Source organism: Erigeron canadensis, chromosome 4, assembly GCF_010389155.1.
Source record: "Erigeron canadensis isolate Cc75 chromosome 4, C_canadensis_v1, whole genome shotgun sequence".
Lineage (NCBI taxonomy): Eukaryota > Viridiplantae > Streptophyta > Magnoliopsida > Asterales > Asteraceae > Erigeron > Erigeron canadensis.
The window spans coordinates 24,732,754-24,789,537 of record NC_057764.1 but is presented as its reverse complement, the minus strand read 5'-3'; the positions used below and the strand labels follow the sequence as shown (position 1 = coordinate 24,789,537).

The following is a 56,784-nucleotide window of genomic DNA, read 5'->3' as shown; positions in this document are numbered from 1 at the left end:
CCTTCTGCAGGACTGGATTGAAGAAATTTTTCTTTTTTAAATTCTTTTTAAATGTTTTTTCTCATGTTTTGAACTCAAAATCTCGAACATATAAAACTAATACTCAATCACTGAACTATAACTGGGAAGTATATATATAAAATATATATAAATAGCAAATAAACATAATATCGCATGTTCACCATAACATTGTTTTATATATAAAAAAAAAGTTTTGTTGTTCAGGAATAAAAGTAATTCACTGGAAATGGTAAAGTAATATCTTTCATCTAAAAAGAGTAAGTTATGAAAATTTCATTGAAAAAAAAGGTATTTTTCGCCTGGGGCTGTATTTAAGGTGTATAGTTTATTTGTATATTTATCATAAAATTCAGGGGTGAATTTTTAATATGAAAAATACAAGTCTTTTATGCATGTTAAATACAAGTCTTATAACGCGACAGATTTTATGACTAAAATTAATTGTATATGTATGTATCAAGTTGCCTAGTCATTAATTTCATACATGTGGTCATGTGGATTGCTGCATAGTTAGGCTAAAAGGAGTGGGGCTTGGGGGGGGGGGATAAAAGTCATATGACGTCATGTAAGAGAGAGGGTTTTGGTGGGAAAAGGGGGAGTAAGACAAGTTTGATGTTGGGGAGAGTTGTGACACTTGTCACATTCCAATCATTGTGTCTTTTTTTTTTTTTTTCACCTTAAATTAAATTTTTAAAAAATAAACATCTTACTATAAATAAAAAATACAAACATAATAAAATAAAAACTACTTATTAAAGTTCAGATACATGATTCATAAACGTTTACTCATACGGTAGCCCTTCCTAAACTCCCTCGGTGGATAAACCGGGTTGTCAACAAAGTAAAAACGCATCAGCCGTTCGTTTGCCTCATGCCATCTCCGATCTAGAACCGCCCTATGCCTACAACCGGGATCACGTGGTATTGGTGCGCCCCCCTCCTCTTCTTCTTCTTCTTCTCTTGCGGCTTCTAACATCGTATTTATCGTCAAAACGATTGTTTGCTCAACAGCCTCGTCTAGATCGGATGAACAACCACTTGACGAAGAACTAGAAGATGAAAACTCATCGATATCTTCCATATTTGTTAAATAATGTAGTGTTTTTTTTTGTATAATTTTTGGAAGGGATGTTGGTTTTGTTTTAGTTTTTTGTTGATTTTTTGTGTTGGTTTAATATAGATGGGTAGTATATATATATAGGAAGAAAAGAAAAAAAATTGAAAACTAACCGTTGGGGACCAAAATCACGGAAATCAATAGTTTGGTCAAAGGCAATATGGGCGAGGTATATATTCCGCCACAAGGGGGAGGGGCGCATTCGGAAAAGGGGGTGGTGTGCTGGGCGATTTTTGGGCGAAAAATAAGGGGAATACGCCCCAGTCCGTATAGCCTTAAATGAAAGTTTTCCTATGCAAATGATTTTTTGAATGAAAATGAAAATCCTTAGCTTTGGCACAAAAGTACCAAAAAAATAATAATTAATTTTAGACATACTAGGGTAATTTTGGGACTAAAAATAAATTTTGTACAATATTTAGTATTTAAAAGAAAAGGTTGTGCTAAACGAAACCCTTAAATCTTTCGTTAAAATACATTAAATGGTTATACACTTATAATAAAATTCAGTGTGGACTTTTGATATTAAAAGATTCAATTTTTTTTATGTACGTTAAGTGCAGCCCCAATGGTTGCGTTTAACATTTTCCTAAAAAAAATTACTCATAATTAAAACAAACTTAATTAAATTGTTGTTTTCAAATGATACATTTCAATGAAAAAATATGTACTTTGTATATTGTTGACACATCATAGCAGTTAATAGACGCATCGGCTCTTAAGTAAATACCGGAGCAGCAGGAAAAACATTTTAGTGGCAGCGCGCGGCTGGTGGTGTATCAACTGTAGGTGCAGAAACACATGGTGTATCTTTCTTTTCATGATTATTGGGATGAACTTTGAAACATCCTTCAATGCAATGACCCCAAATACGACAATTTGTACAGAAAAATTTTGAGTTTTTCCCATTGGGAGCTATGCCAAATACAACCCCTTTGTCATTAACGAGAACTTTGTAGCAACTATGAAGCCATTGTGCATTATCTGATTTCTTTTGAGCGGTGAAAGCTTTCAATATGAATTGCACTGAGAAAACTCCATTGAGAAATTAACTTTAAAGCAAATAAGTCCAATAGATTAAGTTCAAATAAATTAAGTTCAATGGATTAACTTCAAAGAGATTAACTTCAAGAGAAATAAGGTCTAATCAAGGATGGTGAATACAACCTCAATGAAGAGAATGAGGTCAATGAATATAACTTCAATGGAATTAAGGTCGATGAAAATTAAGTTCAATGGAATAAGGTCTATGAATTTAACTTCAATAGAAACTGAGTTCAGAGGATTAAGTTCAAAGGAAATTAAGGTAAGAATTAAGATCAAAGGAATTAAGTTCAAAAAAATTAAACATGAACAACTTCCATGGAATTAAGTTTTATGAAATAAGATAAAAGAATTAAGTTCTAAGGAAAACTAGGGTTGGAGTGCAAAATTAAGTTCAAAGGAAAAGTACAGCCGCACGAAAACTTATCACCAAATTTGATTGAAACTTGAAGTAAAGTTGAATGGAGGCAAGAAAAAGAAACGAATCAAAAGGTGTAAATGAATGTTGTAGTTAATGAATTGGTGATTGGAATAAAATTATATATAAAAAATGATTGATTGGTTACGAATGAAAGAAATCTAACAGAAATGAAAAACATAAATTGTTTGAATGGAATAGAAGTGATCCAACAATAAGGTGAATCGAAAGAAACAAAGGATTTGTGATTGAAATGAAAAAAAAAAAAAAAGAATCAGAATTCTTGCTCTAGTACCATGAAATCAAGAACTAGATAGAAACTGTTGAATTAATGATGAAATTTTCATTAACCAAACAAAAGAACCATCTTTCAACTTAAATACAAAAGGGAAATAAACAAATTACGAGCTAAGTTTACCTACTATCAACTAATGATGATAAACACCCGACGAAATACAAAGTACATAACTCTACAAAATAATATTGTTCAAGTTGTTGTACAATAAACAATTACCTTGTCTTAACAAATAAAGTATTTATACGTATTTAGCTGGAGACAAATTTATCCAAAAGCACATCTTACTGTGATTGAGGTAGCTTTTAGTAACTACTTTTCCAAGTGAAGATTGAAATCATATGACATAAGTGAAAATACTATACAATATGTCATATTATATTTCTCTGTTCAAAAAAAAAATATGTCTAAGATTATAGTCTCAAAATACGCGAAACCATAATTTTGACATTTGAAGTCCTAATTAATAGTCGGTTGTTTAAATTAGATCTTAATGCTACAAGCCTTATAACGATGTTAAAAAAAAAAACCGCTAGGCTTTTCATAAGAATTGAGAAATAAAATATAAATTTATATCTAAAAAATTTGAATCCCGCCTCATAAGTAAATATGAGTGTCTTATTACTTAATCATGACTCATTGATCTTAGGGGGTATTTGGTACATGTGAATGGAATGGTGAGAAAATGAATCTATTTCTCATCTTTTGTTTGGTTCAACTATTATAGAATGAGAATGGAGAATAAAAAAACCATCCTCTTTCCACCTTTTTTTATTCTATTAAAAAACACAAAGTAAGAAGAGAAAAGAAACTAAAAGTGGGTCGTGTTTCTTTTTTTTTTTTTTTTCATTCACACACACACATATGGGGGAATCATATGTACAGCGGGCTGTACATTTTATTGGATACTGCAAGGTTATATTCAGGGGGCAGTCATGTATATTTATAAAAGATGAAGGTTGATTTTGTAGCTTAACTTTTAATTTTTTTACATGCAATACCTAATGTAGGTACAATTGTGCAGTACCTAATATTTTCTTAATTTTTATATACGAAAATTGTTTATTTACCAACACCCAAACTCTCCCTAAAGGTTTTGAATATTTATTTTCTTTCCTGATTTAATCCAGATTTTCATTTCTAACTGAATTCAATTAGTCGATTTACGATTATAATAACATGTGCCTTTTAATTAATAAATTGCATATCATAGTTGTTGGATTTGTTTGTTTTTGTTGTTCTTGAAAGGAGCAAGCTTTAAAGCATATGAGATATTCCTTCTTATTCCAATCGTTTTCTTAATTATGTTGTTATGGAGTCAAAATGCTAACTTGTAAAATTTGATTCAAAAAGAAGATTAAAACTAATTTCGTTAAAAATAGTTCATGGGAAAAAGGTATTGGAAAAATATCCAATCAAAGGAAAACAAATTAGAGGGAAATCAAATGCAACGAAGGTAGAGAAAGAAAGAAACTGCTCAGTGTCGTTTTTCGTGGGTTTTGAACCCTAATACCTCAACGGTGTATGTAGGAGGTAAAGATGTAGGCAGACCTTACCCCTACCAAGGTAGAGAGATTGCTTCCAGTTTCTACCTAAATGATAGAAAAGGACCTCTGGCCTTTGCATGGGATGAAATGAAAATCGAACCTTTGACCTCTGTCTCCATGTAAATAACTTGATTTTATGTGGACCGCTAATGTTTGATTTTTGCTCCTATCATATTATACGCCGTTTCAAACTCATGAAGGTGATGATAGAACGTGTCAAAAATGTTGGTTTGAGGTCTATCGTTTTACAAACCTTTTTAAAATAAGTTAATCATGGATAAATAAAAATAAATAAATCTTAAAGAAAATAAATAAAATGCATATAACAAAGTATTTCCATTCCACTAAAATCATCATATTTCAAACTAGCATAGTATCCACGCAAATGCGTGCGACAACGGTGTGGTGGTGGGGGGACTTGGTGGAGGAGGCGGCGTCAAGTGTTGTAGATAATTGATGTAAATGGTTAATGAAGATATTTTAAAAGATAAGTGATAGATGGATAGTGTAATTTAATCATTAATGTTAAGGAGTTAGTGTATGTGAAAATATTTGAAGGGGTGCTAAGTGAAAATATTACATATTTTTCAACACTTTCAAAAATAAAATCCTATTCTTTTTATCTATACTTTTATACTATATTATATAAAGAATAACCCTCCATATTTATGGTAATGTTGAAAATATGTAATATTTTCATTTGGCACCCCTTAAAATACTTGCACACACACTATCCCGTTAACATTAATGGTTAAACTACACTATCAATCATTTTATCAAGAAAAATATGTCCATTAACCTTTTACATCAATTATATACACAACTCAACGTCGCTCCACCAACAACAGCCACCCAACCATCACACCGTCACCATCACGACCGTCGCCGCATCGCGCGGGTACCGTGCTAGATACAATATATATTGATTCTCTACTTATACCAAATAAAGAAATCATTTCACTTTTCTCTATTCTATTCTCTTTTAATTTTATTTTCTACCATTTATATATATCAAATACCCCCTAAGTGAATAGTGAAAGGTATTTGAATTATATGAGTGAAGATAACTACATGTTATGAGTTTACTTTTTTGTAGCATTCACTCGCGGTAATTCCAGGCTACCAAGTACCCACAAAATAGGTAGTCATTTGAAAAATAAAATAATAACTAAAAACTCAATTTGATTGTGTCGAAAACATAGATAAAACTTTAAATACCAAAAATAAAAATCTAGGAAATGATAAATATAACGCACTAGACTATATATAAAAAGTTATTACATAAATAGATGAGTTGCACATTTCATATAACCAACTTTTAATTTCAAAGATTGTGAAACAATCTACAAGCATTGATACATGTAACATAATCTCTTCAGAGAAAGATAATTGTACATATCTCATTCACTCATCCCCTTCACAATTGTTACTCCCTTTCCTTTTAGAAAAAATCTTTTAAAATTTAAAAAGCGTTGGGTAGATCATCCTATCACCCCCTATGATCTATCACCCTCTATGACTTATCACCCAATTAGCTACCTCTTATTAATACTCGTAGGGACGAAACTCATACTGCATCAAATCGCGTAAAAGAAAGTGGGATGAGTTTTTATTTAAAAATATAAAAATATGAAAAAATATAAAACTATTTTACTGTAAAAAGGATAAATAGAAGAAATGAGTAGTTAAAATTTGTCCTTTTATCCTTTTATAAAAAAAATGTCTTCAAATTATAAAAACTTAGAGTTATGTTTATCATTTCTTATAAAAATCTGGAAAAAAAATAGAAAATACCTTTGACAATACCTTTTATAAACTTATCCAAAAATGTTATTGTCATGCATATTTTGGTGTCTTGACAAAGTCGGAAATATGTGAATATGTGATGATATTCCACGCATTCAAAATTAGAAAATAGTGCCACGTATATATATTGGCGTTATTCATTAGTCATTTACCAACACTATCCGCTAAGAGATTACACTATACACTGCAGAGACTAGCAGGCCAGGTGAAGAACTTTCTTATTGAACATGTGTTTAATAAAATTGTCAATCAATCAATCAACTAATTAAGTAATTAACCATATTCTATCTATTATCATAACCAAAAAATAAAAAGTTAAGTACCTTTATATGAAGACTTTTAAATAACAATAATGATAGTAATAATAATAATTTTAATAATATAAATTTTTTTGAGCAATAATTTTATTTATCTTATAGAAAAACGCTAAAACTACATGAAATAATAATCTACCAATATATATATAACAAGGTCTTAAATTCATCTCTAAACAAACAAGAACTCTTGGATGGATTCCATCTTTGATTTAGAACCATTAGATCGAATTTAATTATTTCATCTTTACTAAATGACGATATTAATACTTATACTTTTTATGATTATACAAAAAAATCCTCCTTTAAATTTAATTTACACTTTTTGGTTTTCCATAAAAAATTTACACTTTTTACCATCTTAATATTAATATATACTAAAAGGCAACTGACCTAACCTCAATTGACAAATCATAACCCTAAATTAATTTACACTTTTTGATTTTCCATCATCAATTTACAATTTCAAACCCTTTTATTATGTATATTTTTTATTATTTTTTTTCTCAAAAATATAAAACTAAAATATAAGTAAACATATCCATAATCAACATAAATGTATATAAACGAATATAAACATTCGTTTTTTATTGTAAGCCGCATTGAAAAAAAGAACTCAAAGCCATTATATTCACCTCTGTTTGTCGAAGTCAAAAAAAACCAAAAAAGTTAATTTGTTTATTTTCTCTTTAGCAACGTTAAAGAAACAGAACACATGAATGTTTAATATTTTTAATACTTAAATATTTTTAATTGGATATTATATTTTTAGACACACATCCACATACTTGTAATTCTTTTTACATAAATAATTACTATACATGCATAAACTTAAAACTGACACTTTTAAAACTTTTTTCATAAAATATTAAATTATTAAAATATAATACATAAAATATAAAACTCATTAATCCCAAAAATCAAACTAAGTAAATAACTAAAAAAATGTCTTTTTAATGAAAATATAGACAAATTCGCTTACATCCAAGTATGATTATAAATTTTTTAGTTATTTTTAATCATAACTTATAAAATTATAATGATTATATATATATATATATATATATATATATAAAATATCTAATTAAAACAACTATATAATTCAAAAGTTTCATGAAAAATAAAAACCAAAAAAACAAGGAACCCTTGGATGGTCTTTGATTTAAAACCATTAGATCATTTAATTATTTCAACTTTATTAAATGACAATATTAATACTTATATTTTTTATGATTATACAAAAGTTCTCCTTTTAAATTTAATTTACACTTTTTTGTTTTTCATCACAAATTTATATTTTTTACCCAATAATTTTAATATAAAAAATCAATAATGTTAGCTAATATATATTTAATAGAGTAATAGTTAATATTATATATCCAATAGATTAATATCTAATATATATCATAATAATAAAATAATATTATCTATCTTATATTTTATCCAATAGATTAGAATCAATAAATATGTATAGCTATTGTGATTACTATTAGAAAAGAAAAATAAAAAAATATAACGTATTTATATATAACTATATTATCAATGTATTGTACATTTACCAAAACAAAGAAAAAACCCTTTTTGCAACCTTTTTTTTTCTAATTTTATTAAAATCAAAACAACTCAAATTTTTTCCTCTACCAATAGAGCGGTTTATCTCAAAACTAATGTTTTCAACACCAGTGATGTACATACAAAGAAGAGGTTTATGACAACAAAGTAGATGTTTGTATGTATTATTTATTTATTAATATTTTGTAGAAACAAAATTGCAAATATACCCTTAAAAATGTTTACATTGTACCAACATTGGAGTAAGGACTCTATCCATGGTTATGTTTAATAAATTTTGCAAAGTTATTACAGAACAATACTAATGCATTGCCTATGGTGGATTCTAACTCAATACTCAATACTATTTTTCTAAATTTTTATTGATAAAGATCCCAAATTTTTTTAATTTTTTTTGGTGGATGGGGTATGGGAAGAAGGGGAGAAGTCGAACTCGAAAAAATGAAATGTAATGGATCGATTGGAAGACAATTGTCAGGTAAAAAAAGGTTGATGGTTTAGGTTTCGGTCGTCTGGATGCTCTTAATTTTGCATTGATATGTACAAATATATATGACATGTGGTTCAAAATATGGATATCATTATGGTTAAAATCATCCATGTGATTCATGGTTTTGAGTCTGCGTTCGTGTGTAAAACAAATGGTAATAATATATGGGTAATATATGTTCATCATTCTCCGAGGCACACTCGATTGACGATTGCTAGCCGCCTTAAGATGTTACTCGTAATAAAGAACGGTTGGGATTGAAAATAATACAAGATTTTGGAAAGATCATTGGCTTGATGGTGACTATCTCGTAACTCGGTTAGAAAGGTTGTATATCTTGACACCATCTAAAAAATGTGTCATGTGTGATATTTTTTATGATATGACATAAAAATCTGAATGACATTTAGATATTTGTGATAACAAAAATAAGTAATAATTTTTAACCTTGAATTTATTGAATCAGTAAAACTTAATGAGCAACACAATAAATATTTGTGTAATTATCAAGGTCAAAAGAGCAAATGTTGATATAGTGATATTGAATATTTTAATTTGTCAAGAAAATTATATTTTTGATATATATAAATATAAAAATATAGTTACTTGCGTATTACGCGGGACAATAATCTATTTCAATAATATAATAAGCAAGGGATATTGAAAAAAACTCTTTTATTGATTAATAGAAACGTTTACTCATATCTTATAACATCCAATTAAATGCAACAAATTATGGGCTAAATACCGCGTAATATAGGTAACTATAACTAAATGTTTATAGTAGAAACATATTATGGTTTTTGAACATTGTATGTTGACAACTTGATAAATTGTCAAAATCATGTAACATTGTATACGTGACAACTTATATAAACTGTCACGTACATGTTTTTGATTGGTCGATTACATGATTTGAACATTTTTATCAAGTTGTCAACATAAAATGTCCAAAACTTAGTTGTTTCTACTATAGACATTTGGTTAGTTAATTATATTCCGGAATACTTAACCCATTATCTTTTTACATTACTCATAATTATCTTTACATAAATAACCTACACTAGTGTTATCAACGTTATCAGTTGCAACCCCGATCACCTGCCTCCGCTACCACTATCGTTGTGGTATCGTGTGAACATTAGTTTTGTTAAAATCATTTCACTACAAGAAAAATGTTGATTAATGACGAAAAATATTTAATTTATCATAATGACTAAATTTTCGTCACTAGCAATCAAAATTTGGTCACTATCGTGGTTAGTTACCAAATTTCAAGTGGTCACTTTTCGTAACTAAAGGTCCGTCATTAATTTTGTTTAAAGACAAAAAAATGTTATTTTTTGGACACTAATTTTGTTTAATGACCAAATTCAGTGACTACTTTTTTTTAAAGGTAACTATATAAGGTTATTAGTGATCAAATTTTAGTGTTTAACGTGTTCGAAAACTCCTCTTTTCTAAAATCTTTCTGGATTTTTATATTTGTTTAAATTGTTAATCAGAAAAATGGCTTTTTTGTGATGGAATATGCAATATGGGGTCATAAGTCATAACTACTCTAGAGCCGTAGATAAAGAAAGAGTCTTTATTAAATAATGCTAACGGAGTATGATATTTTCAGAGAACTAAATGTCAAACTTCAATGCTTTTGTACGTTCGTTGATTGAGAATTGAAAGGTGCATGGGATTTTATGGATCACCTGATTAATTTTAAGGTAACAAAATTCCATTTTGCTTGCAATTCCACATTTCCAATCGATAGGTTTTGGTACCTTCAGTCCCATTTTTATTTGTCTCATAATACTCATTTATTTTTACAAAAACACATTAATGATTCACTTTTTTAAAACGCTATGTCTAACTGTTAAAAAAAAAACACGCTATGCCTATGATCAACGACTTCTTCATTTATTTATATATCCAGTTACAAAGAAAACTCGCTATTTATAAGAAAACTTTTGTCCGGGTAGCAATTTGCTCACACCTAATTTTACACCCAAAGACATTAAAGGTTTAAGTTTTGATACCAACCTTATCATCCTCTGAAAGGGTCATTTGGAAAATCCGTAATGAATGTGTCTTGTCCAACAAAGAACCACTAATTCTCTATGCAACAAAGAGCTCAAGTCTACCAGGTTTATATGGTTAACAAAATAGAACCAAACTTTCCTGAATTGAATGAACAAAATGGTGAAGTTTCAATTATTAGATTGCTTTCATTTTATCTTTTTGCTTTTCTTCGGTCTTTTCTTATTATACTCACTAGTATCTTGCTAGTCTTCAGTATAAATAATTGATCAATTTAATTGTTGAAATTAAAGATGGTTAATTATTCACTTATTATATAGGACTTCAACATACAACGGTAGAGTGTTACACACGTACTCTAAATTATGAGATGTTGAACATGAGCTGTTACAGATGATTTAAAGGAAAAACCCGCATGACACGAGAACTCCAAATTTTATGTTAAACGAGCATTAACTCCAAATCGAATAATGATATTTGTATGATATATAAACTTCATCTCAAATTATAACTTTTTTGCTAGTATATATATACATAATCTTTTATAAAGGAAAATGTGAAGGTCAAGCAAAAGTTATGGTGGGTGAAACCGTGGGATTTTTCATGATCTTACCTACTTTTATTAGAAGTATATAGGATAAAGATTAATCATAGACAAATCTTTGCATATGCAAAAGGTAGGTCAAACAAATTGAAAATTTACATCTACTCCTGGAATATGAAGAAACTTTGTTACCACAACAACAAACGTTATGGAAATTTAATACACCTTAAAGTAAAAGTATCGATCACATAATCTTCGTGAGTTTCATCAGAAATAAACCGGAAAACCGAAAAACCGGTCCGAACCGCTTGATCCGAAACCGAAAAAAAACCGAAACCCGAAAAAAACAAAAACAAAAAAAACGAGGTGTAATGGTTCGATTACGGTTTTTAATATTCATTATCCGGGTTAACCGAACCGAACCGAATTTTTAGATATATACCTACGTATAGTCATATATATATATATGTGTGTGTGTGTATATTTACACATATATGTATTACATGAATACATCATTTACATATCTATTTAGTTAATTTTTTGTATTTGTTGCTTAAAATATTAATAATTTTACTAACTTTCTTTCATATTTTATGATTAGTTTGGATATTCTAAATAATTTTCTTAAATATATGCTCCCTCCGTCCCAATTTAAATGTCACGTTGACTAACTTTGACTGTAAATAACTTTCTTTGTATTAAATAGTAGTTGATGAAACTTATATGAACGAAAAGTACATTAAAAACTCAATCCATTCATATATTTTATATCAAGTGTTACATGACACAAAAAAAATTATTTACGGTCAAAGTTAGTCAACGTGACATTTAAATTGGGGCGGAGGGAGTACTATTTTAAAGAAAAGTCGTTAACTTTGTTTAAAAAATTTATCAAAAATATTAGTAAAATCCTATAGAAAATATTTTAATTAGTAAATCATGATACTCTTAAATAGAAACTTGCATTGTATAAATATAATGTTAAAAAAAATAATACAAAATTAGATGTAATGTATATTAATATATATATTAAAAACAAAGTTACGGAAAATATGTGTAAAAAATAGTAACGGACCATTTTATTTCTTTGGGCCATTTTTATTTTCTTAGTGGGCCGCTTTATTTCCTTTTGGACCCATCTTATATTCTTAATTTTAGGCTTGACAAATTATGTTTTGATCTTATAAATTGCTTCCAATTTGTTTACAAAAGTTCACTTATTTTAATTGCATATTACTATTTTTTAAGTTTTTAACATTTTTAAAATTATCTCATCTTTGTACAAGTGAACTATTACATAGTATATATACACATAACAGGAAGGTGTATGTTTTGAATATACACACCTAACCATCTCCGAAAAATTTGTTTGCAATACTTATTAGTTTCAATGTTATTTCGGTTAATGTTTTATTATTATGGATTTTTTTTTCACTTTCTATTTTCAATGATTTGAGAAATTAGCTTTAATTATGTTTTTATTATTAGTTTGTTTTTTTATTTTAAATATTATACTTATTATCTTTTAGAATTTATATAATATATTAATTGTTATAAAATTATATCGTCGATTTTTTCTAATTTATAATTGCCTACCCATTAAAAAATTAATATCAACTCAGGTTTTGAGCTAAATAATGTTTCTAAAAGCATTTAATAATTTTTACATAGTACGGAACACAATAAATATAATGTTTCCCGGGGCATCTCCCGGATAACGTATCTCGTTTATTTATAAAACAAAATATTAACGTAGTTAAATAACTATTATACATTCAAAAGTTAACTAAAACAATGTCAATTGACTATCATAATTGAAAACTTAAACTTTATATTAGCATAACTTTAAAAAATGGTTAACCAAAAATAAAACCAAAATTAACCGACTTTTTCGGGTAACCAAAACCCGAAAAACGGCTCAAAATTTCTAGCTAACCGAACCGAACCGTTTACAGTCCTATTTTCATCCATCAATGAAGTTTGCAATGGAGCCACCAAACCACACTTTCACATTGACATACGAGTTGTGGCTTGACATAATTATGATACTGTAAAACAAGCTCGCTTTTTTCAAAAGGGTTAATTGATCATTTGGATGAATACAACGTTTGTTGTTAAAAAAAAACATCTTTATTCTTAATAAATAATAATGGATTTTTAAAAAATTTATAAGGTTATATATTTTTAATTTTATCTCATTCTAAGATGAAATGATGAAATAATAACAAAACACTCTAATGTCATTAGCTATTTCATTTCAAAAAGGCAAATAAACAAGTATTTTCACAATCTATTTCATTCCATCTTTCACGATGCATACTAAACGCCACCTATGTGTTTCTATATATCGATACATATCTTGAAGCAAAACCATAGAAAGTGTAGCCGTCCTCAGTAAAACTTGAACTTGCGTATTAATTTTTTGTAACAAAAATCCAACATTCTCTAGAAACAATCCTACCATAATACGTTTGCAAAAGTACAAGAAAGCATCAAACTTCAAGAATTAAAATATAAATTTAATTATATGATGATGTGAAATGTCATTATCGATGCACCTAGTCACGTTGCATACTTTCAATTAAATTGAAATGATTAGGTGAAGGTAGTTTTGCTAAGTAGGGTCCTTTGCAAATACCATAGTCTAAACTCTAAACTTTAGGACAACAACAAAGACAGGTGTGTGTGGTGCCAACATCTACTAAATCCATTACTCAGTTATATACTCTATATATGATTCTAATCTAAAACCAATATTAGCATTATTATCAAATATGTCTAGTGTGGTTGTAGTTATGACTCAATAGATAATATATTAAATCATTCTTAATGTTGATAAAATAAGCTACTTTTATCCCATTCAATAATTAGAAAAATACAAATTATAAAAGTATCTTAAGGTTGCAATATTTTGACTTTTTCTAATCTTAAGTTACTAGAGCTAATCCAGAAGGATCACAAAGCTTTCTTTATATATAAACTCTTAAGGATATGCCAAGTCTTATGCTAGTTACTATCAATATGAGTCGTATGTTGTCCACTCAGAGGGACGGAAAAGGTCATCAAATCATCAGCCCCTTCACGTTGTTTATAACGGGGGCTTCTATTGCCACCCATGAATTTGGGCAACTCTAGGTGAGACACCTATCAATGGGGTTACTTGGGTGCAATTACAATGACTCATTTGTACTTGAGATGACTTCATTACCATCAGGGGTGACAACAACAAAGAAGTTTAAAAGCTTGTACATTTTTTTTCTTATACATTTCATTATTAAAAGGGAAAAACAAGCCCCCTTCTTTGGTTGGGTGAACTATTGATTTCCAAGCTACATTGATAGTCACGAGTATTGCACCCAAAACTATTTGATAGCAATGACTCATCATGACAACAATGGCTCTATGTTATTGAAAGGTGATCTGCATACCACTTTTTTTTTTATAACTGTATACCATCCAAAGTGTTTTATAATATTGATCGATATAACCATACAGAACAAACATTACCAGTGAAAAGAAAAAGGAAATAGATATATCTTGACACGGATGTTAATTATACCTTATATGAGTTAGGAGGTACATAATATACCTCTAGAAGCAAATATCCTGGAGTCAGATCCAAATAGGCAATAAAGATTGTTGCTACTAAATGAGTTTGCTTCTAACTAGTAAGTTGTTTTTCCCACAATGCCCGGTAGAACCGTAGAAATCTTAATTTGTAAATGCTCTATAATATAATGATTAGAAAGTCTATCTCAATACAAAGATTGTGATGCCCATGCTGTATAGCGTTTATTGTGGTTTAGTGTTTATTTTGACTTTTGGTGATAAAGCCATTTTGCTCATCGCAATCATCTTAACCATTTTTACAGCCAAACGATACAGCTCGTGAGAATTGTGTTGCTATTGTAAAGAGCGTCCTTTCCTATTATCTTAACACAGTTCTTGATCTTAAATTTCAACTAGAGTTATGTATTTATCTGTTAAGATAATCACATGTAATTCTGGTAAAGTTCATTTACGTTAAATTACCTCGTAAACAATATTTTTCCAACATAATTGACACATTAAGTATCACTACAAAACCTATGTTATCACGGTAACAACTTTAACATTTTAGAACCTATCATTGTTTCGTCATTAGCTTATTTTCATAGCCATTTAATATGCTTGAAATAAAACATAAACCCCAAATAATCCATCTATAAACAAATGGCTCGAATCATACCTTCACCTTGTACTGTACCGCATTTTTTACACGAGCTTGATGTTTGTTTTCCTGCACATGATGATAGCGCGACATACAGAGACTGTTTGGGTAATATGATGTTGCTTCTGATATTAAAGTTATAGTAATTGCAAAGAGCAACAGCAATCATTTCGGCTGAGAATAACATATGTAACAGTCAAACTTCGTGGTATATCGTCTCAATGGTAACAAAATAATGGTAGGAATAATGACAAAATACCTTCCTAACCTATTAAACAACATAGGAGATGATCAAGTAACTTTTAACAATGTAAAAATACATATAATCGACCATAACTCTGATCATCGATCCCGTTCCACACCATATAACTTAACTGCAAGAATTATTCAAAAAATAAGTATACCCATTCTTACACACATAAGGTCGTTCTACAAGTAATTATAACGATGTAAACCTCCTAATGCATATATGAAAAGAGATACATTTAAATTAAATATTCCTTCTTATATATCAAAAATATAAACATGTGGATCAGGAGATGACATGACCATATCTATGTAGTGTAGTCAACAACCAATGTCCAAAATAACATCAGAATTTTAGGGAAACCAAATATTTCATCTCGTCAAAGTTCAATATTTTGTAAATTCAGTTTTTAGTGTTACTTATTATGTTCACTCACGATGAAAAGGACCAAACTTTGTTGGCAAGTATTTTAATGCTGTTCTAAACTACATTTTAAAACCAGTTTAGATAATGTTTACTGAATAGATCAGATATGAACATGAGAAACACGTAAACAAATTTGGATTACCTATAGTCCAAATAATCATAGTTACCTTGATTGAAGAGACTGGAAACTTAATGGCAACAATGATTGCAACTAGGAGGCAGCCTGCAACGCCATAAAAAAAAACATGTTCAAGTACGAATAAGTATGAATAACAAATTTTAGACATATACAGGGACATTACAACTTTCAGGTATCCAACACGATGCATATTTCTTCCAGATAACCAGTAGGACTGCTACAATTATAATATATAGAACTATAGAAGGTATTATAACTTGTATTACCGTTTGCTGCCCTGGGGTGAATAGGGCCTTGACTGTTCCAAAAACTTCTCCAACAGGCTTGGCGGAATCAATCTGAGGAGCAAATTTAGCCACATTGTAAAACATTTGATATTAAAAAGTCAAACATCGACTTTTTAGCTAAACAGGGAAATGATGATGACACTGAAGGGATCTCAAATTTACCTTTCGAACTTTGTCCTTGGAGCTGTAATATTCGATAACAGGGAGACTAGACTCAAGAAAAACTTTGAAGCGTTTCCTTATTGTGTCAATATTATCGTCTTCTCTCCCCTTCATACAATTAAAAGGTTAAACGAGGTGATTATATAACTACTAGATATAGAATTCCGGGAAATAAATGGTTATACAGTCACCACAAAATAAGTTTATCATGTGAAAAGATGTGCTTTCCATTCTCCATGGTGAGCGCATCAGTGATAAATTTATATCTTGCATGAAATGATTGTATGGACTAACTATAAGAATGAATATATTAAATATGACTGCAAAAACAAAATTGCAGGGAAGCTTGAGCGGAAATAAAAGGGTAAAATGCGGGAAAATAAGAGGAAGCAACTCAATTCAAGGCTTTGCTCCCAGAATGCTTAGTGACTTGGTGAGTACATCAAGTGAACACCAAGCGTGTGTCCCTTCAAAGAAGAGGTCGCAATAATAATCCAGAAAAAGCGATTAGAAGACCATATATATGTATCAAAAATACACTTCAGGTCTTCCCTTTATTTTTAACCCATTTGACCCATTCATCATTTAGCTAGCTATTAACTATCCTATTGAAATTTAAACTAACCCAAATCAACCCATACATGATTAAGTGATGGAATTGCATCTAATCGTAACATGTGGAAAAATACAATGTAGTAGCTGCCAAGGTATGATTATATAACTCAATTATCTAACCTGATTGCGACTCAAGAGACGCTTCTCCATCTCTTCCACAGGGCAATCAAAGTAAAGAACAAACTCAGGTTCAATTCCAGCCTGTAGATCATTAAATTTATATGTTGATAACCTTAATCTAGATATAACTCAACCCAAGTACTAGAACTCAGTGAAAGTTTGAAGAGTTAAAAGGATTATAGAACTCACAACTGCCTCAAAAGCCGCACGATTTTCTTCATTGCGAGGGAAACCATCAATTAAAAATTTGTCATTTTCATTTTCCGCAATTGCCTTGAGAAGAAGATTAACTGTTACTTCTGAAGGGACAATTTTTCCCTCCTTGATCATGTTCTGAATCATGGTCCTACAAAATATTATTAGGAAACTAAAGTTGAGATGATTCATCTAACAAAGGCACCACTAAACTCTAATAATTAAATTTTTTTATTTATTTCTAAACAGCTTGTCACCTCCATATGGAAGAAATTATGAAATCAAAACCACTAACCCGTTTTCAGAGCCAGATTTAATTTCTGCCCGGAGAAGATCTCCAGCACTAAGATGGGTATACCCGAAATGCTCAACAATATTTGCACACTGTGTACCCTTACCACTGCCTGGCCCTCCTGCTCAAGATTAAAGATGAATGAGAAGCACATTTACATCGAAGCCCAAAATATTATACTATAATCCAAGAAACTGAAAGTTTTCAGGGAAAATAATGAAGACCATAGATATTACACTAACACAAAGAACAACTGAAAAGCATGCACAGGAAAAGCCAACATTCTTTATCTATTATGCAGTGCTAGACACTCATACACGAAATTCTCACCTAAGACAAATACAATCTTGGGATTCTTTTGTGCAAGAGCACTTCCGGTTGCTTCCTGTATCAGACATGCATATCAATTTTGGTTACTGATAGTAATGATTTCAGGGGTGACATGACGAACAAAAGTATGATGATATATCTAAATCCCCGTATGATGATATATCCATCTTAGAGCACGGCATAGTTCATCTTTATATTGATATAATGTGATATTTAATAAGAGTAACCTATATAATTTGCAATTCTTGGGTTTCTTAAAGTGGGTTGTTATCTACAACCCTATACAGCTAGAGGTAGAAAAACGAGCAAGGTATGAAGCATAATAGATTATTTAACGACAGGTCATAACAGCTCTGCTCAGGTTGAGTTTTTAATGTCATATTCTTTTAGCAAAGAATTAGTGTGTTGATTGCAACACTACATTATGTATATGATAATTTAATATTCTTATAATAATAAGACTTGGAAAGTTTAATTCCTGAAAAATACTCTCTCGGAGAATCTGAACCTCTTTGACCCAACCATTTTTCTAAAAAACTACCTTGTCTTAATTTACCAATCTAACCGTATACAATTTGACGTAAACCGACCAACCTATTCATAAATCAAAAGGGTCAAAATTGGCGCCTACATATATAAACTAAAAAAGCATGTAATGATAATTAAAAAATAAAATTGTAAAAAGCTTGGGCAACCAACTACCTTGTTCGCATCTTCAATAATAGTGCCCATGAGACTACACTATAGTCTGTATAGCACAACTCTGCATTCAAACAAAAACCTTCTAGTCAAAATCTTTGTCAGAGTAATAAACATAATTCATCGGTCAACTGGTCCTACGTATTAATATATTACTCTACCCAGTATTCATCCCCATTTGTACAAGAGAAGAGAGTGAATATGCACATAATCATGTATAGATTTTAGCACCAAAACAAGTACTAAATGACAGCCAAAAAGGACAGATGATCCTAAAATGAATCATAAGATAGTAAAAACATGTTGTCAAGTAAAAAATATCTAGTGTTAAGATATTAATCTACTTAGTATTCATCCCCATTTGTACAAAAGAAAAGAGTAAATTTGGACTTTGAGTAATCATGCATAAATTTTAGCCCCAAAACAACTACTAAATGACAGCCAAAAAAGACAAACGATCCTAAGATGAATCATTCTGGCAAAAAAATTTAATAAGAGGATCTTACTTTAAAAGTATAACTTAATGCAAGTCTGACGATATTGCTAAACTATCTCTTTTGTAGAAAATTCACGCAAATTTTACAAAACAATCACATACAAAGAGAATAAAAAAAGGAAAAATGACATAAGGTTTAAGTGTTTAACAACGTTAGGCAAAGATGCATATGTCCTAGGACAAGGTTAAATCGATTTTTACCATCAACCGAGCAGGATGAAGTAAGAAATAGTTGAAGCCTCCCAAAACAAATTAACCAGAAAGCTAGGCCTCGTTAAAAATACAGAGAAGACATAATAGACCCTAGCCTTCATACCTTGAACCCATCTCAAAATTCAAAAAAAGTAAGCTACTTTTATACTTACTGTATCATAACTTCATAAGCACTCGATACTTTGACCGGAGCTAGCTATACTCACCTTCTGAGTTCAACTTATAGTTAGAAACATAATACATACAAATATATGTATAGGTATGTGAGAGGTTCTATACCTAAGCTTACGTACATGACAACCTTATATTCACCCCTGTATATAAATATACCAAACTTTTTTAGCAAAAAGCCCAACAAATCGAAATCTCGAGCAATATATGCTTATTGAAGAAACCCGACATAAAGCTTATGTAACAATGTGTCATACACTCATACCCAGATCCAAAAATCAAGCCTTTAAACCTCAAAATTAATAACCAAACCAGCATATCATTATCTATATACTCGTTTCAAAATAATAACATTTGGTTACTTTAAAAATCGAGAAATTCGACAATATTATATATAATCTATAATGATTCTCTAAAATATATATAACATTACAAATAACACTAAACATAACTAACAAGCCCAATTCACTACTCACAAAATAACACAAAAAGTTCCAATCTTTTTTATATAAATCCACAACTAAAACATAAATAATGAAAAAAGCCCACATCAAGATTTTATAAAAATAGCATAAATAATAGATCAAGAGTGTTATACTAACAATTTAACAAAGATCTAATACACGGAAACAAGAACAATAAGAATTAAATCTTAATAAGAAGGAAAAGAAAGCTTACCAACAAAATATGAACAAAAAGTTGCAACAATGGAAGCTTTTGGGGGGGAATTTGCGTACGGAAGGTGCCGGGCTAACTAATGTTCTTTTGTGTGTTTGTGTTTATATAGGGGTGTTTGGTTAGCTTATTTGACAGGCTTATTAGCTTATTATAGTGTTTGGGCAATTTAAGAAGCTCATTTTCATACAAGTAAATAACTAAATACCCATTTAATTATTTTTTTGGCTTCTTTGAAAATTCATACATAAAATTACATGAGTAAATTTCATATGTATCCCTCCTAAAGTATGAAATATCGTATTTATCTAAATATTGTTTTATAATCATTGTACATCATGCATTGAAAACTTATAATTTGGGTATATATGATATTTAAGGATATTTGATATTTGCCCAAATTACATAAGCTACTAAGCTCCTCAAAATCCTTAGAAAAACAACTTCATAATTTATTAAAAGTGAGAAGGTTTAATTGACTTTAACTTTTGGTACCATCTAAAAAGAGTTGATGCAACTCTTTGTTTTGGATACATGTGGTCTAATCGGCAGTTTGTTATTATAAATTGACTCTGATTGTCCTAATTTGTTTTTCCAAGTATCGCTTTTATCTAAATCAGAGTATGAATACGTAATAAGGTGAAACGTATGGTACTAATAATGTTACATGTATGTTATACTACAGAAGTTAACAAGATGGAAATATAACGTGATTCTTGTAATATCTGTAATAAAAAATGTTAAACAAGTTAACGGCTCGACTTGATTATTCACGACGACACGACCTGATTTGAACATTACCCTGTCTGTTCAGAAAATAATATAGTTTTGGGTATAAGAGATTTGTTATTGTGAGAGATTTATCCAATATATAAGAAGGTAATATCTCATGCTTGAAAACTTATATCTTTAGCTACAGAAAGTTGCATTTTAATAATAACGGATATTTTACTCAGGTGTTGCCCTAAAAAAGCTTATGTTATTTTACAATACTAAACTTATACCCGCGGAATGCGGTCGCGGTGGAGGTAGTGATGGTGGTGATGGGTGGCGGAGGTGGTGGTGGTGACGGTGGTGGGGCGGCAAAAGGGACGATAATGGTAGTGAATGTAAAAGTAATTTATGTTTAAGGTGTTAGTGTAGTTATTTTTAGGGTTGAGGATCTATATTGTAGATTATTTCATTATGAGTATTATAGATATATTAGGTGGAGATGTTTAAATTAATAAATAAAGTTAAGGAGTATTTTTGGTTTTTAAAAGCTGAAAGTTTAAAGAGAAAAAAAAAAAGATGATGAGATAATGTAAACATATAATAAGTAAGTCACTGATTTATATATTAACATATATCTTTGTATGAACCCTTACGTAAAACAACCATATATGATTTTATAGATGAAGAAAATGCTTATTGATTTATTAATAAGAATATGATTGAAAAAAATTATTAGCCTCTTGCCACTTACATAAAATCATTGCCTTATTGATAAGAATGTGATAAAAGAATATTTATATTAGCCTGTATTACCACACATAAAATTTTGCATCATTTTTACATGGAAATTTTTTTTCACTGTGTTCTAAATAAATGGCGAGGCCCATTGAGCCATATTGGTTCAACATTTTAGTATATATATATATATATATAACAAGCTTTTTTATCCGTACGATGTGCGGATATTAAATTTATTTTTTAAAAGTTTTAATATTGACATTGAAATTAATAATATATATAATGTTCAACATTTAGATACCAAAAACAAAAAATTAAACTTAGTTGAACATATTTAGAAACCTAATGGTATTGTGCTACTTGGATAGTGAAAATTAGTTTAAATGAGATTGACAGTATCTTGTGGCTGCATACTTGCTCTAAATATCGTATTTGATCACGAATAATTGTAATTACAACCCATGTTTTTATTAAAACAATTGCTACCCATGAAAGAAATGAACCTGCATAACCCGTAACTTCAATGAATCAAATTGTGATATCATTATCTAGTTAGAAATATTTAAATTCCTATAATGAAACGATTTTGATAATATACGATTTGATTAAATGAATCCAAGATCAAAAAAGTTAGATAAAGAATATTGCCTTTACAGGGAAAAAAAGATATATAGAAAATTTAAACTCATATTTAAGTTAATACGGTTTTAGTTTTCTTTTTTGCATATGGGATTTGTTTCTTAAATATAAGAGATTTGGTTTCTTAAGTTTGTGTACAAATATCTTTTTTATTTAATATTTAATGGATAAATATTGTCAAAAAAATGTGATAATGACACATAGGATAAAAACCTATGTGACAAATTTTAAAAATAGCTTTATATTGAGGAGGGTTTTAAAAGGTTAAGATTCTTATTGTTTTAATAAATATATAGATATTATAAAACAAATATACCCTGTTTAAAATTTTAAGTTTCAATATTTATTTCTTAAAATGTTCCTTCTATTTATTCTATATTTACTTAAAATAAGTATAATACTTTTTCTCTCTCCTCAAATTTTAACCATTCATTTTTTTTTCTTCTCCATAAATCATTATATTCCTTTAATTCATTCAAACTCTTATATCTTAAAACCGTACATCGATAAATTATAAAAACTATATGGGTGTTCTTAAAATTTCATGCTTTTTTTATAGAGAGGTCATTCGATATACTTTCGACGAATTTTTAAACCTGGAGGTGAAACCCATACGGCTAAGGGTGGAGCCTGTCTGATAGATCACCCTATCATCGCCACCGCCGCGATTACATCACCGCCCCGTCATCACCTCCATCACCACTGCAACGCGCGAGTACCTTACTTTCGTGTATAATAAGATACAAAATCCGAGAAACGAGAAAAATCAAAGCATATGTTTGTTTGATAACAAAGTCGACTAGGATTGCCATCCAAGCACCAATTCCTTCGTTTAATAGAATATTTTTGGTGTATAAAGTCTCAAATTCAGGATCTTTCGCCACGCGAATTTCCTGAGAAACGAAGTCATAGGCACGTAGGTTAAAGGCCAAACCGACTACTCCAAGAGCATTCATCCATAAACCAGTTACCGGTACAAATAAGATAAAGAAATGTAACCAACGTTTATTGGAAAAAGCAGTCACCATTGAATAAGTTTCTTCAGCTTGAGTTGAGTTAAAAACATGGAATGTAAGCGTCATTACCATCTTCAAATAAAGTATTTTCTACAGTAGCACCATGAATAGCGCATAGCAAGTACGGGTGTACAAAGATGGTTTACAAAGATAGGTGACTAACATGGTTTACAAAGATGGCTAGGATGTCACTTGAGTGATACTGTGATATTTATGTTTGGTTTATATACGGATAAAGATTCTTTAAAGTTAAAACTAACTTTACCAATAAAGTTGGAGCGATTTTGACATTTGGATTAAAATCAAAGGTCAAAATTCACAACTTTATTATTAAAGTTACTTACAACTTTAGAGAATCTCAATCCTTCATATACCCTTGCTTACATGATCATTATGAAAGTTTTTATAAGGTAAATAATGTAATGATTTTACAATATTTTGCGTGTTCTATACTTTTATATACGAGCATAGTTCTCGCGCGTTGCAGCGGCTACAAGGTGATGACAATACAAAAGGGAGGCGGTAGTGGAGAGCGAAGGAGGCGGTGGAGAAGGAGGGCGACGACGGAGGGTGATAATGAGAGTGTGTAATGATTAGAGTGAATGAGGAAAGAAGGGTATATAACGGTATTATGTTTAAGTAGGGGTATTTGGGAAGAAAAAAAGTGCTGAATAAAGAGATCCAATACTCTTTATAAAAGGAGTATAGATGGTTCAAACTCGAGATAAAGTCAGAGAAATTTCATATAAAGGTAAACTAGAAGTATTAATCAAATTGCGTTTTAGTTTCTTTAACGGGCAATATTTAAAACAAACGTAATTTTGGTTTGAACCAAACATCACTTAAAATTAAAACTCATTCTAATTCGATTTGTGTTTCATCTATAAATTTATATCTATATTAATACTACATTGTAAAGCAACTCTCCTTTGGAGTTTCAACATTGAACTTAAATTTCATTATTGATTTTAAGTTTCAATAATGTACACATTTTAATGCATAGTGTACCATACATCAATAACCTACATGCCCCCACCATTGCAACCCCCCCCCCCCCCCCCCCCCCCGGGGTCACTACCATCGCCACCGCCATTACATCATCACCGTCATCGCAACTGCCAGCATTACCGTCTCCGTTATTACACCGCTGCATCGCTTGGGTACCGTTTTAGTACTTATTAAAAAAATACGGCAAAAATTTTGAATGAAATAAAGGAAGATGAAATGCCAAAATTATTTCTTTATACATTTAAATGACGAAAATAAAATCATGTAGTGCAAATTAAAAGATCCAAATTAAATCAAAAAAATAATAATAAACTAAATACACCTCCATGTATACACTGAAAAAATGTATATACACACTAACCATCTATATTAATGCACAATGTACAAACACCTAAAGTATTGACGTGTGTTAAAAGAAACTTACAGCGCGCACATTGGTGTGGTGTGGGTCCCACTCGTACGTCTCACATTTTTCTGCTCCCTTCTCCCGCCACAATTCTGTTTCACTCTCTCTTTCTCTTTCTATACATACATTCACCTATATATATATATTTTTCTGATCATCTTCACAATACATAATTTTACACACACACATACTTACATATATAAACAAAATCCTCCTTTTAATTTCCCTAATTTTTAAAGAAAAATAGAAAAAAAATGTTCTACTCTCACCAGCTACTCGCTCGCAAAGCTCCGCTCGGTCAAATCTGGTATTTCTTCATTTTTTAATTATTCATCCTCTTCATATACATATATATACACAATATATATGTATATAAAGTGTATTTATAATTTGTGATAATAAACATGATTCTTCAATTTATTTATGCTCGTATTCAAATTTTTCGTCGAAATTTTATCTATTCGCTGCGATTCCGTGTTTCCGATTAAATGGAACTTTTTATTTCACACACACACACATATATATATATATATATAATATATGTATATTCATATATTTTTTATATAGGTTATGTGTTATTAAGTGACTGATTATGTAATTTTATGTAGATTTTAATTTCTGTATCTGGATTTCAGTTTGATTAATACATAATATATAATTTTATTCATGATTTAATGATGTGAATTTTATTATTATTATTTTTTTTAATTTAATTAGGAGGGCAGCAACAATGCACCAGAAAATCAATAGAAAGAATCTCAACAAGCTGAACATCATCAACATCTGGTTTTTGTTTAAAAAAAATTAATTTTGAATTTATTTTTGTAGTGTTTATTTTGTCTGGAATTTAATTTATGATTAAAAATTGCAGTGATGAAATATTGAATCCAAAAGTACCAATGGCTCTTAGACTAACTGGAATCCTCATGGGTAAATTTTTTTAATTAATCCCCTTAATCAATCTGTAGATTTCGTCGACTAATTAACTTGTGATCTGATATCGATTTTATCGATTCTCAGGTGGAGTCTGTATTGTATACGAGCGAAAAGTTAAACTTCTCTATGGTGAGTCTTTTATATTTGAGGAATTTGTTTGTTTGTTTGTGTTATATTTTTGCTACTAATGACTGCATTTCTTGTTATTTACAGAGGATGTGACCCGTCTTCTCGTGCGTGCTCAGACCCCCTTTTCTGTTTTCCATTTTTGCTTTTTAGCTTACGTTATGAAAGTCGGTTAAATGTATGTTATAGGTGGAGTTAAATGAAGCTTGGAAGGTGAAACCTACTCGAGATCCTACGGTTCTTCCTAAGGGCAAGACTCAGGCCAAGTATGTCTCCAATTCCGTTCTTTATGTTGATTTTTAACAGTTATTGATGCATATTGACAAAAGTTTGTTTGTGGAATCGATGAAATTTGATAACGTGGTCTAAGGTAATCTATATATTGATACCTTATTGTAGATATGAAGCTGTTACACTCCCTGATGACCAAATCTCAGACTTAGGAGAGGATCAACATTTTCAATTTTCTAACTCAGACACAGTAATTGGGATACACATAAGTGCTTATACTGAAATGGTAAATTATGCAACTAATTTGTAAATAAGTACAAGCTTTCTTAATGTTCTTTTGTATGTTAAAGTTAAAACGTTCAGAGCCTGTGTTTTTCTTTTTATGCAGAATTTAGACAACATAGATGAGTCGTACATCAGCCACAACCAGGGCGAAGCTGAACTGCCTCGTGATTATTATCAAGGTTTTCAAACTTCATCCAAAAACATGATTTATATTTTGTTCATGCAGACAAAGTACGAATCTGCCAAATGTTACCTGATGATATTTTGTTTTTTCAGTTGATAATGATAATATCACGATACCTGATCGCTTTGATTCACACCAGGCTGATGCAGGTCGTTTCAATAAGTTTGAGAGGTAAGTGGCTTATTTGTGATGGTAATGTAGCTACCTAAATCTGTCATGGGTACAACTTGTGCTTGTTATATATTGCATAGTTAAAGGTTGCTTTACTTTAAGTATGTATTTTTGTATCTTTTAATATCTGCATTTTATTTAGATAAAACTGATTTGAATTCTTGTAATATTTTTGAAAGATAGAAACACTCTATACTTTCTGTAATTGGTTTCACTTATCGAGTTTTTGTCAAAATTTGCTGACCATTATAGCTGACCTTAGTTAGAAAGAACTTAATGGGAAATTAATTTGGAAATCTGTTGCAACAGGTTTGACACTGAAGGTGACTATATCGAACAAAATGAAGGGACACATACTGACCTGCCAGCACCTCTCCCCTCAACACCTCCACAAGACGGTCCTCAAAACCGTATGCATAACTTATCTTTCTAATTTAGTCTTCCAGTCATGTATACATTTGGATATTTCAACCCGTTTACTAATGAATGGGCTGATTTTGGTTGTGGTTTATATAACGGGTTACATTGTCGATTAAAAGTTAGCTAAATGGGAACATGTCTAATGCGTTGAAAATCGCCCAAAGTGTAATTTGATCCTTACATCTTTCTACCTCACTTCATTTTGAAAAGTCAGTTGGTTTTCTGATCATATACCTGCATTAGCTATTTATGCAAGACAAAAAATGTTTGTGGGTCAACCATAGCCGACCCACCCATTTCAAGTTTTACTAAAGCTACCTGCCCCACCTCTAGTCTCGGAAAACTATTTGTGGATAATTACTGACTTTAGGTTCTTGTAGCTGATGAGATACGCAAAAAATATCCAGAGGATTATGTCAATCATCAATCAGATGAGCACAAGGTGAATTTTTAGCTGTGCAGTTCAATCTAATCATAACTTATGAACATGTGAGCTGTTTTAAGTGAAAGTTCCATGTTGTAGGCCCAAGATAGTCCACAGATTAAAAGACCACCTAGAAAAAGAGCAAGGCGGGCCCCAATTCCAGTCATGGATTGTGAACAGACAATAATTCCCGGTTCGGAATATCAATCATGGCTTCAGGATACTTCTGATATTTTAAGAAGCGGCAGAGGAAGAAAGCGAAAAGTATGTTTCTGAATGATATGATGACAGTTGTTTCTTTATAATATTCAAGTATAGACCATCACACAACCTATATAACAAATATCACAAATGTTCAGCACTCAGGCAGCATGCACTCCACAACGATAGCCAGGCTCATGGATCTACCGCCAGTTACTCTAGTTTGTGGCTTGATTATGAATGGGAAAACCGATGTCTATTATCCTACTCCTCTTTTGAAACAATGGATGAAATGTAAACCTGTTATTGATTCCCCTTCAGGTATAACTTTTCTATAATTAACATATTTATAGATATTGTAGCTACTATAAAGAGCTTACCGAAGTTATTTACTACATTCAGCAGATACACCGCCACCACATCCAGCAGCATCGTCATCATCACCTTCACCAGAAGCAAATAATTATCATAACCCAACTTCATTTGTATGATTTCATCTTTAAGTCTTTGCATTCAATTACGTAGTAAGGTAATACTAACAATTCCTCATAATGTGTTTCGATCTTTAGCCTTTTGAAGATCATCATAGTGGAGTTGGTTGTGGATCACTGGAGGCTTCCATAGAGACATTGTTGCCACATATCAATAAAACTGAGATACGTGCTGAAATACCTGTAAAAGAGTTTGGAACAGCAGCTAAAACTGACGTGGCAGTTACACCTGCAAACTCAAGTACGATGGACGTCTTCTTATGTGCCAATAAATAATGGTTTCAACACTTTCACACTGATAATTATAGTAGGAAATGATTATTTTTGAACAGTCTTTTTGTTTTCTTATTTCAAGTAACAGGTGATGGTGTTAAATCGATAAGCTCAGAAGTGCATGTCAGTTATGGAAGGTTAGTAAATAATAAGTGAGGTTAACCCACCCAATCAGAGTATCAGACCATATCTGTACTGGCCCATATCAAGATTACCTGTACTGGCCTGACCCGACCCATTACCCAAACATCTCAACTCACCCATTTTGCCACCTCTATAATATATGCTAATGTAATTCTTCAGGCCCAAAAACATGAAGAGAAATATCTTGTCATCTAGACAAAGTGGAAGCAGCCTCAAACCAGTGGTAGAGGAGTACTCATTTGATCAACCTATTGAAAGTCCAAAGTTACCTGAAGAAAACGAGATGGAACCAGAGAATGGTGCATTACTTGCTCTATGTCTATTGTGTCGTCTAGATTTGCAATTTTGACCCATTTACTAATGAATGGGTCAATTTGAGTGATGTTTTATCTCTAACGGGTTAATGGTAGTTAAAATGTGTCAAAAATAGCCCACAATATATTTTTAAAGCATAAAAACTCTTAAAAGATATTGTTTTGGGATAGATGTTTTGGATCAATCCAATCCATTTTGGCTTGTACGTGATGATATTAACCGTTTTGACCCGTTCCCATTTTCCCACATCTTAATCATTTTCATAGCCATTACATTCTTACTACACGTGGCCATTTTGTTTACTTCTTCAGATCTATTTGTGGAAACGGGTCCAACTCAAACCCAAAAAGTCCCAATGCCTGATCAACAAAAGGAGCAGTTAACTGACTCTATCCGCCTGTAAGATTACAATGTCTTTTTCTTCTTCAGGTTTCTGTTATCAATCCATATGATACATAGTCATTATGTGTTTCAAAACTCAATTTTGTGAACTTGGGTGTGTACAGGCAACTAAAGACACATTTTGACACACCTGGAGGATCTGGTCACACCTTACTTAGCCAGCTTGCAATGGGATTGGACAGGAAAGGGGCTGCTTGTTTATTTTATCAGACTTGTGGTACTTTTCCCTATAATCATACTCCCACTCAAACATTTAAGCTGTTTTCTAATACTAATACAAACTTTACTTGCAGTTTTGGCGTCTCGTGACTTCATAAAGGTGTATCAGAAGCAACCTTATCAGGACATTCTAATTTCAAGAGGTATCAAGATGTAACAGGCAGGCAAAGTTATTCAATTTATCCAGTAATTTGTTTCCAACTTTCCATTATATATAAAGCTAACCATTGTCAAAGCTACAAAAGCTTTTCAAAATTTATACTACTCGTAGTGAGTTTAGCATGAGAGAAATGTATGTATACAGGCAAGGATATAGTTTTGCTTTGTAATTTATCTAATGTCCCTAATTATTATTATTATTATTATTATTATTATTATTATAAATTTATAATCAGTCACCTTTCTCATTGTTTGCAAAATAGAATTAAAAACCACTTGAGTGCAAAATAGAAAATTAAATTTAACTAACACATAATTCGATCCCTATATTAATAGTGATCTTCTCTGCCAAATCAGTATATCGCTTTTCTCTAATTTATCGTATTTTCCGAAGATATTGAATCGAACATAATGTTCGTAATCGATATAACGATATTTTGTAATTTTATATGTATCTTTATTTTCAATATTCATTGACTTCTAAGCTGATAAAATGTATTTTTTAGAACGTCACTATCCTGCTAGTAGAAAATATACACGTATATCCAAAGTTCGAAACCAACTTTTGTAGGCACTAATTTACTAAGCAGGTTGATAATTGTACCATCTTTTTAAATATTTTTATCACAATATACAAGTATTATTACAAGTACTGGATACATAGATGTGGTAAAGTAATTAAAAATTGTGGTATTAATATCAATTCTCATTTACTAAATATAAAAAAAAAAAAAAAAAAAAAAACCCATATACCAATGATTTATATTTTAGCAAACAGGATCAAGTTAATAGCGTACTTCTATTTCAAGAGTCATATCAAGCGTCCTAGCGAACAAAATCAAGTTAGTAATTGGCTCGGTTGTATTGAATGTTCAAACAGCTTTCATTCTAGATAGGAAGAAATATCATGGATGGCCTGATGATACTCGATGAAACTATCTGCTACTCAGAACGTAGAAAATCCGAAATTACATAATATTCAAAGTGGACTTCGAAAAGGCATTTGATACAGTAAGTTAGTCCTTTATTGATTAAGTTATAGGGCAGATGGATTTTCCACCTTTATGGCGATGTGGATTAAAGCTAGAGTTTTAAAGTCAGCTAAGTCTTCACTTATCCTAGTCAACGGCTCACCGACGTTTAATTTGAGTGTGAAAGGGGAGTGAGACGACGAGATCTCCTATATCGTTTGATTTTCATTTTGGCAATGGAAGCTCTAACGTACGTGCTTCATGGACCAGGCATATGAAATAAAAACCACTCGTGTCTCGCATTGAAGTCGGGTTTCTAAGGTTGCTGGTCCAACATAGTAGAGATTGATTATTGGTCTTCTGAAAGGCGCATAAAGATATTAGGATTCATCAAAGGAGTAGTGGGAAATGGCCAATCAATCCGTTTCAGGATTGATATGGCCATGGCCATGGCTATGGGAGGAATTAATGGTGCAGCTTTGCTATTGAAAAGAAAATTTTGTAACTAGCTTTGTTAGCTCTTATATGTCAACATTTTTCACTGATTCCAATGCATTTTTTCCAAGATGTATGAATCGAATATGATGTTCGTAAATAGATATAACGATATTTTGTAATTTTATATGCAACTTCTTCAATCGTTGAATTCTAAGCTGGTAAAATGTTTTGTTTAGCAAGTCCGATGAGTCATTTCGTGAAAGATAAAAACAACCCTTTAGTGTTTTTGAATTATGGTTCACTTGCTTATAACTATTGCAACATTGTTGGGTTAACATTAACATGATTAACATCGAGTATCTGCAGTCATGCAAAACAACAAAATTTTATAAAAGAAATTGACATTTTTTCAACAATAGACACCGCGCTAAGCGTGACAACACTCTGTCGATGAGCATACAATTTGCATATAAGGTCTTCCTAAGGGAGAAATTCATGTTCGCAACACGGTTAGCTGGCAAGTTGTCCTAACTTGAGAACCTCGATCATTAAATTAAAATTAAGAGTCATAACTCAAATTAGATCTTTGATTCCAATGGTTGACAATGTATCAACTTGACTAAACAAGTTGGTAGAACTTGAAAGAATCTTAATCTCCTAGCATATAGGACCATTTTTGTTTTCCGACCATGTTTGAAAAGGAAGAGCTGGTTTTTAAAACAGAAGTTTGAACCAAGGTTGGTTAGCTTTCTATAGCACCAGATTTCGGTTTGTTTATTTTCTAGTGCAACGTTAGGAAATATTCTTATTTACACACATTCTAAAACAAAATTTCTAAAACCAAAAGGTGATTTATCATTTGAAAAACGTATCAACTATTAACAAACCATCATTTCCACAAATCTAGGCCAATTATGCAATAACTAATCCAAGTCCATCCTTCCTAGTTGAAAACTAATCAATACATTTTTATATGACAACCTTCTTATATTGCAAGAATTTTGAGTCGCTTGTATAACCTAATTAAGAAGTGTGATATATCATATGAAAATGTCTCATCAAGTCTTCTAATGACATGAATAATGCTAATATGATCAAACAATCATTCCCACAAATCTAAACCAGCTATGCAAGACACTAATCCAAATCCGTCCTTCCTAGTTGAAAATTAACCAAGACATTCTTATATTACAACATGCTTAATTAGCTAGAATTGACTAATCACTAGCATCGCCTTTGCTAATTAACTAAGACATTCTTATATTATTGCATGTTACACATCCAATCCAAACTAAACAAACCAAATAATCTCATAAACCAATATCACAAAACCATAAATAAACATTCAAAAACAAACAAAACAACCAAAACTAAACCATAATCCAAAACATTAAAACTTCTTAACCATCCAAACATAAAAACACCAAATTATCCAAACAGCATAACAAAATCCAAAAAAATAAAACAAAAACACTCAACCTCATTCTTTCATAACCTAAGCCTTTTGATAAACGTAGGTAAGTCCACACTTACCACAATAATGTCTATCAAAATGATTCGCCATAAAAGTCCCTGCACCACATTCCCCATTCGGACATTCTTTCCTCAACCTCTGCACTTTCCCAGAATCATCAACCTTATAAAACTGCAAAACAGACAGCTTCACTTTCCTATGTTTATGTTTAATCTTTTTGGGTTTTGTGTATGTCTTCTTCTTACGTTTTTTGGCACCGCCACGTAAACGTAAGACCAAATGAAGAGTGGATTCTTTTTGGATATTGTAGTCGGCTAATGTCCTGCCGTCTTCAAGTTGTTTGCCTGCAAAGATTAAACGTTGTTGGTCTGGTGGGATGCCTTCTTTGTCTTGAATCTTGGCCTTCACATTGTCGATTGTGTCGGATGATTCGACTTCTAAGGTTATTGTTTTGCCGGTTAAGGTTTTTACGAAGATCTGCATTTTGGGCAGGTTGGGTAAAGAAGATGGAATGGTGAATTGTTGGTTTTATAGGTGTAGGGTTTTGTGAGAATTGGGTTTTTTTTGGGCTTAGTTTTGTTTTTTTTTTGAGTGTTTTGATGAGTTTGGGCCGAATTTTTTTTTTTTTTTTTTAAGTTAATGAATGAACTTTTGCAGGCTATTAGAGGATCCATGTTCTAAATTAGCATTTCTCTCATTTTAATTTTTATATACTTGTAATTTGTAAACGGTGGAGCCTAACAAGGCTTTGAATGCATTTGCGTTTGGTATGCATCAATGGAAGATGGAATGTAATGGAATGATTTATTACAACGGAATGAAAAATACTTGTTTGTTTCTTTTGTTATAATAAAATGATTTATTATGTTAAGAATGTGATTCCATCAATAACTAACATTTCCATTCTTTCGAGGGTGCTAATTTTTATTTCATTCCAAGATGGAATGAATATGAAACTACCTATATAACCTTATAGCTTCTACAACAACAACAACGAGACCCAATTTCTGGTCGGGTATAGGAGAGGTGAGTTGTACACAGTCTTACTCCTACCCAAAGGTAGAGAGACTGCTTCCAATAGGGACCTCCGACCACAAAGAGATGGGAAGTCAGAGAGTGAAGAAGGTTTAGTAACCGTACCCGTCGTCTGAAAATAGCATACGAAGATATACTTGTGAACTGTGTACACCTGACAACATTAGAAGTAGGGGGAAAAGTAGCAAATAAACAACCTACATAACTTACGTACCAGTTCAACAAAACACATACAATAGCAACCAAATTGAACGTTAACAATAATTAAAAAAGTTTGCATTGGTAACCTTTTTTGATTATTAAACGTTAACAATTAACCAAATTGTTATTAAAATTCTAACTCTCAACTTCTTATCTATTTTGATTTTTTCTGTTTTATATAAGTTCATTCCATTTGAGTTTGATAACTAAACATGATAAAAAAAAAAAATGATAATTCAGTTGCGATGTTCATTCTACCACATTTATTCTATTCCATCATAATTCAATTCAGTACAATCAAACACACCTAATATTAGTTTAATGTAGCGAAATAAAATGTAACTTTTTTTTTTCAATCCGATATCAACTAGCATGATTTTTAAAAAGGATAGAAGAGAGTGAAAGAAAGAATGACATAATAAAAATTCATTCGAAAACTAATGTTTATTTTGTAATAATTATTAAATAAATTACCCATAATTAACTTATTATGTTTATATGTTAGATTACCAATAACTTTGTGATGTAAATCATGGTTTTTATTATTAAGAAATAAGAATTAAATTAAAATTTATAAGTAAAAACAGGTAATAATATAAAATTAATTATTAAATGTGGTAATTATAAATTACAAGGTTAAGGAAAGTCTGTTAAATTCTAATATTCGAGTAATAATATAGTTTTTGTAAAAGCCTATCGTGTATCTAATTTATAAATGAAATACAAAAACAAAAAGAAAAAATAACGATGAAAAATAAGATGTAATACTAACTTTATTCAATGGATAAAATGTGCAAAATCCCATACTGAAACACCTATTGGGCAATTAAATATGATACAAAATTGAAAATTGATATCTCATTTCTAACTCTACCATAGTGTCCTTGTCCAACTTGATAGCAGCAACAGGCCTAAGTTCACCATTGCAGGTGATATGAAACCAAGCTTCTTCAATCATCAAAAATATCAGGCTTTGACTTCCATGAGCTTGTATCGTACAATATTGTGTTGCGTTCATCTCGGATCAACACGGAAGTTTAAAAACTAAATAAAAGTTTTGCGTGGAGAAGAAACCTTGTCCGAGACCTCAGGCTTTTGAATGTTTAGTCTTGCTGATTGAGATACCAAAAGCTCATGCACTCTATTCTTCAACTGGGAAACACCACAAGTAAATATTAGAAACATTGTATCTGCTGGAAATTTAAAGAGATGGACACAATCACACAATGGCACATTAGCCCCAACAAAACTGAAGCTGCTAAGATCAAAATTTTACATGGCAAAAAGAGAAGCAAAGTAACAATATTTATCCTTTTCGTTGAATTAAATCTATCGACGATACTACAATCTCCCTTCTTCTATCACAATAACAGTTTATACCATGAAAAAAAGATTAAATGGAAACACAGCATTTTGAATGAATATAACTAAAAGGTGACAATAAAACCCCATTTTAATGGGTCAGTTTGTGTTATGTTTCCCAAACGGGTCAAATAAAAAATGTAGTTAAGAATGATACACATCAAGTTGGTTAGACCACTTAACAGGATGTTACTCTGTTACTAAACTAGATCAAAACGAGTTAAGTTTTTATTTAGCAAATTTAATATTGTTTGAATTGTGTAAATCGTCAATTATTGACATGGATTAAATTTGGTGCTAATTTAGTTTTTGTAATCGCATTTAAAGCTTTATTAATCATATAAAAGAAAAAAATGAGAGAAAAACATGTGTCGTGACACCTGATGCATTTCATCCAACACTAAGAACGTGGCCATTATAACCCAGCCCGCCTGACCTGCTGATTGTGTCATCTCTAATAAGATGTGTTAAATTTCAAGAGGATAGTTGTCAACTCCTAACCTCGTTAAGCCCAACTTCACTCTTTACTGATACACGAAGCGCTCCATTGGGTCCCATTTTTCGGTACTTTATTAGTTCAGAATTATCAGCTTCGGCATCTTCTGTTACATAAAGAATAGGAGATTCTTGCAACAGATCGCATTTGGAGACGACATCAATCCATAGATGGGTACTAAATCTTTCTTTTATTTCTTGGTAGATTAAAAACTGCAATATTCACACATCGCAATACAAGATTAAACAAAGTCATAATCTCAAAGAAATTGCCATTAAAAAAAGACTGAATGTATACCTGATCCGAAGGAGATGTCCCACATTCTCCAGTTAAATCATGAACAAATAATACGGCAGTAGGTAGATGAGCTAGTACAGCAAGAGTTAGCTTTTCCAAATTATTCCTGTCCTCTGCACACCGAAACACAGATTGACTCAATTAGTTTCCCTTGTATACATCTTTACATAATTCCGAGAGACAGTACTATTATATCACTGGATCTATCCGAAGGTAATTTTAGATTCCTTTTTGGCTACACTTTAATCCATAATTACCTTCCTACCATCAGCAAAAACAAATAGAGTAGCATAACACTGCTTTTTCTATGTTTTTATTAATTATATTAAGAAGAATTAATAAAAATTAATGTATCAACAATGAAAAACTGATACTGTTAAAGTAATCTGTAATAATCTAGATATTTAAGGTACAGTAGTAAAGACTCAATGACTCATCACTAAACTATCAAACTATGTGCAATTCAATTTCACTAACTGAAAGGATTTAATTTCATCCCACTGTAACACATACCAAATGAGCTACTGCTTATTTAAATTGTGATAAGTCGGGCTGAACAAAAGCCTTAGCCAGAAGATAGTTTGAAATTAAGAAAGAATATAATTATATCTAGAGGTCAAATGGTTGTTAACACAAAAAAAAATAAAAAAGATATAAGATAAAATAAAAATGAAAAAAAAAGGTCAAATAAAATACCATAGTGTACTGTTAATGAATACAGCATACTAAATCACATACCTAAAAAAAACAGATTTATTATAGTTGTCATGCATTTTGTGATCATCTGCAACACAAATTAATTAAAAAAATAGGACCTAACATGTTTCAGGTCAACTCAGCCGACACATTTGACATGTTTTCTAACCTGTCTGACCACGAGACCTCTAGATGGCATCACTTCAAACTAAATAATGGGAAACATTCCTAAATCGAAGAAAGAGTGTGTTACCATCACGTCTCCATAAGATGCCAGGTGTATCTGTCACCTGCAATCAAGATTTTAATCCTGAACAGATTAAAAAATGTGGACAACAGGCTAGAGTTGCCAGTTCAACCAGTAAAACCATAAATATGGTGGAAATTTTATTATTGATAATGAGCGGCATGCAGAATTAAATTAGACATGGAGCCAAACCTGGATTATAAACTAGAAGTGGCGAAAATGGTTTCAAAAAAGACATTTAAGATATTGATTTTTATCAACTTATATATTTGAAATACGCATGAAAAAGCTGCAAACTTTCCTAGAAAAACCTGTGCATGTCTGCTACAGAACCACTGAAAATATTTTGTCCGTGTTTTGTTTCATGGAAGTTAACTGTGGGTGCAACCATTGAATTACCAGTTTTGATCTGATTCTTATAACGTTGTATAAAGGCAATATTGTGGCTCTATTCACGTACAATGAAGAAACGACTGACCTGGAAATTCCGGTAGCTTAACGCAATATGACCCATTAGAATTCCTCTGGTTGTAAAAGGGTAGTTGCAGATCTGTATGAATGCAAAGATAAATTGTGTACATAATTCAATTTACCTGAGCCAAAGTGAACATTTTGACTTCATTAATACTAAAGTTCTCGTCAACACTCGTCATCCATATGAGCAGGAGCAACATATGGTAGACCTTGAATACAAATTAAAACAATTGTGTTGATTCCCTTGAGGTCATTAATATTGAGCAAGTGATTAAGCACCTGGAAGCTTGCCATCTCAGTTGAAGTGGCAAAACGGGTGGGTAGAGTTCGGATCAAAACTGGGATTGACCTGATAAAATCTTTTGGCCCATCTATTTAAACTTATAAAATAATTAATGAATTTATCAGATTCACAAAAACAATATTACTACTACAAAATCTAAGTTATTACAGATTATGCAGAAGAAACTACAATAGGCTTCTATCTTGGCCATAGGTTTTGAATGGCAAAAAGTTGAACTGAACTGACGTGTGAAACTTAGCAGTACAGGTGGCAACTTAAATCATTTGCTTTTAAATGGGTAAATTTGAGTAATTCTTAGCTGTAACAAATAATATGTGATATTCAAAAGATAAAGGTAAAGAGGCAACGGGTCAACTGGGTTAAAGGTTCCCGAAATTTCATAGACCACTTTATAAAAGATTTGTGACAACAGTCGTTAATATCCAACCAGAAAGTGCTACAAGAAACCCCGATCCACACATTTCAAAACATAAGAATAATAATAATAAAAATCCATTTTGGCCTATTACCCAACCCATACGACCTGCCAATCTACCACCTCTACTTAATGGTATAGGTACAAGATATACCTCGGGCTTTCCTGTTGAAAGTATGCGCACTAAAGATGATTTTCCAACGTTAGGAGCTCCAACAAGGCAGAGAGTTGGCATTTCAAGATCAACAACGGGCATTGCCCTCAAAGTCTACAAGTAAAATATTGCATTTTGTTAAAGTGCACATATTGTAGTGAAAGAAAGCATAAAGTTATTAACTTGATCAAAACATGATAGTTTGTTGGAACCATCGACTTATTAATTACAAAACCTTGGCTATTTGCATCAATTCATCAATTGCTTTGCCATCAGTATAGTAAATTTCTTCCAGTCTTTTTATTCCCTGCGGCGAATATATAAAAGACAATATTATTTCCTTTGAGGAGTGAATAGTGATGAATTATAAAATGCACACTTGCATTCTGGTGACTGACCTCGGCTAGCCTCTCCTCTGCTTCCCGCTTTGTTGTTGACTGTTAGCATTTGGTAGAAATTAGTTAAGTGTTATTATATGTTAAAATTTAGAAATAACAAATGCAGATAATCAGTCAGTCAATCAAACACCAACTTGTAAGAGAATATCAACTTGTAATCATTACATATTTATAACCCATATCTCAACACTTACACAAAAAGAGCAACATCAGCTGTTTTAATTAAAAATAGAAGAACGTTACGACATAAGAAAATGCCACCAAAATTTTCAATCGAATTTAAAGTCGGTCCAATTGTCTAAATGGTGTGTTGGGATCCCAAATAGGTGGCATGATATTGTAAGTTGGTTCATTGCTTCAAAATTTCTTAAAACTGTTTGGAATGTAGTTCAAAGAATCAGTTTGGAAGCTTGTGTGTATTGGATTTGGAAGGAAAGAAACAGTAGGCACTTTAAACAGATTAACATTCCAAAGGATAAACTTAAAGAAAAATTTCTGGAAGGCATTGAGATGAGGCTGGTCAGGTTAAAATTCAAAAGATGTAGTGCTTATGATGAGCTAAAGAGTGCATCGAAATTGGATTAGGAAGTGTTTGTTGGATAATCGTCGATGTAGCTATTTTGTTACAGGTCTTGATGGGTTAAAAGCATGGAGATAACATACATGAAGTTTTCTTTTGGGTGTACAGGTAAGGTATGCAACAGGTATGTTTATTGGTTTTGAATTTTGACCTATTGGAGGACAAATAGGCTGTCTCAGTTGTCAAGAGCTGATTCGCTGCTTGAGGTTTTAAAGGACTGGAATAGTCTAACTTTAGTATCTTGGTACTGTGTGTTAGCGTAATTATACATTTAGAGTTGCGGTAGATATGTGCTAGTATAGAGTATTGTGAGTTAAGTATAGTATAGTCACGTTGTATTGAGTGCCCATATTTGACGGTTGTATATTTTCAAGTCAATAAATTGGGCTTTCATTAAAAAAAAAATGTCTAAATGGCTCGTGTGGAATATGGTAGGGTTGAGTAAAACAAACTATTTTCAGTACAAGTCAGATTTAGTATGATAGTTTAGGTTTGACACACAAACAATTATCTGTTCACTTTATTATAAATAGTTTGTATTATATATGATTACAAAACACATGTTACAGCAATAATAACAATCTAATCTTTGAAACATCGAACATATTATTAGGCTATAAATCTTATAATATACCGTGGACAATGTTCAACCTATTTGACCGAATCAGGATAAATCATAACCCAACTCCACCCATACTTGAGAAAATGGGTCATATAGCTGTGCGTAAACTATACAAGAGCAGGGTCCTGACCTGGGCACAAAGTGATGCAAGTTCTTTTCCAACAGATATAACTTTCTTCCTTAGAGAATCAACTCTTCCTAAAACCTGCAATTACAAGATTTCGTAGATCAATTAACAAGCAACTAGTTCAGCGACATATTTATGCAAATATGTTAGTAGTATAATAAAAACTTGTAAAAGTCAAAAGGAATTGAATGCTCGTTACTTACCTCCTCATAATTTCCATCACCCAAAGTCAACTCAACAAGAGACCGTTCATAAGGGTGCAGAAGTCGCTTATTCGGAAAGTTTTCTTTGTATGTTTTTAAAGGCAAGGATAGTTCCTATTGATCAGAACAAGATTTTAGATGAGATATTGAGACTTGAACGATTAGCTCACTAGTACATTATAATCTCAAACTACCTTCATTAGGGCATCAAGATGTTTTGCACCTTTATTTTTCTCACGCTTAGCAGCATTCGCGATACCTATGAATCATGCAAACTAAAGTCTATAGTTAACAAGCAACTTCCAGAAATCATTTAACCTGTAGTTTCAGGTTAAAAGTAAAGAACCATGGTTGTTAATTACCCTTTGTAGGTGTGACTCTCCTAGCCTTCCGTAGTGCTGAATGAAGAATATCAACTGAAGGCATCACCATGGGTAGCTTTTGGAATGCACCAACCGTATCAACCGGCACAGGAGATGTATCCTAACAAAGAGTAACATTTGATTGTCAAAATAACCATGCCAACAAATATGAATCCAGTAAAGCCAATAAAGTAGTTATTTTTTATCCTGACATTGAGCTTATTCGATGTTAAAAGTTTCAATAAGCCGATAAGCCCACAAAAGAGCATCTCCAATGGTGGGTGTTTACTAGCTTTATTGTAAAAAAATTATGTAAAAATGTGTAAGAGGTTTTTTTTGAGAAAACCTTTACCTCCAATGATATTAGAAGTTTTTAAAAGGTTAAAATCAAATATTATAGTACATGAATAGGTTTAAATAGGAACCTATAGGTTAGTGGATACCAAGCTTTTCAACAAATCTTTTATCTAAAATTTTATTATTTTATTTACCTTCAAGCTTTTAAAAGCTTTTTAACATTGTATGCAAAGCTTTTATTTTTTATAAATCTCTTACACATTCTTACACCTTTTTTAACAAAAAAGTTTTTTCGAAAATGACCATTGGGAATGCCCTAATAAACATACACAACTACATATTGAAATTTCAGTGTTTTAGTCAGACTTACCTTTGGCTTTTTCTCCTGCTTAGTATTTGATGTCTCTAAATAGCTTCCATTTACAACTTCATAAGTAGTTGTTTGCATCTGTTTAGTGAAGCACATCGGATAAATTTTCATTCTTGGTAACGGGTACAATCCTGCAAGATATTAACTTGTATCAGAAAGTGCGAAGGAAGAGGACATCAGATAGCAAACTAATGTCTCAATAATCTACTTTGTCTTCCGTATGACAAAGAACCAGCATAAGCCAAAACAATCCAATTTAACAGATTTCACATACATAATTCCATTTCCACTTCTAAAATACCATTGATGCAAGTCCTTCACATATTTATAGATTGAAATTCTAACTACTTTATTTCAGTTAGCACAAAAGAATGAAAGATAAGAAACCTAACAAAAAAGCCCCCCATTTGATCAATGAGCTGGAGCTTCTTTTTCTCTATCATTCGTTACATGAAAAAAAAAAATCTCGTAAACGGAATAGGCCTTATTAGTAGCAGAAGACGACATACAAATCATGACAACTGCATAATATATACCTAAAAAAAGCTGTATTCACAGCACTCACTCACCTAGTCACCTGTCTTTAAACCAAGTGTGTGTTTCCCCTAAAACAAGCTAAAACGCACCTAATAGCCTAGCATGTGAAACAGAGTTTCGGCTCAACAATACACAACAAGCTATATCCACTCCCAAACACCCTCTAAATATTATATCAGAGTTTAGTATCCGCATAAAGTTTGAAGCTTTATCACTAATTCGGTAAAATTTAATAAAACCCAAGTCACATTTTTGCTTAACTATCATTTGTCACAAACTATAGGTTAACTAGATTTCGGTCCACAAGTTTCTTGAAGGGATTTACTTATCATCATGACATATAAGTCAAATACATACTAGAATATAAGTGTATCATATAAACATATATCATTCATTATATATAGATAAGGAAAGAAAAGAAAGATGAAAGGAGAAAGATATAGTACGTTTGTAAAGGGGGAGAAGATTGGCGCGATTGAAGAAAATGGTAGAGTAAGGAAGATGCCATAGATTGCCACTCATCACTTCTTCCTCCTCCTCTGGTTAAGGTTCTTTATTTGAGGGGTTTTGAGTGTCAGGGTTTTGCTTTTGCTTTGTTGGTTAGAACTAGAACAAATGAACAATCAAAGTTTTAGCTAAAGTTATTACATCCAAAGTTGTTTCTCCTTAGCTAACTTTTTGTGATAAACCTTAATTTATCGAGTGAATTTCATATTTCCTCTCCATAACCCATCTATATATTAAATATACCCAAGTCAACTTTAAAATATTAAATTTCTCCAATCTAATTTTAAAAATATCATATATCTTCAAATTCATCATTTTAATTAACTTTAAATCTCTAAAAATCATAAACTCTTGTTTTTAAATTTTGTAATAACTAGTATACCCTTTTGCCTCTTTTACAAAACAGACTATATACAGTAGAACCTCTATAAACTAATACTCGATAAATTAATACCTCGATAAATTTATAAATTTTTCAAGTCCCAACATAAGAGAAGTATTATAAATTTACACTCGATAAATTAATAACTCGTTAAATTAATAAAATATCTCAGTTCCAACATTATTAATTTGTAGAGGTTATACCTACATATTGCAACAACATAAAACAACACTAACAATGGCTACATACCTGCATATTTTTCTTGATAAGCAAAGACACGTAATAACTAATATGGAGTAAATGAATTTGTAAGTTCTAAAAGAAAGAAAAAAAGAGACAACTATACAAATATAAATCTATCAAAACATTATGGAAGAACATTACCATATGACTTTGATTGTGAAACAAACAGGCGATAAATAAGCTATGGGAATGAAAATTAGCGGGAGTTTTTTGCCGCTAGTGAGAGGGTATACTAGTCATTACAAAATTAAAAAACAATAGTTCATGAGTTTTTTGATATTTAAAGGTAATTAAAATGATGATATGGAGATATTTGATATATTTAAAGTTAGGTTCGATAAATTTGATATTTTAAAGTTGACTTGGGTATATTTGATACATATATGGTTTAGGGAGGACAAATATAAATTTCTCTCTAATTTATACTACTGTAAGTTAGCTTGTTAAAAACAAGCCACATAATAATAATTTTTTTTTAATACTCACCCCGCCCCATTTTAATTGTTCTATTTTGACTGGTCAAGTCTTTTTCTTTCTAACTTTAACCGTAAATATTTTTGTTTGTGTTATATATTAGTAGATGAAAGTTATATTAATGAAAAGTGAATTTAAAACTCAATCAATTTATATATGTTATATCAAGTGTTATATAACTCAAACAAAAATATTTACGGTCAAAATTGAGAAAAGAAAACTCAAAAAGTCAAATTAGGTTACTTAATATGGGACGGTGGGAGTAATATACTTGAACTTAACAACATGATTTTTTTATATATTTTCAAAAATTAACATTTTCTTTTGAAAATTCTAAATCCCAACCAGAGATCAAGTGTACGAATATGAATTGGATGAAATATGTGGTACGATTTCATTATTCATATTTATATATTTAAATAAAACTCTGTGTTAACAAAATACCAAATTTTAAATGAAATCAATACATAGTTTTACTATGATAAACACTAAAAAAACATAATCAATGTTAATTAGTTATAAACACTGATGTTTATTGTTATTTTAAAGCAAATAAGTGACATAAGTAATGATACTATCAACTTTTTAGTGTAAAAAACATACGAAAGGTAACATAATAAACTCATATAACATAAAATTTCATAAACTAATTTAGTTATAGATGGAAAAAAAAATCATTTTTTCCCCAAACATTAGCCGGAACACAACTAGTAAAATCGAGAGTATCTCTGATCAATTAGACTGTCGATCGTTATCTTAAACAATTTACTTGATGTATATATGGAAAAATCTCATTTTTAGATGATAAACGGATAATTCATAGATGACAAAATGTCAACCACAGCTATTTTCATTAGGTCATTCATATTGATCGAAAATACAATAAATAAGAAGAGACAAATATCTTCAAATATAAATTGTCACTCCTATTAACACAGCAAGATCACCACAAGATAATGTATATTTTGGTGTAATACTGTAATTCAATAAATAAAATGAATTAAGTTGAATTTGGAGGTTCTACTTTCAATCTCAAACATCTTTCGCTTACAAGCTTAGCTAATTAAGTAATTTTTTGTGAGGTTGGGTACAATAAATTTTTGTTACTATTAAGAAGATCCGGTTAGGCTGAACCAAAAAGTGGGAAACTCGAAAGTTTGACTTTGACTCGATGAAGCCTTTATTTTTAGCAAGTTCCAACCTTTAATGGTACCAAGAGAAAGCATAAACGAATCCTGAAGATCCATCCAAGATTCCAAAGTATAATCCAAAAATAACATGGGTGGCTCTCATCATTTCATTTCATTTCATTCCATACTTTGTTTTCTGCACCCAAATTCTCACAAAACACAAACACAGAATATAGAGAGCTCCAATAAAGTTGGAGGCAAAAAAAGTTGTTTTGAGTTCCAAGAACAATGCCTACAACATCACTCACTACTTCTTTTCAGTTGTTTACAAATAACCCAATTTTATGCAAAAAACCAGCAACAATCCCATCTGCCTTCTCTGCTTCATCAACTTCCTACCCAATTAACAGGTCACTTCTATAAATTAGTACTAAAATTTTGTGTTTAAAACAAGATTAGTGTAAATGTATATAATTATGCTATTATTGTAAATGTTTTGTTGCAAATTGACAATTTGTATATGCATACTTATATGTTTTGTACTTTTGTTACATACTTTTTAGTTAATTTAATTTGTTTTTTGTTTCAAAGTTTGAGAACCTATTTGTTTGACCATGAAACTCAACTGATGCTCTTTAGTCTTTACTAACAAGAAAATGTGATATATTAATGTAGCAATGTTTCGTTGTCTTTCGTTGCTCCTCTTGAAGCAATACTTTTCGATATCGATGGAACACTGTGTGACTCGGATCCTCTCCATTACTACGCCTTTCGTGATATGCTCCAAGAGGTAGTCTTATTCAACATTGCAAATTCATTTAACTAAAAGTATTTTTAGAGAGAATATGATTGTCATTTGTCTTGTAGATAGGATTTAATGACGGATCACCCATCGACGAGGACTTCTTCATAAATAACATTAGTGGCAAGCATAACGAAGAACTCTGCAGTGTTCTTCTTCCAGACTGGGAGTTCGAGAAAGCGATGAAGTTCATGGTTGATAAGGAAGATTTATTTCGAAGGTAACTTCTTTCATGATGTTAATACTTAGATAATTGGACTAAGGTTATGATTGTTACATAGATATACATTTTGACCTTTCAAGTCAAACGTTACTTTCAGTATTTAGAATCTACATGGATCAAGTATGATGACTAATGTAGTAATTAGATTAAGCTTTATCGTATTCAAATATTGTGTCAAACTTGAAATGAAAACAAACATGATTGACCATAACTTCAGGTTAACTTTGAAATTAAATCGAGTCAGCTTGACCTTTCAAAGTCAAGTTTATACACTGATATTAAATCAATTCAGCTTGACTACTGAAAGTCAATCTGTACATTGTTTGTTTATGAATATGCAGACTGGCAGCCGAACAGCTGGAACCCATAAGCGGCCTGGAAAATTTATGCAAATGGGTTGAAGAGCTGGGTCTAAAACGGGCTGCTGTTACAAATGCTCCAAGGTCAAATGCCGAGTTGTTGATCTCAATGCTTAAACTTGAAGATTTCTTTGAAGTCATTGTACTAGCTGAAGATTGTGAAAGAGCAAAACCGTTTCCTGATCCTTACTTGAAAGCTGTAAATGCACTCAGAATTTCCCCAAATCATACATTTGTGTTTGAGGTATGAATTCAACTTGATCATCTTTCATGTAGTGAGTGTTTTAATGTGCATATTACGTATTCTGATGTACAAAGACAAAAAATTTACTTTTTGTATCACCTATGGTAATGATGCGCAAACATAAGTTCAAAATATTTTCTTCTAAGAAAAGTTAAAAATTTACCTTATGTATCACCTTAAATTTGCTGTTTTGTGTTTTTTGGCTAGGATTCTGTTTCTGGGATTAAAGCAGCCAATGGCGCTGGCATGCCAGCAGTTGGCATGGCTACTAGAAACCCTGAACAAATGCTACTCGATGCTGGGGCGACGCTCGTTATCAAGGATTATAACGACCCAAAGTTATGGGAGAATCTAGAGCAGTTAGTACAGCAAAAAATACCTCTTTGATTCAGGTAAATTATACAAGAAAGTGTGTCAAAAATTTGTAGACTAGTTGGTTCCTCACATTGAAGAACCATTTGTTTACCTGGTTTCACCTGTTCTAAAATATTTCGTATATAATTTATAACAAGATATAACAAAGTCATTCAAATTTCCAAGAAAGGGATATATTTCCTTTTTCTTTCTGAACTGAACCATTTGATTTGACATATATACAAAGAATTGCTTGAAAATTTGTATACCATGTTCATACAATGGGGTTCTTTCAAATTTTCAAAACGAATTTTCAATGTTCATGGGAAGTGTTTCATTTTATGTGGTCCCAACATAAGCGAGAATAGAGCGTGAATGCACAATAACAAAAATAATTAAATCAAAGAGTCAAACCGCCAAAAGAACCTGGAGGCATCTAAGCTGCATAAACTCTAATACCAGATTCCCAGTGCATTACTATTGCACCCCATGCTACTGCATCAAGTTCATCTCTTGCTGCTTTGTGTAGTTTAAGTCTTTTGGGAACTTCTTGTCCTTTTTACATCAATATATCATGGATCTTCATCTTCATCTAACAACTGTGCAAGCTGTTTACCCTGCAAACATTGAAACTAAGAAACCACTGAACCATGGGAAGGTCTATATTGGAACAGTTTTGTCAAATATTGGAATATCAATGGGACGAATGGGATATTGAATTCAATAATTGATCATATTAAGTTTTCTGTATCGAATCAACTCAAATGAATATGTAAAACAAGAGTTGCTTCCCTAATGGGTTAGATGGGGTTTCTATGTGTGTCTAACGCCATACCGTCACATTTGAGCCAATTCTCATATGTGTGCTTCTGCATATCGGCCCCCTGTCGGATGGACTTCCACGGTCTGTTGGTGGATTTCTGCAGTCGGCAGATGAGGTTCTGTGGTTGGCAGGTATGAAGACTCCATATCCACTAATCTTACAACCGTCTTCTACCTTTCCGCCAGAACGTTTCCAGTGCTTCACCACCAGCAGCAGGAGCAGCTTGTAGTGTTGGCAACCGCCTTAACTCCTGTTTCAATAATGCTGTAGTATCCCTTACCAAATTCAGAATTAATATACAATATAGGAGAATGAGTGGGTCACTCGGGTTGGGTAATGCGTGGAAAAGGGCCATACCGTTATAAGCGGACACACTTGAGCCAGATCTCTTATGTGTGCTTCTGCATATTGGTCCCCTGTCAGACGGGTTTCCACGGTCTGTAATCGGCAGATGAGGTTCTGTGGTTGGCAGGTATGAAGACTCCATGTCCACCAATCTAACAACTGTCATCTACCTTTCTGCACAGAACTTTTCTGCTTCACCATCAGCAGCAGCAAGAGCAGCTTTCAGTGTTGGCAACCACCTTATCTCCTGTTTTAATAATGCTGTAGTATCACTTACCAAATACAAGATTAATATGCAACATATAAAAATGGGTGGGTCGGTTGGGGCTGGGTAATGTGTGGACAAGGGCCAGGGTTACGAATTGGTGACCTTGAACACTTTTTGCCCAAAATTTTAGTTTTCAATGAGCTACTAATGTCAAAAGACTTGCACTCATTACATTATTTCATTAATAATCTAGTTACTGAGTAAAACGATGAAGGTTTTGTGGCTTAAAATATACTTTGGGCAAACGTTTGACCCATATCCCTTTTAGCTAGATAATTTGATCATACCCATTAAAGATAAAACATACACTGCATAGACCTGAAATTTTATAGACTTTAGAAGGATTATAATGCATCACACCTTTATAGTTCAATGTAGACTATTATGACTTTAGTCTCTAATATATATCAAGTTCGGAGTTTAAAAGGCAACTTTGACACAAAGAAATTAAATGATAACAAAGGGTCCTTGACTAGGTTAAGGCATGTTTCTCAAAATAAATAAAAAGTTTGATCTCTGATTTCCTCACTAGTTCCTTTGGTACAAAATTGAAGATGGTTTTCAGAAGACGGGTTTCATTCCTTGATTAGTGATTAAAAGATCTAAAATAAAAAAATTACTATTATCATAGCAAAAACTGTATATATTTCTCAAGTAGGTTATTATTTCTCAAATAGTTCAAAAATGATCGGCCCATATGAATATTTAATTAAAGCATCTCTTCAACTTTCCTACATCAAAGCCCAAATGGAAATATATAAGTCCTTAAACCCTCCAAAACCCCTTTTCACATTCCATATACAAAATCTCTTCCATTTCCAACGATGCCAATCATCAGGCAGCCAGAAAACTCACATAACAGTAATAACACCACCCAAAAAAACATATGTAATCTGATATTATTTATCTTCATCATAATTATCGTATCAACAATCATCATATTCATACTCTTTCATCCAAACACTCCCAAATTTCTTATCGATGACGTTACACTCACACAATTCACAATTTTGCCCACAACCAACGACACGTTAGTATATTACAACGAAATTCTTCATTACAATCTTTCTGTTAACATGACATTTCGAAACCCAAATCCTAGAATTGGTATATATTACCATAAAATCGATATTAATGCTATATATCATGGTAAACAGTTTGGGTCAAACAAGATAGATGGTAATGGGTTTTATTTGGGCCATAAAAGTGAGAATAATAATATGAGTGTTGTATTTAAAGGCGAAGAGTTTGTTGCTCTTGGTAGTTTTGAGAAATCTAGATATGATTTGGAGAAAATCGACGGGGTTTATGAGATCGAGTTGATTTTGAGAGTTCATATCGAGTATATGCATTTTGTCGTTAAATTGGGTAAATTTGATGAGTGTAGAGTGGAATGTGGGTTGAAGGTTCCGTTAAGTAAGGTTTCGCCGAGGAGATTTGAGAGGACTAAGTGTCGTGTAAGGTAGACGAACGATGAGTATTCTGATCGGCTTTGGTCTATTAGTGATATCGGTAGCATAGCATGTAATGGTTTTGATTATGTGTACATGAAAAAAATTTATAAGGTTAAAGGAAGATTATGTGAGATATAATCTATTTTTATGAATAATGAAATGAATTATGGATTTTCATTTTGGATTTTTATCTTGGAAAAAAAGAACACAAATACAAGTGTTATCATACAATATTATTGATCGATTCGAGTATATACAGAAAATTTAGTCTTACGTTTCTTGCTTACATAAGTCTATCTGAATGCAATCATTATATATATATACATATTTTTTTCCCCCTAGCCCTTTATTCGGTTTTATTGTCTTTCTAAGTAGATATATAAGAGTAATCACTCTCTTATAAAACCGTTTATATATCCTTTTTTTAAGCATGTATCTTATTTTTTCGTGACATAAAAACACTTATAAATAGGTAAATCTCAAACGTGTTCAATGTGGCAATCCTTAATGGTTAATTTGTTTAGAAATGGATTGATTTGGGTAATGTTTAATTATCCGTAGTTCAAACAAAAAACGAATATGGCATGATAGTGCTAAAAACACACTCGTCTTTTTTTTTTCTTTTTTCAAGATAAGCTAGTATATCCATAATCCATAGTTCCATACAAATACAGATGTTTTTAGCCTTTTAGGTTATATATATATATATATACAGAGGTTGAGTATTATAAAACAAGTATTAAATTAAAACAAATAAGACAAGATCTTGACCCTTAGATTTTTATTATTTACTAATTTAAAGATCTTCGTCTATTAACCTATAATACCCTTAATAAAATAAATTACAATATAGGTCCTCCAACTCTTAAAAAGTCATATTAATCCATCTTACATCAATTATTTTATATTCACCATGTACCACGCCACCACCACCGTTACCGCCGCACATCGTCGCCACACCTTCGTAGATACCACTATCACCGTCGCATCGCATCGTGCGGACATCTCTTTAGTAAAATATAGACTCCTTTCTATTGTAAAGTGCGTTAAACATTTTATAAAATATTTGCTGAATTCTCATAAAATTCTTTTACCCAAACACTAGAAACTAATTATTTATGAATATATCATAGTTTTTGAAAATTGACAAATATCATAATAAATAAAATTTTGGAATATATCTTCTAAGAATATATGCACTAAAAGATATGTACTAACTTTATTAAAAGTGATAGATATTATTTAACAAACTATTATACATATTTAGATCTAAACTTAAAAATAATTTTGATCCAAAATTGTGTACATACTAATTTTATAAGACATACACTTATATATACATCATCAATACACATACATACATATTTACACACCACATCTCAAAAGTTAAACCCTCTCCCCAAAACCCCAAAATATGGGCTGGAGATTCTATTACTATTTTACACTAATTATTATTTGGCTATTTCTCTTTGTAACCTTTTTCGTCTTAGATCCAAAAGAACCCGAAATCCAAGTAGATGACGTCACCCTCACACAACTGAACTTCTCACCTATATATAGACAAAAACATGAATCTTGTATACCACAATGATGCTTTGGTTTACAACATTATTTTCAACATGACATTTAGAAACCCAAATAGTAATTTAGGGCTTCACTTTGATATGATTTATGCCAATGTTATGTTTAATGGCCAAGATTTTGGGACGAAACACATTGAGGGGTTTTATTTGTCAAATAAAATGGAAAATAATGACGTGGGTTTTGTCACTTTGTGTTTGGAGGCCAAAATTTATTGGTTGATTTTGATGTTGGTCAAAAGGTGAAGTATGATTTGATGATAATTAAAGGGGTTTATGAGATAGATTTGAAGTTGAAAGTTATGTTGAAGTCTAAGCATTAATTCGGCGTTGAAGGTTGGTATATGGCGTTCGTATTATGTGACATGTGGGTTGAAAGGTTCCATTGTTGAGTAAGGATTTGTCGTCGGTGAAATTCGAAAGAACACATTGTCATGTAATTTCCAAGAGGGCTCGACGATGTAACAAAAGATGAGAGTATGTGCATTGAGGTGAATCTAATATGGTATGTGAGTTTTGATTTAGAGTCGATGAAATTTTTATCTTTTGTACGTAGTTCTATAATTTGTGTTAATTATTTGTGGTTGTTACACCAAATCGAGATTAGATTTTGAAAAGGGGTTAATGGGTGTTCTTGGTTGTTTGTTGGAGATGAAGTTTAATGTTGTAATAGAACTGTGAGTAATCACAAAAATAGAGGGCTGCTCTTTTCTCTCCGTGCAATGTTTATATTTTCTTTTTGAAAAACCGGGTATTCTAATCGTTAGTTACTAAAGTTTTAATCAGTTAGTACTAAAAAAATATTTTAAAGGTAAAAATGCACTAAAACTTTATTGAACTTTTTAAAACTCCAGGTGTTACAACAATTTGAAAGATTATATCATGACATTTAAGAAATGTTTCAATCTAAGGGAAAAGAAAGCAGTCAAGGTTGTGTCATGTTCCTTGATGAAATTTATGATGGTGAGTCTGGCACCGTACGTAGTAGTTATGAATTATTTCAATTCATAATATTAATTTGTTGTATCAATTATCAAAATAGGTTTTATATAAAAGATGATCAAAACAGATTTCGGGGAAAAAGAAATAATTATGCAACGCCTGATAGTGATTTGGATCGTCATCCTTTTGTGATTTGGTTGTTATATGTATATACGTGTGAGGCATATGGCTAAAGCACTTCTCTTTAGGCTCTGAGTTTTTATTTTTTTTCTTTTTCTTTTTTATAGTGAAATTGTTCTTCGCCACTGGTGGCAAATAAGTTTCTTGATATTTAGCCAGGGGGAAGGAAGAATTTGTTTCCGTATGTATTTTGTGCTTGATTAATAGGGCTATGCAAATGGAATAACATGTTTTTCAAGAAAAGAATGTGTTATTATGTTAGAATGTCTATAACTATATAATCATGGCACCATGATTTTAAGTCAACGTCAACACCAAATCATGAGTGTGATGAAACAAAACTTGCAATCCACGGTCCCCCAGTCACATTAGGAAACTTAGACTATCTCCAACGAGAATCGTATTCGCGCAATACGGCGGCAATGATATTAGTTGCGATGTGCTGGTGTTGGCGTCAAATGGTGTAGGTAATTGATACAAATATATTTGATTTTTAAAATTAGTGGATAACTTTTAAAAGATTATATGGAATGATTGTGTAAGTTAATTAATTAAGGGTAAGGTAATTTCGCATGTCCCAAATTTATAAACTTTTCAACAAAGAGGTATAATTTTTATATAGTAATATAGAGGGGGGTGTTTTTTTATGCGCCCTTAGATATCCTTTGCCGTTAAACCAAAACTAAGAATTTTTTGAAGAATGCCCTTACCTAAAGGCATACCCTTACTTGTCCTTACCTAATATATTTTTGTTTTTATTTGGAGGTAAAAGGATATGTAAGATTATCTAAGAATATGAAAGGATATGATGTCCAGTTCAAAAACGCTAAAAACGTCCTTAACATTCTTGATAGCCTTAGTTTTAGAAAATTACTTAATGTTGTTAGAGGGCGGTTGGTATATACAAGGCTAGCTAGTATTAGACTAGAATACGAATAGGTGTGTCACCTCTATAAATTAATAGATCGAGGCTGTACGTAGATTCACCCCCAAAAAAATAAAAATAAAAACAAAAACATACGAATTATCCTTTAGAGTTTTACTTGGTCATATATATCGTACGTGTTCGATCGGCATCTGTTTCGTTTTAATTTCTTGTTTTATTATATTTCCATAAGTTCCGATCATATATGGAACCACTAACCACGGAAGAAAGACGGCGGATCTTATTCATCTCCATAGGCATCACAATCATATATAATTAATTTGTTAGGAGTAATATTCTTTGTAACAGCGTTTTTCGCTTCATTGCCAAACAATAACCCCAAAATCCATGTACATGACGTCGCCCTCTCACAACTTACGTTCTCACCTACGAACAACAACAAGTTGAATTTTTTACGTCACGGTAAATTAGCTCTGTTTTACAACCTTACTTTTAACGTGACGTTTCGAAACCCAGATCACAAAGTAGGTTCTTACTTTCGTGATATTAATGCCACTGTTATGTTTAATGGCAAAGATGATTTTGGGACGCAAAACATTGGGGGTTTTTATTTGGGCCATATGGAAAACAATGATGTGAGTTTTGTGTTTGGAGGCAAAAAATTGGTCTATTTTCCTATGGGTCAGAAACTGAAATATTATCGTCAGAGGATATTGGACAGGGTTTATGAGATAGATTTGAAGTTGAAAGGTAAGATTGAGCTTATGCGTTGGGTGTTTCCACTTGGTAAATTCATTACGTATGAAGTGACGTGTAGGTTGATGATTCCATCGTTGAGTAGGTTTTCTTCGTTGGTGAAATTTGAAAGAACACATTGTTATGTTAAAGCTGAAATTTGAAGCTCCTGAAATTTAATGATTATATTACAATACCAATTTTTTATTTTTTTAAATATCTCCATTTATTATTTTAATTACATAAAATATCTACAATACGATGTCACCTCCCCCATCAACAGTCGTGTCCCACCACCATTACGAGGATACCGTGCTAATAATGTTTAAATTAAATATACTTCGTATATAGTACCTTTAATTATTACTCGTAATTTGTTAAAGATGGTAAATATGGTGTAACAAATCTATCAAAAATTTAGATTTAAACTTTAAAAGGTATATCGAGCGATTACATTAAGCTAGCATGCATTAATTAATCTAGCTAAATAATGCATGCACAAAAATTACATAAATTTAGCGACATATCATAAATGGTATGTGATATATATATATATATATATATATGGACATTATTAATTACATCCATCATCTATATATATAAAACCCTCTTCCAAAACCCCAAAAAAATTAACTATTCACAATTTCAATACGTTCCGATGGAGACAGATCGACGCATATATGCATGCAAATAGGAATTTTAAACCATATTGCAGATAAAGCTGTCAAAGCTAGCTGAAACCAAACTTGATGTATGTAATCTTAGTTTTGTTACATGATGTTGTCACAAGTGGTCTGAAGCTTGAATCTCACTAGATAAAATATTAGGGGTGGTCAGGGAAATTAGGGTTAACAAATGACCATGGGTAACTTGAGTCAAAAGACTCGTCCTCTCTGGATAGGACCTCATGTCCTACCCGTTTACTACAAATGTTAATTACAGGTGTTACTACTAGCTAGTAACCGTGGTTAAAGTACATGCATTATTAACTTGTAATCACTAAAACTCAAATAAAGATGGAATGATAGAGAATTACATGCAATATTAGTTTGATTAATGATTCTTGTTTACCCCCTGTTTTTATTAAAGAGATTTCTTTATTGATTGATTTGCGTTAATTACAATATGATCGAGGACATGACCTCTATTTATACAAGAATAAAAATCTAATTAAGGTAATAAAGTCATGGTTTTGTAAACCGACTCTAATTCCTTGGTGTGTGCTCCAAGTCTTTCTATTTTATCGCATTGTCTAGCACTCCTCCTCAAGTTGAATAGCAGGATTACCGAAATTCAACTTGAATTGGTTTCGATTTTTGGTTGTGGTTGTGCGAGCTATCATCTTCTTCAGACATGATAGTTTTTGATTTGGGCTACCACCTTCTTCAGACATGGTAATTTTTTGATTTGAGATACCGTCTTCAACATCGTAGTCTCACAATTTTGTTTAAGATACCGCCATCAGACATGGTATTTTCCATTTTTTAACATTCTCCCCCTCAAGTTGGAGGGTAAAGATTACGAACTTCCAATTTGCCAAGGAACATTTTTGTAAAGTCAGTTCTGAATCAAAGTCGCCCGGTTTATCGCCCATGGTGACTTAGGTCCTTTTTTTTTCCGTTTTTTTTCTCTTTTTCCTTTTTTTTGTTCTCTTTTTTTATTATTATTTTTTTCGTTTTTTGATACTAATCGGTAGATGAGTTAGTCCTCCTTTCTCGGTGTCACGCCCAATGATCCGTCCCGTCCTGATATCCATCTACCACCGAAAAACTACTTCCCTCTTCACCCTCAAACTACTTCCCTTTTCACCCTCAACCGCTGTCACCCCATCAAAACCCTTCTCCAATGGATTGAATCGGTGGCCCTTTTTGGTTTCTGTCTGCCATGCTTCCGCTGCGATTCACCTCCTTTGTCGGGTTTCACACCAAGAGATTCAACCGGGTTAATGACAAACAAAAACCCATGGTTCAAGATGATAAATCGTATCTTACTTGTAATGAATGTGGTATGAAAAGACATACTAAAGATCAATCTTTCCGATTGGTTGGTTATCCAAACCCGTCTTCTTTTTTCACCATCAAACCGCTGGCTATGCCTCGTGCTCCTTCAACATCTGTGGTGGTTACTCCCAAAATCTTTTGGTGCCGGAAGTGGGTCGGTTTTGAGGATCTCTCTTTTGGTTGATTCATACTTCTGATCTAATCCGTTCAAAAACTGAAATAGTTTTTGTTCAGATGGAATCCTATTATATGTTTTGATATCTTCAGAACATGTCATTGGGTTTGGATCCTGTCGATCGATTTCACCCCAAACTCCTTGAAGTGCAATCCAGAAATCTTCGAGCGACTTGTCACTTTGCTTGAGCTCGTTAGCCTTGACGTGCAGATTAAAGTTTGTAAGTTTGTCTTTCCCACTCCTGTAAGTGATTACTAAAGCATCCCATAGTTCTTTTGCGGTGGAAAATTCGGTAGGTTTCCGGCTAATATTGGTTCTATGCTTTGAATGAGCCATGAGAACACGATCAGGTCGTCTTGTTCCCAGGACTCATATTTTTCACTTGTTGCTTTTTCTGGTGGTTTTTCGGTTAAGTGTGATAAAAGGTTTTTTGATCGGTCGCCTATGGCAACCCGAATCATACGGGTCCATAATAAGTAATTAGTACTATTTAGCTTTATATTGATTTGAAGATTGTCGGATAGTTTGGGATTTTGAGCTTGGTAATTGTTGCTTTGTAAAAAACTGGCTAATTGTAATGCCAAGTCTTTACCAGAGTTGTCGGCTTCTTCTCCGGTCATGGTGGCTTAGGTATCGACTT

At 31.7% G+C, this 56,784-nt stretch overlaps 6 protein-coding genes across 8 annotated transcripts; 3 read left to right on the top strand and 3 right to left on the bottom strand.

Annotated features, from left to right (window-relative positions):
- Window positions 1-15,599: 15,599 nt before the first annotated feature.
- On the bottom strand, window positions 15,600-20,596 carry LOC122595834 (UMP-CMP kinase 3-like). Of its 3 annotated transcripts, XM_043768288.1 has the most exons (11): window positions 20,480-20,596; window positions 19,783-19,839; window positions 18,925-18,985; window positions 18,223-18,277; window positions 17,896-18,013; window positions 17,595-17,751; window positions 17,406-17,486; window positions 16,671-16,778; window positions 16,488-16,559; window positions 16,250-16,305; window positions 15,600-15,783 (listed from the first exon to the last, which is right to left on the bottom strand). In XM_043768288.1, the coding sequence occupies exons 3-10, from the start codon at window positions 18,952-18,954 to the stop codon at window positions 16,294-16,296; spliced, it is 633 nt and encodes a 210-aa protein (XP_043624223.1). In that variant the 5' UTR covers window positions 18,955-18,985; window positions 19,783-19,839; window positions 20,480-20,596; the 3' UTR covers window positions 15,600-15,783; window positions 16,250-16,293. The 3 variants fall into 3 exon arrangements, with proteins under 3 accessions (XP_043624223.1, XP_043624222.1, XP_043624224.1); XM_043768287.1 differs by lacking the exon at window positions 19,783-19,839; XM_043768289.1 differs by lacking the exon at window positions 19,783-19,839 and having other exon boundaries at window positions 17,598-17,751; window positions 20,480-20,592.
- Window positions 20,597-25,251: 4,655 nt separating this feature from the next.
- LOC122597221 (sister chromatid cohesion 1 protein 1-like) lies at window positions 25,252-29,976 on the top strand. The gene is made up of 20 exons (XM_043769844.1): window positions 25,252-25,304; window positions 25,715-25,783; window positions 25,869-25,927; window positions 26,018-26,062; window positions 26,147-26,166; window positions 26,249-26,325; window positions 26,459-26,576; window positions 26,679-26,754; window positions 26,852-26,930; window positions 27,240-27,340; window positions 27,731-27,792; window positions 27,874-28,038; window positions 28,134-28,296; window positions 28,378-28,460; window positions 28,545-28,707; window positions 28,822-28,876; window positions 29,043-29,182; window positions 29,510-29,597; window positions 29,705-29,817; window positions 29,894-29,976. The coding sequence occupies exons 1-20, from the start codon at window positions 25,252-25,254 to the stop codon at window positions 29,974-29,976; spliced, it is 1,812 nt and encodes a 603-aa protein (XP_043625779.1).
- A 2,782-nt stretch (window positions 29,977-32,758) lies between these two features.
- LOC122598047 (ubiquitin-40S ribosomal protein S27a-like) lies at window positions 32,759-33,372 on the bottom strand. Its single transcript, XM_043770654.1, has one exon. The coding sequence runs from the start codon at window positions 33,342-33,344 to the stop codon at window positions 32,883-32,885; it is 462 nt and encodes a 153-aa protein (XP_043626589.1). The 5' UTR covers window positions 33,345-33,372; the 3' UTR covers window positions 32,759-32,882.
- A 1,480-nt stretch (window positions 33,373-34,852) lies between these two features.
- Window positions 34,853-42,669, bottom strand: LOC122595875 (GTP-binding protein 4). The gene is made up of 14 exons (XM_043768344.1): window positions 42,485-42,669; window positions 41,502-41,632; window positions 40,835-40,955; window positions 40,667-40,731; window positions 40,473-40,586; window positions 40,273-40,347; window positions 38,941-38,979; window positions 38,778-38,849; window positions 38,543-38,656; window positions 37,674-37,745; window positions 37,202-37,238; window positions 36,253-36,365; window positions 35,961-36,167; window positions 34,853-35,249 (listed from the first exon to the last, which is right to left on the bottom strand). The coding sequence occupies exons 1-14, from the start codon at window positions 42,558-42,560 to the stop codon at window positions 35,142-35,144; spliced, it is 1,344 nt and encodes a 447-aa protein (XP_043624279.1). The 5' UTR covers window positions 42,561-42,669; the 3' UTR covers window positions 34,853-35,141.
- Window positions 42,670-44,937: 2,268 nt separating this feature from the next.
- On the top strand, window positions 44,938-46,945 carry LOC122596660 (haloacid dehalogenase-like hydrolase domain-containing protein Sgpp). Its single transcript, XM_043769278.1, has 5 exons — window positions 44,938-45,184; window positions 45,450-45,564; window positions 45,642-45,796; window positions 46,141-46,402; window positions 46,610-46,945. The coding sequence occupies exons 1-5, from the start codon at window positions 45,063-45,065 to the stop codon at window positions 46,787-46,789; spliced, it is 834 nt and encodes a 277-aa protein (XP_043625213.1). The 5' UTR covers window positions 44,938-45,062; the 3' UTR covers window positions 46,790-46,945.
- Window positions 46,946-49,268: 2,323 nt separating this feature from the next.
- LOC122597220 (NDR1/HIN1-like protein 3) lies at window positions 49,269-49,658 on the top strand. Its single transcript, XM_043769843.1, has one exon. The coding sequence runs from the start codon at window positions 49,269-49,271 to the stop codon at window positions 49,656-49,658; it is 390 nt and encodes a 129-aa protein (XP_043625778.1).
- The last annotated feature ends 7,126 nt before the right edge of the window (window positions 49,659-56,784 follow it).

Bases quoted from the DNA above. Each gene is read 5' to 3' on its own strand.
- LOC122596660 (XM_043769278.1), top strand. From the start codon at position 45,063: ATGCCTACAACATCACTCACTACTTCTTTTCAGTTGTTTACAAATAAC. The intron at 45,185-45,449 runs GTCACTTCTATA...ATATTAATGTAG, and splicing joins ACTTCCTACCCAATTAACAG to CAATGTTTCGTTGTCTTTCG. The intron at 46,403-46,609 runs GTATGAATTCAA...TTTTTTGGCTAG, and splicing joins ATCATACATTTGTGTTTGAG to GATTCTGTTTCTGGGATTAA.
- LOC122598047 (XM_043770654.1), bottom strand. From the start codon at position 33,344: ATGCAGATCTTCGTAAAAACCTTAACCGGCAAAACAATAACCTTAGAA.
- LOC122595834 (XM_043768288.1), bottom strand. From the start codon at position 18,954: ATGGGCACTATTATTGAAGATGCGAACAAG. The intron at 18,278-18,924 runs GTAGTTGGTTGC...TGTCTGATACAG, and splicing joins TTATTGAAGATGCGAACAAG to GAAGCAACCGGAAGTGCTCT. The intron at 17,487-17,594 runs GTGAGTTCTATA...AATGATCTACAG, and splicing joins GTGCGGCTTTTGAGGCAGTT to GCTGGAATTGAACCTGAGTT.
- LOC122597221 (XM_043769844.1), top strand. From the start codon at position 25,252: ATGTTCTACTCTCACCAGCTACTCGCTCGCAAAGCTCCGCTCGGTCAA. The intron at 28,877-29,042 runs GTTAGTAAATAA...GTAATTCTTCAG, and splicing joins GTGCATGTCAGTTATGGAAG to GCCCAAAAACATGAAGAGAA. The intron at 29,818-29,893 runs GTACTTTTCCCT...CTTTACTTGCAG, and splicing joins TTTATTTTATCAGACTTGTG to TTTTGGCGTCTCGTGACTTC.
- LOC122595875 (XM_043768344.1), bottom strand. From the start codon at position 42,560: ATGAGTGGCAATCTATGGCATCTTCCTTACTCTACCATTTTCTTCAAT. The intron at 38,657-38,777 runs GTTTTGTAATTA...TTTTACTTGTAG, and splicing joins AATTGATGCAAATAGCCAAG to ACTTTGAGGGCAATGCCCGT. The intron at 36,366-37,201 runs GTAACACACTCT...TTCGGTGTGCAG, and splicing joins CATCTTATGGAGACGTGATG to AGGACAGGAATAATTTGGAA.
- LOC122597220 (XM_043769843.1), top strand. From the start codon at position 49,269: ATGACATTTCGAAACCCAAATCCTAGAATTGGTATATATTACCATAAA.